Genomic DNA, 68,656 nt, shown 5'->3' with positions numbered 1-68,656 from the left:
GCTCCCTTAACTTCTATCAGCTCCCTTGGCCTTTTGGCCCAGTGGGAAATTGACATTCTAGGACCATTTCCTATGGCTACCGGATAAAGAAAATTTCTGGTTGTCTCCATCGACTGTCACAAAGTGGGTAGAAGCGAGCCCCTTTGCCCGGATCACCGAGCAGAAGATGCGGGATTTGTCTGGAAGTCAATAATTTGCAGATTCGGGCTCCCCGTATCCTCATATCCGACAACGGCCGCCAGTTCGACAACCTCCATTTCAGAGAATTCTGCTCCGAGCTTGGCATCGACCACCGCTTCACCTCGGTCGCGCACCCTCAGACGAATGGAGAAACCGAGGTAACAAACCGTACTAATTTGCAGGGGCTCAAAGCCAGGCTCGACAAATCCAAAGGACAATGGGTCGAAGACCTATACAATGTCCTGTGGGCTTACCGGATTACATTCCGTGTCCCCACCGGCGAGACTCCCTTCAATCTAACGTATGGAACGGAAGCTGTCATCCCGTTGGAGATTGGGCTCCCTTCTCCGAGGGTAGAACTCCATGATGCCGGCTCCAACTCCTCACAGCTTAGGAACAACCTTGACCTGATCGAGAGGAAACAAGGGAGGCCGCCCGAGTTCGCATGGGAGGTACCAGCAAAGACAGCACAGTACTACAACGCCAGGGTCAAAGTCAAATCCTTCAAAGCAGGGGACCTTGTCCTCAGAAGAGCCGAGGCCTCCGACCAACCGAGCAAGGGAAACTGGCTCCAAATTGGGAAGGGCCTTACCGAGTCACGCGCATCCGCCGGCCCGCAACTTACAAGCTAGAGTCTCTAGATGGGACTCCCATTCCACGAAGCTGGAGTTCTGAAAATCTCCGCGTGTACTACCAGTAGAACCCTGAGGGGTCCCTACTATTTAACCATAAATTTCATTTTATGACGGCTTGTGCACTCGTTCAAACTCACCAATTCTCCTAAATTGTCTCATGGTACCAGGCTCGGTCTCCATCGACCAACGAGCTCGGCTCGTTCTCATCGGCCAACGAGCTCGGCTCGTTCTCCATCGACCAACGAGCTCGGCTCGTTCTCCTACCCCGACCACGGTCGGGATGCCCCGATACTTCGGGATGCGTTCTCCATCGACCAACGAGCTCGGCTCGTTCTCCATCGGCCAACGAGCTCGGCTCGTTCTCCTACCCGACCACGGTCGGGATGCCCCGATACTTCGGGATGCGGTCTCCATCGGCCAACGAGCTCGGCTCGTTCTTCATCGGCCAACGAGCTCGGCTCGTTCTCCTATCCTGACCACGGTTGGGATCCCCGATATTTCGGGATGACGGAGTACCTACGTGGACTCCCTGAAGATGTTCGTGAGTTCGTGATGCGGCCTCCACCGACCAACGAGCTCGGCTCGTTCTCCACCGACCAACGAGCTCGGCTCGTTTTCCTACCCTGACCACGGTCGGGATGCCCCGATACTTTGGGATGCGGTCTTCATCGACCAACGAGCTCGGCTCGTTCTCCACCGACCAACGAGCTCGGCTCGTTCTCCATCGGCCAACGAGCTCGGCTCGTTCTCTTACCTCGACCACGGTCGGGATGCCCCGATACTTCGGGATGCGGTCTTCATCGACCAATGAGCTCGGCTCGTTCTCATCGACCAACGAGCTCGGCTCGTTCTCCTACCCGACCACCGTCGGCGATGCCCGACTACTTCGGGATGCGGACCTCCATCAACCAACGAGCCGCGGCTCGTTCTCCATCGATCACGGAGCTCGACTCAATTCTCCCTGTTCGTGATCAACGAAGAGTCCGTGATTGACAACAAACCGGATTCTTCTATCTTGCCGCGTCCTCAAAGAACGGACTCCGAGCAGAGGAGCGTCTTCAGTCGCCAGGCGAAGTTCACAGCCTCGGCGTAAGAACGCTCATGGTACCAGGTACCCCATTCAATTAATGTCTTTACATAATCTCGGTTATTTTCATTCTTGGATTCTTCTATCTTGCCGGGCGTCTCAAAGAACGGACTCCCGAGCGGAGGAGCGTCTTCAGTCGCCAGGCGAAGTTCACAGCCTCGGCGTAAGAACGCTCACGGTACCAAGTACTCATTCAATTAATGTCTTTTACATAATCTCGGTTATTTTTCGTTCTTTGGATTCTTCTATCTTGCCGGCGTCCTCAAAGAACGGACTCTGAGCAGAGGAGCGTCTCCAGTCGCCAGGCGAAGTTCACAGCCTCGGCGTAAGAACGCTCACGGTACCAGGTATTCATTCAATTAATGTCTTTACATAATCTCGGTTATTTTCGTTCTTTGGATTCCTCTATCTTGCCGGCGTCCTCAAAGAAGCGGACTCCGAGCGGAGGAGCGTCTTCAGTCGCCAGGCGAAGTTCACAGCCTCGGCGTAAGAACGCTCACGGTAACCAGGTACCCATTTCAATTAATGTCTTTACATTCTCATTTATTTTCATTCTTGGTTAATTAACTACCCTGAATGAACCCCTCCGACCAATCGTCGAGGTACCTGGCCGGCCAATTCCATCGCTCGGCCTCACCCCTCCTACGTACACCGTTCAATGGCAAGCTTAGTCTGTGCCGTCAGCTCGATGAATTCATCTCAAGCTGACAGACGTTTTAACTCGTATGTCGGAAAAAATCCGATCATCCGCCTCGGCAACCCGAGATCCGGGCCCAAAGTTCACTAGGAATTTTTAAATCTAGTGACCAGTCCTAGGGCTCGGTCGAATTCTGGAGCTAAGCTCGAAAAGACCCCCCCCGAGCGCAAGCGGCATCCTAGACATAAGCGTCGCTATATTACTGATCTTAGGACCGAGCAACGGAAACTCGGACCTAAGCTCGGCTGTGCCGAGCCTAAACGCAAGTCCAACTATGTGGCGAACGAAGTTTGGGGCCGTAGAGCCCAATCCCTTGGAGCCTAAAAGCGGATCCAAGTGAAAGAAATCTAAGTCAACCAAAGCACAAGTCAAGCTACAAGTTATAACAAATATGTATATTTATTTCAAAAAGCCCGTAGGCTAAGTACAAAGCTCGGGCTCGGCCTTAACAAGTGTGGGGGCCATCCCCGACTTACACAAAAAAAAAAAACTATAAAAAAAAAACAAACTATACTAAGGCTCGGGCTCGGCGACTTCAGGAATGGCTGGCTCTGCGATCAAAGCCTCTTCCTCGGCAGCGCCAGGAACAGCCTCGGGCCATCTCGGTGACCTCGGGGACAGCCTCGGCCAGACCTCCCTGGTCGGCCTTCGGAGTTTCTGCCTCCACCTCCGACCTTTCGACCCCTGCTCCTGGTCTGAGCATGTTCAGGTCAAAGTCAGGAAGGAGCCGCCGCAGTTGGTTGAGGAAGTCCTTGAAGCCTTGGATCAGCCCGTTCACGCCTTCCTCTTCCAGAAGGTCACGAAACTCCTCCGACTCGCGGAAGAGCCTAACCGTGTCTTGGGCCTGCTCCCGAGCCTCTAACTCCCGAGCCTCGTGGTACGCGGCTTTCCGCTCGAGGTTTTTTATTTTTCGCTCGAGCTCTAAGGTTTTAAGGCGGGCGTTCCCCACCTCCTGCTCGCGGGTAGCCAGCGCCAGCTCGGCCTCAGCCAGACGAGCCTCAGTGGCGCGCACTTCGGATCTGGCCAGAGTGTGGCGCGCCCTTCTCCTCTTCGAGCTCGGCAGTCAGAGCTCGAACCTCGTCCTCGACCGCTCCCACCCTTACTTGGAGCACCTGGCGCTCGGCCTCGGACGCCTGGCACCTTGCCTCGGCCTCCTCGTGCCCCCGCTGATGCCTCCGGGCCCGCTCCCGGTAGTCTTGCACTATGTGCATCAGCGTCTCCGTCTCGTGCAGATGCTGTAAAAGAGACGTGAGAAACATGAGAAACTAAAAATAAAATTTGCATAACTGTACAAACAGGAAGACTAACTTACCCCGGACGGCAGAGCAAAGAGTGGAGTCCATGAAGGCGCCGTAGTTCATGGACCGTATTTTGGCCTGATCGGCCGGAAGTAGCGCGACCCGGAATACTTCGCGCGCCACTTGGGGATCATCGAGGGCCGAATCGCCCTCGAAGACCGACCAGACGGGAGCGTAAGGCACCCGCTCCCGTGAGCCCGACGGGTTCGGAAGGCCGACTTCGGCTGACCTGGGCGGAGCCGACCCCGCAGCTCCTTGGCTGCTCCCCGGCTCGGAACTGGAGGGCTGGGGTCGGACATGCGGCCGATCTGACTGCCGCAAAACCGGAGCGGGGGGCGCGAGCGGCCAAACCCGCTGAACTAACCCCCTGGTCGGGCGATTGGGGCTTCCTGCCGACCAGGGATCCGTGAAATTGGCGCCGGGGCACGGGAGCGCCACCGTAGCTCCACTAGAGCCCGCGCCCTCCCCCGACCAGCTTCGGAGTGCGCGGGGCGAGGAGCGCCCGCCTCGACCGCTGCGGTCCGCCGAGACCTTTGCTTTCTTTCTCGGCTCGGTCGGTTTCTCCCGAGAGCTCGGCCGCCCTCTTCTGGAACCGGGCGTATAGAACCTCGCTCTTGGTCACCATCTTTGCGATATCTGCAAGGACGAGCAGGACTAGAATTTAGAACTGTAACAAAATGGAAAAGACACCCTACTGTTACCCTTACCCTGAGGACGCGTCGAGCTCAGGTCAACGTTCACTAGAGCGTCCTCACTTATGAGGCCGCTCAGTAAAATACCATCCCCGAGGCTGCGGATGGTGTCGATGATCCCCTGCTCGCCGCGGAGAAAGCTTGGGGACTTTGTTGACGGACCTGAGCTGGGTAGGCCCCCACCTAGGATCAAACCCCCATGTCCGTTCAGAACCTAGAAAGAAGAACTTCTTCTTCCAGTCATGAATGGACGAAGGAGCGCCCTGAAAGAGTGGCCGACCCGCCCGAAGGGCGATGTAGAGCCACTCTCCGTCTCCCGGATTCGACTTCAACATAAAAAGTCGCCGGAAAACGTTGACAGAAGTCGGAATTCCGTACGCTAAACACAGCGACAGGAAACCGACCACTGTCCTCTTCAGGCATTCGGAGCGAGCTGCGCCGGAACCAACTGGTATTCCGTCAGCAACTCGTTCACGAACCCGTGAAGAGGAAATCGTAGGCCGGCCCAGAGTGCCTTGAGGACTGGTTACCCGATCCCCCCGCCGTGGCGGGCTCCAAACGGAACCCTTGTAGAGGAAAAAACCATTCCTCGGTCATTTCGACCTCGCAGTACACCCATGGTGGACTCGACTTCATTCGGACCGGAACCCATTAGGAGGAAGGAAGAGAAAAGGTTCGAGAGGAAAAGGAACCTGTAAAAGATACCGGAGAAAGGAAACTTCGGACTGAGAAAAGCTGGAGGAAGGAGACAATAAGAAAGCAGTAGGAGGCCAGGTGAGGATTTATATAAATCCCTCCAACGGCCCAGATCAGCGAGAAAAAACGCTGCTCCCCGTTCGGATCACGACGCGTGTTGACCCAAAAGACGGAACGCCACATTTAATTCGGGCTGACGCTTCGAACACAGAAGCGCCCCGTCGGATCATGCGGCTCCATCATGAGCCCACGACGCGAGGACGCTTCGGAGAAGGCGTCCCAATAATGAGGCATTTTCGGAAAAGAAGAGACGCCGCCCATTAGAGGCACCTCGAAGCGCCCGATAATTCGAAACGCGCGATAATTCAAAATTCTCTTTTAACTCATAATGGCCCGACTAAAACTACTTCCCGCGCTCAAGCTGGTGGCCAGCTGGAACTCGGAAGTCGGGGGGTAGTGTTGGGGGAAAACCCAAGTCGTGCCAGTCTGAAGGCGCTCGGCCAAAGAGCGCCGACCAGAGAGGTGCTCGACCAAAGAGCGCCGACCAAGAGAAGCAACCCCGCCACAGGACACTCCGCTAAGCAACCGGCTCGGCTCAGCACCCGAGCCAGGCCCGTACCTTAGCCAAATATCCAATCTCCAACTAATCCTCTAAAGGATCTGACAACTAAATACATGACTCCACTACAATCTGCCACCATTCCTAGGTCATCAAGGCACGTGATCTCTGCCGGCATTCGGCACGCCCTATCATTAATGCATGAGACCCCTCAGGCCTCCGATGCAACTCGGCCATTAAATGAACACGGCTCAAGATGATCTCCGGATCACTGAACCATCAAAGCATATGGCTCTCCTGACCACCGGTTCACTCAGCAATCAATGCACTTGCTATCTACGAACCCCAGGCCCACCACGGCCGGCGGTTCAACCACCCCAACGGGTCCGATCAACCGTGACAACTCCCTGACTCCGGCCTGATCCGGCCTTATTCTCCACAATGCCATTAATGAGCGTGATCGTGCCCCAATTATCACAAAAGAAGACAAATTTCTCTGTCACCCTCCCAGGTAACATAATATCTTCCTATAAAAGAGAACCTGGGGGGAAAAGGAGACACACGGACACAGATATACACAAAAAAGAGAGAACAAACATTCTCCTCCTTGACTCCCCACATATTAACCCCCTCTGACTTAAGCTTCGGAGGGCCGGCGCCGGAAAGCCCGGCCACCGGCTTTCTTGCAGGATTCTCCAGGAGGACGCCACCAGTCGACGCACCGCCACCCACCGTCCCGGCAGCGGAGCTCCTCCCCTCTCGGTTCGCGGCAGCCCCCGGGTCCAATTTCCAGCAACAGCCGCAACAATATATTTTCATGCAGATCATATTCTTTCCTCATGTTTCAGGAAGTGGTAGCAGTAGCGGTACGTGGGCGGTCAAGGGACCTCATAGTGCGCGTGCAATATGCGGGCCGTGTGTGCTGTTGCATAATACATTTACTATTTTTAACTGTTCAAAAATATAAATATGTTGAATACAAACAGTAGTGTTAGCAATATTTTTTGGATAAATAATAGCAATACTAGTAACAAGAACAGCTAACAATAAATGCTTACTAATTGTTGCTTAACACTGAACGGTGTTGCCCAAGGTGACAACCCAAGAGGGGGGATGAATTGGATTTTTTTAAATTTTATGACCTCAAATTAATTTGTAAATGAAGACTCAATCTGGCCTATGTGAAGAGTATAAGTGCAGTGGAAGCAAGAGTAATTAAACTCTAGGCAATTACAATTAAATCACTTTAAGAAATCAAGCTAGAGCAACTACTCAATATAATAAAGGAAATAAAGTAAGTGGCACAAAGTAAACACAATGCAAGCACAAGCACGTATAGTGGTTTGGTGCACTCCAAGGCACCTACATCCACTCTCCAAGCGTTCCATTGGAAATTCACTATAACCCCTCGGATTTACAGTTGGATTGTTTTACCAGGCTCATAACCCAAAAACTTAACAGTTAATTTTACGGGATCACCAACAAGAACCTACACCATTAGTTTTATGGGCCTCACCAACAAACCTACATAGTTGGTTTTACGGGCTCACCAACAAACCTTACAAGAAGAATAAGTAAATCAAAGTATAAAGCTCTTTAATGAGCAAATAAGACAAATATGCATTAAAGAGAAGAAAAGAGAAATGTTATCACTTTGAAGGCACTTTTCTTTTCTTCATTGAGATTGCTTCACTCTTTAATGAATTGGTTGAGCTCTTGAAGGCACTTGAATTCTGCTCAACATCCTTCTTTTTGGATTTGAACTGAAGCAATGAATGAAACTCTCTTCAATATCTCTTTTTCTTGAATGCTCACTTAAATTCTCAAAAGGATATTTTTTTCTGATGAATAGTGGCTCTTAAATACTTCTCCAACCTCCAAAAATCAGTTTCTAGCCGTTGGATTGAAGAAACTAGTCATTTATAGCCGTTGGAGCCTTAAAAAGTACATCTGCAGAACTAGCCGTTAGGCTGTCAGTCGAGCTTGGGTCGACTCGAGTTTTGATGGAGTTGGCTCTGACGGAATTCCAGAGAACACTTTTCTGTCGATACAAGCTGGGATCGACTCGGATTTTGATGGGGTCGACTCGAGCTTTGGTGAAGTCGGCTCTGACAGAAAATCCAGTGAGCAAATTTCTGTTGAAACTGGTTAGGGTCGACTCGAGTACTGTGCCAAATTTCTAGGGCCGACCCTAGTACTGTGCAAATCTGCCAGAGTCGGCTCCAAACTTTCTGGGGTCGACTCCAATCCTGATTTTCTGCATCTTTAGGTTAGATTTGCACACAAAACTAATATAAGACATAGCGAGTCATTTATTTTCATTTAGGATGCATGGCATATAAAAATTTCATCTCTTTAACTATGGAAAATACAGAATTGCCCTTTAACAAAGGAAACTTGACTCTTAACTTTGTCAAACTGAAATTTAGGTTTTTCCTTAAGTTTTTCTATTAAATTTGTCTTTAGATGGGTTATTGAGAGTTGTTTCAATCGTATATGTAGAGCATATCAAGAATATATCGTTTCTTTCTTCCTTAAGTATTTATGTACTAGATCAATTGAGTTAATGGCATTAGTACTACCACATGACCTCAATGGCTTTGTAAACATCAAAATTATACTAGGGTCAACAAACGGAAACAATTATAACATAGTTAACGGATTAACATTCTTAATACCTCTATCCAGCCTGTCCACGTCCAACCAAACCGGCAGCTTGAATCTGCTCCAGTTACATGAGTCTACATAAAATTACTTGTTGCTTACACCTAGCAGAAACAACTGTAACATAGTTAACAAGTTGACTTTTTTAATACCTCTATCCAGCCTGTTGAAAATCGGCATCCAACCAAACTATCAGCTTGAAGCCACTGTATCCACATGAGTCCACATAAAAGTGGGCCACATATGTGAACCGACAATGCTAAGCATGTCATATATGCAGCAGCACCATGCTAAGCAGGCTGTATATGCTGCGGCACAATGTTATGTGGGCCTTTTGGTCCATATGCGGCATGACTGCAGATATTAACTACATATAGGCAATGCAGTGCAGTCAAAGGATTGCATATGCATATGTGGCCGCATGCACCCTCATTTTAAAATGCTGTTATTTTCTATTTTGTTAATAAAAAGCTTAAGAATTAGAGGGTGATTTAATTCCATTAAATGGTGTTACTTTACTCATGGTCAATGGTTTGGTTGAGAGGCCAACTAATTTACTGTTTGATTATTGTTGGTGGTTTCACTACTGGAGCTGGTTAGATCATACAATAAATTTGAGCTGTTTGTTCTGCTAGATTTTTTGTAACATTTTATGCTTATTAATACTCTGAAACTTGTTGCCTAATGCAGGAATGATGCTGGGATACTTGTCCGGACTGAGAGGTTAAGAACCAAAGATATAACACAGAGAGTGAAAATGAAGAACTATTGGCAGGTATGCAAATTAATACATGTAAATACAATGAGGAGATTGATGCTGTCTTTTCCAATTCCTACCTTTCATTATCATTTTAACGTGTGGCTACCTGCTTAAGAAGTACTAGATAGTGTATTTTCTGGAAAACATACAATTCCATCTCTTCAACTGCACTTTAAGCATAAGGGTATGAAGGCTGGAAAACCAATAGGTCTACTTGAACTATTGTGATTTGTTTTTTATATTTAGGACCAAATGTTTTATTGTGTAGAAGAATAAAAAAAAGGAGCTCATTATCAATATGACCTATTATGTCTAACTAGATTACTTCAATGAACAAGGAGCTCGTATTAGTTATTTTTTGGCTTAGAAATGTTAATTTTCTTGTCCTCCAATAGAGGGGCAGGGTTCGAATATCAAGCTATAAGTTAAAGTATAGCAGGTCCAAAATCTGTTAATGGCAAAAACTAGCCCATATAGCATTCTAGGAGGCAATCTGCCGTGTTGTGCACACTGCTGCTTGTTTTTGTTTCATCCTTCTAAAATTCACCTTCCACCCCTGTACTACATGATTTCTAACTGTTCCCAATGGGAGAGTGGTACCTCCCTCATTCTTCGTTTCTGATACTGCTTTTCTTAGTTATGAGATCACTTTCGCTGACTTCTTCCTTAGTGTAGTCTTGGTGAGTACTTTTAAGACTCCATTCCTTTGGTAGTCTTTATCCACAACTGTGACCAGCTAGTTCTGAAGTTGTTACCCATAATTCTAAGCTAAATATTCACTTTGAACTTTTCTAGATCTGAATTTAGGTATATTGTGCATAAAATCGTCTGTACATGGTAAAATGATTATTCAGTCAGTGGTTAATGTTGAGTGCAATTCCATTGGGTAGTAAAGATGTGTTCTAAACATTGCAGGGTGGGGTATGCCTGGCATTTGCCGATGAGGTTCTATGTTGGCTCTACGGAACTGTTAAAGAGAGTAAGTTTTTGTAGCATCGACCAGTCTATTTTCCTCTATGTGCTTTGGATTACTGTTTCTATTATTATCAAAAAATGAGGGATGACTTGCATTGATCAACTCATGCCTGCAGATGAAGATTATGTCCTACAGTTTGTCCCACATTTCCATCGCTTGGAACTACTCCGAGCCCAGTCTTGCCCAGATGTCATCAACTCAGCATGTGGAGCAACAGTGTGTACCCTGAACCAGTTTTCCTTATTGTCATTTACTACACTTCAATTTTTACCTCGAGGAAATGATTGCATATGCTAGGCGACCACCAGTCATCAATTGCATGTCAGAGTATTTTCGGTGACCTTCAGACTTTCGAGATGATGTAACTCCATAATCTACTATGAAACTGCTATAGTATGCCAATCAATATAAGTGGCGTTCTCACAAATATACTCCTAGTAATTCTTTTCCTTTGGACACTGGTGAATGCCTTTCTGCCCTGAGGCAATCTGGGAACATTGGTCCAAACGGATCACTGGATCTATCTGAAGCCTTCCGTCATTAAATTTGTTTCATGTTTTTATTCCATGAATGAACTTGGTGTTGTCTAGGATGTTAAATCTTTTTAATTTTGTTACTTATTGGATATGTTTTATTCGTTGAACGTGGCTTGGAATGTTCTATTCCCTCTTATGTCCTGTAGCAGCAATTGGTGTCATCAGGAAGAGAGGGGGGGGGGGGGGGGGGGGGGGGGGGGGGGGGGGGGGGGGGGGGGGAATGTGTATTTAGTCGGAACACTTTAAATGGCATAGGATAAGAAAAAAATGATCTGATATATATAATTTTGCAACAAACGAGCCTTTCAGTCTACATTTGTAAGATGATAAATTAGATTATGACATTTTCGTTATTAATTAGTAATTTCTACGTTAACTAGCAGTAAATTCTATTTTAACTGGCAACGAGGGAAAAATTGAAACAAACAAGGTTTCAGAAGAACAAGAGTACTTGAAATGAGGCCCATCTGTTAAACTTCTCCCCTGCAACTCTCTTTCGAGAATAAGGATGCCATTATCAATGGTTTGAATCCTAGACCTCTTTAAAATGGAGGGTTGTCCCCACCAGATGAGCTAAGATTGGTTGCTAGGTTTTGGCGATTTTTACAATCAAATGCAAGAGAAGAATCGGATGTTTCTTTTTGTGTATTTATAGAACTATAAATAAATCGAAAATTAGAACAAAGGTACGTAATGTAATTTAATTGACCATTTAAATTATTTATATTTGGCATATGAGATATCTATGTATGTCGAGTATCAAAACTCAAATCTTGCATTCTGAATTTTGCTTATTTTTTGCATCCCTTTCAACTAATTTGTGGCATCTCTACTGTATGTAGTTTATCCACCCCCCCCCCCCGGCCCTCAAAAAAAAAAAAAAAAAAAAAAAAAAAAACTCCATGGTTATTTGAAACAGCTTTGTTAATATTCCCCTATTAAATCTAATGACTTTTTTCTTTTATATAGGTGTGGAGATAAAAAATAGCTGGTGGAGAGTGAGCCGCGATAAAGAAAATTTGTGTTATGGTATAAAAATGATGGATATATTTCTAAACTGTTAGGAAGACAAATGAGACTTATCTCTCATTGAGAGTCTAAGCATCTTATTTTTGGTTGCACTTTGGTTTCTATCTTAATTATATTATAAGCCTTCTGCAATGAAGAAGATAGTAAGGGTTTGACACATTGCTAAAGGTCTATAACTGACATAAGCCATCAATCTAATGATACCTATCCTTGTTATATAACGCGATCTAATGGTTATGGACTGCAAGATACCATAGCATTGGTTTATACATAGAACTGCAGCCATACACTGGAATTACTTGGATGCATTACTTCTTTTAGAATCTTTTTTATAAATATTTCATTTGCAGATGAAAAGTTCATCAAGCTCGCACCCGCAGATTTGGTAGTTTCATAATCAGCAAATCCCGTGTTTGATATTAAATCTTGTAAGTTGCACTGATCCTTCCACATGGTAAAAAAAATTGTTTTGTGTGCATATGATAAGAGCCCATAACATTACTCATTTAATTATTATGTAGATCCATGTTGGCTTAGCACCATGTGTCCATGAGGCAAGAAATTTAGCCAAAACTACATAGAGAGAAACATAAATGTAGCAATAGAAAATCGAAAGTGCATTTGTTATCTAAGAAAAAAATACAGAAGGATGTTGGGCCCCGAGATTGCAACCAGCTCTAGTTGCAGTGAGTCAAAGTAAAATCATTCTGGTACGGGCTCTGGTTGCATTGAATCATCGGAGCAAGGCGAACCAGCCATATCTTGTTTTAGTAACCTTACTAAAGGAAGTGTGACTAGAGCTGATCATGTTAACTTTTAAATAGATCCGGCCGAAATAAAAATGAATATAGTTTAGGCTCGAAACTGGGTTCATGATCAACTATGAGTGCAGCGCCTACGGTGGAATGATAGCAGACCTCTGAGATTACCAAATGGATCAACTATTTTAGATAACCATTCATGAAGAACACCTTGGACAACAATTCTAGTGCTAGACAATGTTCTGTGTTCTAGGTTTCAATTTCGATTTGCTTTCTATCAGCAAATTAAGTGGGAATTCATACTCTGTTGCCATGTTCTTTTCCCCCGTGTCTCATCCATGATCTTATCTCGAGGAGGCTGATTGGAGTGGGAGAGGACACTACTCATTGTGATGCATGCGGTTGGGGCACCCATCTTTTCAATGTTTGAGCATGATTCCTAGTATTCCTTTATCCAACAAATTTATGTTTGTTGCCATTCTAAACAGAGAAAGAGCTCCTTTCTTTGAGCCATAATGAAAGCAATTCTTTGATTTAATTCACTTTGATATTTTGGGGAGGACGTCCAACACCCTCACCCACCAGAGCTTACTATTTTATTTTCTTACACTTGTTGATGATTGATCTGGACATTCAATTTTTTTTGTTTTTTTCTTTTGGTACATTCAATGTCTGCTATACCTTTATCGGGCTTCGGATCGATTGCTCGGCAGCACGGGTCAATACGGGCTTACGTCGTGCCACGTCGTACTGTATCGAGCTTGTACTGACACAATAAAAGAGGCGAGAGAGAGAGAGTACAGGAGAGAGAAAAAAAGAGAGAGAAAGGGATCTGTTGTGCTGCTACCGGGCCTCCGACCGGTTGCTTGGCAACACGGGTTGGTACGCACCCGCATTGTGCCGTGCCTTACCGGGCCTGTACCGACGGTAGAAGAGACGGAGAAGAGGGAGAATAAGAGAAAGGTAAAGAGAGAGAGAGAAGGGGGAGGCCGAGGGAGGCCAGTGGAGGGCCAGAAAGCTGCCGTGTGGAGGAGATGAGAGCCAGGAGCCACCGCACGAAGGTGGAGGCCAAGGAGCTGCCGCAGAGAAGGCGAAGGAGGGGCTCCGCTTCCGGTCCCCTGTTTTGTTCGAAATAAGAGCTCCTTTTATTTTTGCGATTTTTAAGTGAAAGTCGGCAAACCCATTAAGTAACGTTGGCAATGGGTTTTACCGACTTTTACTTAAAAAATGTAAAAATAAAAAGGGCTCCCTTTGGGCCCCTGTTTCGAATAAAACAGGGGACCAGAGGCGAAGCCCTCCTTCTGCGGCTCTTTGGCCTCCGTTTCTTCCGCACGGCGCTCCCCAGCCTCTCCCTCCCTCCCCCCACTCCTCTCTCTCTTCCTTTCTCTCCCTCTTTCTCCCCCTCCCCCCCCCCCCCCCCACTCTCTCTCTCTCTCTTTTTTCTTCTCCTTCTCCATCGCCGGTCTCATTTTCGTTTATAAAACTGTCCCAGTTCGCTGTCAGTACAGCTCCGGATGCCTGAATCAGGCGGTTTAGGCCACAGAGAACATCTAGGTTCAGGTGAAGAAACAAAAGCTTTTGATCAAAGAGAGAGAAACCAAACCTAGATGATAAGCCACAAGATGAGGTTGCATTTCCTCTTTGCCACCACTCCAATGACTTTGTACATGCCTACATCACCATCCCAACTTATAACCATCAACCTTGAGATACCCATTAATGATGATGGGTCCTTATCAACCATCAACAGCATTAACTGGCTTTGCTTCCTCTACTCCACTCCAAGATAGGGGTGGCAATGCTTAATGTTTAACTTGTTTCAACCTGTTATAAGTCATGTTAGTTTACCTGTTTAATAAAATGAACGGATACGGGTTTGGATTTTTGACCAGTTAAATAAATGGGTCAAGTTCTACTAGACAAATTTTTAATCTATTATAAATCCGATCCAAGCCCTATCTGGTTCAACCGGACCTGTTTGTCTCCCCTCCTCCGGGATATTCCCTACCCCGTATCAAACTTTGTTTCCTACACTAAGTTCTTACCTTCCTATTCTGCATTCCTTTCTCATTTGCTAGAGGCCATGGCTCAGGAAATAGCAACTCTTGAAAAGAGTAACACCTAGACAAGATGGGAGTTATCATCAGGCAAACAAACCGCTGTATGCAAATTGGTCTGCAAAATGAAGTACAAAGCAGATAGTTCAGTAGAATGTTACGAAGCCCGATTATTGGTCAAGGGCTGCACATGAACCGAAGGTCTTGACTACCACAAGACAAAGCAAATGGTTTGACTACCACGAGACAAAGCAAATGGATTAGTAGAATATTACAAAGCAGGTGCAGGGTATAATTCCTCAACACTGCCTTGATACTACAAGCGTTCTTTTTTTTTTTTTTTATAGTAAAAACGGCTACTCATTTCATATAACTCTACTGTGAATACATCCTGCCAGATCACGGAAAAGTAAAAAATACAAAGGAGGAGAAACGTCTGATGTGGACGTCCAAAAAAAATCTCCGGAGTGTCGGGCAACAAAGGAGGCAACCCAGTCTGCTGCCTTGTTCGCCTCTCTGAACATGTGTGCTGCCTAAAAACCGCTCATCATTTGAGCCAACTTGCGAGTCTCCCAGATAAGGGGATGATCATCACCATACCTATCCACCCCACGGATCCAATCGATTACTATAGATGAGTCTCCCTCAAGGTACACCCACTCGACACCAAGTATATGCCTCGCATAGGATATACCCTCCTAGGCTGCTCGTAGCTCTGCTCCGACTACTGTAAGTCCTGGCGTGCGCCGCCCTCCCGCAACTATCATCCTACCAAGATGGTCCCTGATCACATATCCACCCCTTCAGTCACACTATCCACTGACCTACTGCTGTCGAAGTTTACTTTGAGATGGCCAAAGGGTGGGGGTATCTAAGAAACAAGGGCAAACTAGGGTGCTGAAACAGCGTAAAAAGTACCCCAGGTATCCCTAGCCATCCCAGAAGAAAACACAGCGACAGCCGCGGTGACCTCCCCCGTATGTAGCGTCGCTCTATCTACCACCATCCTCGGAGACGACCTCCTCCCCTCAAACAAGCCGGCGTTCCTCTCCTACCAAATGTAGTAGGACAAGTATGCCATAAGAATTCCTACTTCAGCAGATCTAGGTCTCCGCATGGAGTATCTCAGCAAATGAGTCAGGTCCTGCGTCGATACCACCGAGTCGGGTAGTAGGACCGATAACCTCCTCCATATCTCTCGGGCCCTAGGGCACTGCAGAAGAACATACTTGGTGGTCTTCTCGATATCTGCACACATCTTACAACAATGAGTGACCCGCATGCAACGCCGAACTAACAAGCTCATGGTTGGAAGGCAGCCCCAAGTCACCTTCCAGATGAAGAGCCGAGAGCGCCACACAGGGATGAATCCGCAGCCTCCATATCCAACCACCATTAATCTATCGAGCTGGCTCCGTACTGATCAGAGCGTGAAGATCTCTAGCTCGCACCCGCAACCGTTCCGTCGGCATCCATACTAGCCTGTCAGACTCCCCATGATAGGGACCGGAATATCTCTGGAAGAACAAAGGTGGAAAACCATCCGGCTCTGGGGCCTTGTCCCCCTAAAGGGACCACACCGCCTCTCTAATCTCCCTCTCCGATACCGACCTGATCAATGCTGCAGTCTCCTCCTCTGACACCCCGACCAAAGGCGATGGTATATCCACTAGGCTCCCACCCGTAGTCTACTCTGTCCATCTAGCCCTGAAAAAACTCTCAATAGTCCTCCAGATCATATCTGGATCCTCCGACAGCTGCCCATCCTCACCCCTAATAACGCTAATCCTGTTCTGGTGCCTCCTGATCATGGTCACCTGGTGAAAATATCTAGTATTTCTATCTCCCTCCACAATCTACTGTACCCTCGATTTCTGTCTCCAGAATATCTCTTGCTGTCTAAGGAGGGTGTCATGCAGTGCCAATAGTAATCTAAGCTTTCCCACCTCCTCATTCGATAGACCCCCTCCTGAGCCTTCTGAGCCTGTAACCTGGCGATAGCCTCCTCTAACTCCTCGATCCTCCTAAAAATATCTCCTACCTCCTCATGATTCCACCTCCTCAGTCGTCTCCTCGTCAACTCCAATCTGTGGGACATCTGGTACATAGCATCTTCCCTGACTGGTGCACTCCATGCCTCCCTCACCATCTCCCATGATCGCGGGTAACAAAGCCACAACTTCTCAAATCTAAAGGGGGAACGGACTGGGATATGTGCATTTGTACTCATCAATAAAGGGTTATGATCGGACACAATTCTGGGCAGGTGTCTAATACGATGATCTGGAAAACTCTGGACTATCCAGCTGTCACACAAGCTCTATCAAGTCTTTCCCAAACTCTAGCCCGGCCCTGCTGATTGTTGCACCATGTAAACCTAGGGCCCGAGAAACTCAGGTCTATTTGTCCATTCAATGTCAGGAAGTCCTGAAACTCCTTAATCTTCCTCTAATAAGAGAAGAGCTTCCCCCCATCTTCTCCTGAGGATCCACAATGCAATTAAAATCACCAGCCAACATTATAGGGTAGCTCTGACTGATCAACTGAGACGCCTCCTCCCACAATATTCGTCTCTCCCTAAGTCAGTAGTAGCATACACCGCAGTAAGGACCCGAGGATCTCTACTGCCCTCCGAGATCACCATAATCACCTCTTGGTTACAAATATGGAAGATGTCCAGCCTACATGATCCCTGCACCCAAGTAACAATAATGCCTCCCGACAGCCCTTGAGACTCCACTGCATAGAATCCCCACGACCTAAGTACCGCTCTCCTAGCCTTCTGTAGGCTCCTCCTCGACAATCGGGTCTCAAACAACACACAAATGTCCAGATTGTGCTATTGCACAATCCTACGAAAAGCCGGGGCAAAGGAAGGCTTTCTCGCGCCACGGCAATTCCATAAAAGAACCTTCATTGATCACCCATGGAGGCGTCAAAATCCACTACCCTGGAGTTGCAACCATGAAACACCGCCTCTTCCAAAGTCCCTCCACTCGCCAAGTCTACCGGACGCACCCCCTTCGCTGCTGCCATCATTTGGATCAGGATACGGTGATGATCCCCTCCACAATCTGTCTGTGCCAAATGGCACGCCTTTAACTGCTGCCACAGGACCCCCCATCTGCCCACCATTAGGCTCCATCCTGATGCCACCAGCCCTTCCAACCTTGCTTGATTCCCCAACTAGATGCTTCCCCAAAACCAGGGGAAGTTTCATTATTCTCCCATGCCATATGTTACGGTATTTCCTGTGTAGAGGCTACATGCGCGTTTTCAGTCTATCTAAAATCTTCATCTGGTCAAGGAATTCTCTTGGCTTCTATTGGGGACTTTAATAAGAGCTAATTGTGATTCACATTGGACTTAGTTGCCCCATGACATGATGGTCTACCACAGGCTATTATTTCACCATGCTTGGGTCTTCTCTGCTTTCTTGGAAGAGGGGAGAGCAATCCACCTCCTCTGCTGAAGCCGAGTATGTATCCATGGCTGCCACCACCTGTGAACTTGTCTGGTGGAAACTCTTGCAATCTCATCCTGCCATATCTCATCCTTTATCCTATGCTGCTACACTTGAGGGGCTGTAATAACTGTATGCCGCCCCAGTTGTCAAAGAAGGCCAAGTTATTGTGGCAATTCTTTTAAATATGCCACCCAAGCAGCCATTGTAAGCCAAGCCATCCAAGGAGACTCCACTGAGTTTGGCATGTTACATTGTATTCTTTCGGGTGGTTCTATATACACCCCCCCTATTGCTCAGGACACCCCCAAAAATTAAAAAAAAATTAAATACTCTCTACACCCCCCCATTTGCTAAGGACACCCCTAAAAAATTAAAAATACCTAAATTACCCCCACCCTCCCCACCCCCTTACCTAAATTGCACTCTACACCCCCAACCCCCCCCCCCCCCCCCCCCGCTCTTCCCCTCCAAAACACCCGTAACCCTTCCGCCCAAAAAACCAGCCTCAAGCACCTCGCCGGCGGCCAAACCCCCTCCGTCTCCCCCTTCTCCTTCTCGTCGCCGGTCGGTGCAGTGCACCTCGCCAACGCCCAAAACCCCCCCGTTCCCCCTTCTCCCTCTCGTCGCCGGCATTCTCCCGATCTCCGACCACCTCGCCGGCTTCTCCCGGAACCACCTCCCCGGCCATCTCCCGAGCAACGAGCACCTCGCCAGCGCCTCCACGACCACCTCGAGGTAGCTCCCCCCCGCCTCCAGTGCTCCGTTCGGCACTGGATCGCCGAACAGAACCCTTCTGTTCGGCTGAACAGTGCCGAACAGAAGCCCTCTGTTCGGCAACCCTCAACCGAACAGAAGGCTTCTGTTCGGCTGCACGGTGCCGAACAGAAGCCTTCTGTTCGGCTGCACAGTGCCGAACAGAAGGGTTCTGTCCGGCTCTGTGCAGCCGAACAGAAGCCTTCTGTTCGGCTCTGTGCAGCCGAACAGAAGGCTTCTGGTGCCAAATCGCGTGCCGTGCCGCTTCTGTTCGGCTCTGTGCAGCCGAACAGAAGGCTTCTGGTGCCAAATCGCGTGCCGTGCTGAATTTTGTGCCGAACATTTATGTATGCAATTGAATTATTTTCTTTGATATAGCCTAACATTGAATTTCTATATTTTCAGACATGGATCCCCGTCCCGCCAGAGTTAGACCTACGGCGTCAGCTAGGAGACGTCGTGCTAGGATTGCTTCTCCCGAGCCTGCTCATATGCCATCGGACTCTCCTGAGTCAGAGCATGATGATATGCCCGCTACGGGCGAAGACGATGAGTCCGTTGGACCATGTCCAGGAGGTCCAGAGGATGAGTCCGTCCTGATCAGTTTCAGGACGCATATAGCAGCTTCCATCTGGAGGCAACAGGTATTGTTTATTTGTTATAGCATTATATTTTGTTTATTGATGTTTTATAAAGTAGTAGTAATTATACATTTATATTACAGGAACGAGCTCCACTAAAGTGCATGAACCATACTGCCAAGGTTGGTGAATGGAAGTGATGGTCTTCAAACCAACCAAATACCAGGTTCAGAGCACTATTGAGGCAGTCGGGCCTCGTAGAGTTAGTACAGTGCTCTTATCGATTCATCGATAAGATTCTGATTTCGGACTTCGTAGAGAGATGGCAGCCCGAGACGAACACCTTCCATATACCATTTGGCGAGATCACTATCACGTTGGACGATGTATCCGCCATTTTAGGGATTCCTGTCGCAGGTTCCTCAGTATCAGTTTCTCCTGAGAGGATGAGTGATCGGGATGCTGAGGAGATACTTGTGGAGTTGTTGGGGGTGTCAGCTGGAGACGCGCGTCAGGAGGTACTGTCATCGCGCGGTCAGTCTGTGAGGATGGAGTGGCTGAGGACTCAGTTTCACTCTGTATCTGATAGAGACAGGCAGCAGAGGATAGAGTGTGCAGCACGAGCCTATTTGTTATTTTTGTTAGGCTGCACACTCTTTGCTGATAAGAGTGGGACCAGGGTGCCTATAGCGTATCTGTGTTTACTGCGGGATCTGGATAGGGTGAGCACATATGCCTGGGGTACAGCTGCCTTAGCATATTTGTATCGGCAGTTGGGGATTGCGTCGAGGTCATCAGTGAGACAGATCAGTGGTTATATGACGCTTCTGCAGGCATGGATTTATGAGCATTTTCCAGCACTCAGTCCTCACCCGTCGCTCGAGTATACTGATGCCAGTCCCCGCGTGCACCGCTGGATGCCCGGTACTCCATCCCGTACCACGATGGACCATTTAGTGGTTCTACGTGAGTCATTGGACCTTTTGAGCATCGATGAGGTACGTATCATATTACCATTTGCTTGTGTTTGTCAGTACTTTTAATATGCGATATAGTATAAAACTGAAATGGACCTTTTGTTTTGCAGGTTATTTGGGATCCCCATCATCGGCTTCGGGGAGATCGCCCATATATACCCGTCGCATTTTTTAGTGGCTCCATCAAGTGCCTTGATATCGTAGAACCCTATCATCCAGAAAGGGTTCTTAGACAGTTTGGTCGTATTCAGACCATCCCTCGAGCGCCACTAGCCCCTACGCGAGCCAACAGAGGTTCCACAGCAGGCTCGTACCGGATATATTACTCCTATATGGATCAGCTTTGGGAGCGGTGGGAGGACCACGTGCTGAGCCAGGCGAGCAGGAGCCACCCAGTTACCCGGCCATCAGACAGCGTACCGGGATACATGGAGTGGTATCTCCGTATCACGCACGTTGCAGTTCAGCCTCCTCATCTGCGCTCGAGTACTCATTCTGGAGCTAGGGGAGGTCATGATGATGCTGACATGCACCGGCGGTGTAATGCAGCTGCACTCGGTATCAGTACCGACATTGTACGGATGGGTCCCTCAGAGGCTACGTCACTAGGTGCCGGGCACCTATATGATGCTATTTCTCAGATGCATCAGGTACTTCTGGGTGATGAGCCTGGCCCGAGTACAGCACCCTCTCATTCGGATCCAGGACCCTCTCATTCGGACGTACAGCAGTACACGCGTTGACGATGGCGTCATAGGGATTGATGATGGAGCCTTTGTAATCTTTGTAAAGCCTTTGATATTAATGAAAAATATATATTTTTGGTACATTTACGTGTAATCTTTGTAAAGCCTGGCCCGTTCTATTTTACACAAATATAACAGTGCACATAACAATCAATCTAACAATGCGAAGACAGATATTTTTTGATTTATATTGATGATGGAGTTTCACAGTACATGACTCTAAGAGGCCAAAAAAATTTACAACTTTCAAAAATTGTACATATATAAACAATCAATCTAACTCTACTGTCTTGCCTCCACCTCCCCCTGAGGAGATGGAGTCCCGTGGGGGGTTTGACCCTGAATCTGATACGACTAATGTTCTGCCTCCACCTCCCCCTGAGGTACCTCCAAATGTTGTTCCAATCAAAGCTGACCCTGGACAAAGTTCCCCTCCAAAAAAGGCAGCAAAGCCTAAGAGGGTGCCAGTGGCAAGACCTGGCCTTGCAAGGAGAGGGCAGCCGATTAACCTCTTAACCAAGAACATCACAGAGCCCTCTTTTCCAACAAATGTGTTAATCATCTGCTCAAGCTTGTCACCGTTAAGTTCTTGTACATCAGAAAGGTCTATTAGTTCCCCTGTTTGATTTGTTTGCTCCCACCAGCTCTTAAGTATGTTTCTGTTTACATCTGAAATCTCAACGGAAACAACAGTCGTCATATGTATTCCCAGCTGATGATGGAGTTTCACAGTACATGACTCTAAGAGCCCAAAAAAATTTACAACTTTCAAAAATTGTACATATATAAATAATCAATCTAACTCTACTGTCTCGCTAATTATAACATTAGGTGAGATGCTCTCTTTGAACTGTTGAATCCGTGCTTCATATGAATTTTCCCATCCGGTAGCACAAGGAAGATGATATTTTCGCCAGTTGGTCGCTACTGGCGGAACGGGATGTCCCGGCAACAAGAACACCTTCAAAATTAGAAATAAGAAAATATTAATAGCTACAAAATTATAAATAAGCAAAATTAAATAAGCAAAATTAAATATTCGCAAGTGTTGTGAACGTAGTACCTCAACAAAATGATTTCCATTTACGAATCCGATAGCGATATCTTTGCGGGATAGAAGAGGTACTGGCACAGAACGGAGAGGTAGGAAGGTCAGACATTGTTGCAACGAGAGATGGTATAGGACAACATTATAGCAGGATGCTATAAGATGACCCATGTCCGGCATAGTCATCCATCTGTCATATGGTGGACAATCATCATAATATGATAATGCATGAGTGATCTCAGCAATCGTCCCTTCCACACCATATAATGTGCGACAGTGGTCCGAATGACATTGCAACTCTTGCAATAAATCCTTCCTAACACGCACCCAGTCATCTTCTCCAAATCCCAGTAAGTCAGCTATTGCCCTAAATCCGCAATTCCCATCAGCTTTTACATCCTTGATATGCTGGATGTATGGTCTCAAGGCAGAAGGAATAGCATCAATATAGATAATGGGCGTATGTGACTGGGCTCTAGTACGAAAAACCTGCAAATAATATCAAATGATAGAAAATATGTAACAATGGCAGAAATATCCAAATAGTTATCCGTCTCAGCACATCCCGTACCGGCACGGCACGGCACGTCCCGACATGTCCCGTATCGGCACATCTCGGCACGGCACGTACCGACATGTCCCGTATCGGCACATCTCGGCACGGCACATCTCGTATCGGCACATCCCGTATCGGCACATCTCGGCACGGCACGTCCCGACATGTCCCGTATCGGCACATCTCGGCACGGCACGTCCCGACATGTCCCGTATCGGCACATGACATACCGGCACGGCACGGACCGTCCCGTAGACGTTGTGATACCTATTGTAAGGAAATAAATATTTGGTACTTGCCTTTTGCTTGGGCCGCCTCTTTTGAATCTGAGTAGATGGATTGCGGATGGTAACTTTCTCAACACCAGGTGAATAACTATCCTGTCCAGATAGAACCAACTCAAACAAAGACGGGTCACGTCGAGTAGACGTATCAACCTTCATTGAAGCGCGCCCACGTGAACCGGTCTTCCGTTTTGCAGGCTCTAAAAGAGGTGTACTATCTGGACTTGCAATCTCTCGTAACTTCTTGATCATCTGCAATTGAGAAGCCCCATCTAACTTCTTGAATCGTAGCGCAATCAAATCTAACTCTGCATCACAACTCAACTGAATTGGCTGCACGGGGGGGGGGGGAGGGGGGTAGGCAGAATATCAAGTTTCCTCCAATGAGGATCTATGCAGTCGAGAGGAATGGGCCGACCTTCCACCCTGTACCGCGCAATCTGGTGAGCACATGGTATACCATGTGTGCGTCGAATAGCGCACCCACAATTTGAATCATCAAACCCAACTGAATTGGCTCGTTTCGATTGGGCGAGGACATGATTTAACGCACTTATAGATATGAAACCTCGCAACTCTTTGAATTCAGCTGGCTTGAAGTTGTGCTGCACTACCAATAAACTCTTCTCCAATGAGGCTTTAACGGAGCTGTGCTGCAACTCAATCAATCCATGTATTCTAGTCCAAGATGACTCGAAACTTCCTTGGCTTGATCCAAGCTGCTTTTTGAGCTTTGCATGTGCACTCTCGACCCTAGTAAACAAATGAAAGTTAGATATAACAATTGAGGCAAATTAAAATTAAATGAGTCTTTATTTGTGATACCTATTTGTCGTCACATTTCAGTAGTGCCTGCATGTATCCGTCCACGCCGCAACAAATCTTTCCTTGTATTTGCTCAGCCAAGTATCTGACACATACTGTAGTGCATCTGGATAGGTACCGAACTCTCTCTGCAGTGCACTCCAGCGATTATTATACTCGTCTTCCGTGGAGGACAGCACTAGTACATTCCAACTCATAATAAATTTATCCCATTTCTCCTTCAATTCGAAAAATTTTTTGCACTTGGCCAAAACATTCCTACTAATATGCCATCTACATAATAAATGTCTAGCAGTAGGAAATACTCTATGAATTGCATTCATCAAAGCCAAGTCTCTATCTGTAACAATCAACTCAGGCAAAACATCATCAGCTATGACACTGCGCAATCTCTCTAATGCCCAAGTATAGCTTTCTTCCCCCTCAGAATTTAAGTATACAAAAGCAACTGAAAATGTCATGTCAGTAGATGTCACCCCCACAATCTCTAAGAGCGGAAGACGATACCTATTCGTCTTGTACGTGCAATCCATTATCAACACACGGGGAAATGCACGGAACAAATCAATGCTGCCAGGGTGTGCCCAAAATAAGTCATGCACAACATCCGTATTAGTACAATTCCTATGCCACTCAATATATTTAGCCTCTGATAATTTACCTAATAGATGTTGCATTTCAGACCTCCCGGCTTTCTCTACAACCTTAAACCGTTGACGTACATTGTAGATAGTCTTGATAGTCGTAACATTGAGGGCATCTCTTTCCTTCAATGTGGATAATATGTCCTTTGGACGAACCAAACTCTTCGACATATCCACTAACAATTCCGTCTCCTGCTCAGATAATCTCCCTGCATATGAGTGCCCCTCCAGATTCTCTGCAGCGGGATGATTGTGCACTCCACATACGACCAGTAATATCCAATCATCCGCAGTATCCAATTTCTTTCCTCTTAATGCAAAAGGGCATCCACACTTCTTTGTCCCACAGGCAGTCTTTATTCGCTTTTCTTTTTTGGTTCGGTACGTCCCACCCCTCTCACAACCTAACGTAATTCTGGGTTTCTTAGAAATGGTACCTGCATCAGATGATTTGATTACAACAACAAAACCATTTCGCCTCCCAGCTTCACGACACCAATTACACAAGTCCTCTCTACTCTTGAAGATCTATACATTAAACAATTTATGTAAGTACACAGTTGTAAAAATAGCTCGCTAAACTAATACAAAATTGCACAATACATTATAATACCTCGTAAGTTGTAAATTCGCTTGTGTAATCCAGTACAAATTCTGATCCAATTATACTCGATTCGGTTGTAGCATAGCCCTACATATAAAATAATTTATCACCAAGAATTAATGAATCAGAGGATCTGTTCGGCACAAAATTCAGCACGGCACGCGATTTGGCACCAGAAGCCTTCTGTTCGGCTGCACAGTGCCGAACAGAAGGCTTCTGTTCGGCTGCACAGAGCCGGACAGAACCTTTCTGTTCGGCACTGTGCAGCCGAACAGAAGGCTTCTGTTCGGCACCGGGCAGCCGAACAGAAGGCTTCTGTTCGGTTAAGGGTTGCCGAACAGAAGGCTTCTGTTCGGCACTGTTCAGCCGAACAGAAGCCTTTTGTTCGGCGATCCAGTGCCGAACGGAGCACGAACCGTGAAAAAAAAAAAATTTCGAAACAAGGTGGAACACGTACCTTTGCGGCCGATTCTTCGTTCCAAATCACTAGTTGCTTGTCCATGCTTCGAATGGGGCTTAAATCTCCTTCAAAGATCGCCTAAACGATGTAAATGGATCGAGGGGTTTAAGGGGGGTTTGAGGGGGGTTTTTTTTTTCTTTTCAAAACGAAACGGAGGAGGAGGAAGGGGGGGTGTATGAGAAAATTTCAAGGGCAATATGGTAATTACACTAAAGGTTAGTTTGGGTATTTTTTTTTTGGTTTTTGGGGGGTGTCCTGAGCAATAGGGGGGGTGTATATAGAACTACCCTATTCTTTCTTTATTGGTCTCTTTGACCCCCATTCTTGCTCCTAAATCAAAGGAAGCTCTTGTAGCATCTTTGCGTCATTTATTTTGCATGAATACAATGTGCATGCATTGCACTTCCTCGCCAAACTTTCATTGGGGCCCTAGGAAACCTTTTTTCCTTTTCAATATCGGCTGAAATGCTTCTTTCTAAATTAGAAAGGCCTCAAGTATTTTATGGTATGAAACTTCCATCAAATATGTTTTTTTCTTAAAAAGAAAAATATGACACCTAAAGGAAAGAGAAAAGAGGTAGGGAGGAAATTGCAATGGGTTCTCCAATTGCCTTGGGTTCTCATCTCATTGCCTTGCTTGCCATGACAGAAAGGGGAGAGCAAGAGATACGGTGGCTTTTACTTCCATATTTTTATGTTGTCACTGCCCCATCATCTTGGAAGAAGAAATGATAAAGAGAATCTTGAAAAGTTTTTGATCCTCTTTCTCATGTTTCCATTAGTTCAGCTAACACCCGAAATCCTTTTTGTGCAACTCTTGGCACCAGTAAGAAAGGTCGCGATAATAGAGGGCAGACAGGTTTGCTAACTTTTGTAGACACTGGATTTGGGCTCAAACCGAGAGCTTATCTTTCTCCCACTTCAAAAGTACTGAGAACATGAGAAGAAGATTTAAAAAGAAAAAAAAAAGGTACTAAGAACTGGCATAGAAATTACTTTATTAAGATCTGATACCATTCCTTTCAGGCATACAGAACTCCCTGTTATATGTACCAAGATCATAATATCAGGAAAAAATAAAAGGGGAAAACGAAGTAAAATATATGTGGGTCATCATCAGCAGTCAAAAGCACCGGCAGGTTATTCCCAGGTGAATTTGTGGATCATCACCGGTAGGTTCTTCCTTTTTTCTTTCACTCCGTAGACCGCATAACATTCATTATAAATCAGCAGAACTGAAACTGTATGACTATCCAAACAAGTACATGTCTAGGACATTAGGAATTTTAACAGCACCAGATATATGTTCTTTTCGCCACTTCCGCCTGATATTAGACCTTCAAAATAAAAAAATGACGAAGTTCAGTAACAAACCTTACTATGAACTAATAAATCCATATAAACTCAATAAAACCTACTTAAAATGCAAAGCATCAAAGTACAACAATACACTGGTTGAAACCAAAGAGCAAAAATTGCTCAAGGAGCACAACCAACTTGACAAAACGTCCATAAGGTCTTATTAGAGGCTCATCACTAACCACCGCCACCTCATTGTACATCCCAGTTGAAGTCCCACTCTCATCTCAGTAATGCGTGACTAGATTCTTGTTAAAAAGGATCACTTGTGTCATAGGAAGATGCGGATGTCTAGAAATTAACAATTAGGACTGCAAAAGAAATGAGCCAAGCCAAGGATCACTAACCATAAGCATTCAGCTAAGTTCATTTCCTAATAGAACAGGTTTGAACAAGTCTACAACAGAGACAAGGCCAGGAATCTGGTGTCCAGGCTTGGCTCATTTATAGTTGAACCTTGAATAAGACTTGAGATTGGCTTGTTTTGTCAGCGAACCAGCTTAATCAAGCTTATCATCAAGCCACGGCCCGTTCCCCTCTTTCTTTCATGGCCGCGGCCTCGGCCTCCGATGGCGGATCGTTCTCCCTCTCTCCCTCCCTCGCTCGCTCTCTCTCTCTTTCTCATCTTCTCCAGCTCCGGCAGCAAGCCGTTTTTAAAGCCAGAACTGTACCAATGAGCCACCGGTACAGCTCGAAACCGTCCGGTTCGGGACGGTTACGCATTCCATGCAATGAAATATCATATAAAGAAATCAGATTAAAAGGTCTAATTAGGTGGTGTGAGGATTTACCTTATTTAGCTGACCATATTTTAGTACCTTCCCCTCCTCTGATTTCCCTATAATTTATAAGACAACGTCATAAGAACTTGATTAACAAATTTAGGACTTAAAATCCTGCTCAAACTTGCAGTCTTGCACATTGATTGGCAACTATATCTGTAAGAGATACTTCACCATTAAAGCACATAAAACTAAACGAAAACAACAATTTAATATCATAACAATGGGATAATTTAGAGGAAAAGGAGATTTCAGCCAATTGGTATCACAGCACCAGTCTATCTGTTCATAATGTAGAATTTAAAAGCAAATTAATGTACATCTATATCTAAGTAGCAAGCCATCATCATCCTCTCACAGAAATAGAATGGTTCAGGAATCGGTATCAGCTTGTGCCAGATTGTGTTTAGGGATATCAGGGGGTTCTGTTGGGCCATATGCATACCCAAACCAAAATAATATTTGTTAGATCCAAACCCAAATCCAAACCAATTAAAATTCTATATCCATATGCAATATTGGACCCCGAAAAGGTCAGGTATCGATTCGTGTTTTTTAAAAATTATCAATACATGTAAAATGCTAACTCCTGAACTGAAAAACATGATAAAAATAATGATGTAAACAATATCAAAAATTATATCTACAAGATAGTATCCATTCAACAATTACTTTTGTTGCATATACATCTATGCAATCAAATGAGACGAGTGATAAATAACATAAAAGTAATCAAGCTCAGTATAGATATTAAATCATGAAAAACATACTGCAAAAAGGCTACCACAAATGACATGGACAAAAATTTGGTCTGATAAGATGGTCCACCATTTCACTACTCTCTAGATGTTTTTCTCTTTTATGATCAAAAGGAAAATTGAGAGATATACACATGGACATGTATGTACATATGTATGGCTGTATTTATAAGCATGTGTGTGTGTGTATATATATATATATATATATATATATATATATATATATATATATGTTTCTGTGTATGCATATATATGTTTTTGTGGATTTAGGTACACACCTACCTAAATCCAAATCCGATCTAACAAGGCTTCAGGTCTAATTTTGAAACCCAAAATAAATGCAATAGCTTATTGGGCTTATTTTTTTGTTTGCAGACCCTATATTTTGGGTCGGTTTCAGATGGTGTCAGTGGGTTATCAGCCTTCATTTACACCCTTAACTATGTTGGTCCATTTGATTTAATATTATACTGTGCCATACATAAGTTGTTGAAAGAAATGCCAAGAGACTAAAAAAATGACCATGAAAATGCTAGCATGGTAATAATATCAAATTGAAGGCATGCACCCTTAAAGTTTTGTTTTGTCTGCTGTAATTAGATGAAGAAAGAAGTTGCTAAAGCAGCATATGGTGATTCTGATGCCTGAAGAACTAAGGGTCCTTGTTAGCAATAAGGAAGCCAGATTCATCAAAAATCTACGGAACTTAGCGAGAAAGATGTAAAATTTCCATCAACATACGAGCAATCTAAATGCTTGCAAAGATGCTGGCTTTACTTGAATACCAGCATTTGCTAGAAACAAAGTTTAACTAGACTACAGCAAAGATGCTGGAACCGAGCATTCAGGCATCAATGGCAATAAGAACACAACAAACATTTCATGCAGCAGAAAGACACGGAGAATTAGTAGCAACTAGCAAACAACAACAGGATATCTGACATCAAGCATCAATTACCAGTATGTCATTTTATTAAAACATTTATTTGCTATGAATTATTGCATCTAAATTGTTCATCTTTCTGAGAAGCTAATTACTGAAAACAGTTAATGTCGCATGAATACTTCTGCTTTCCACTTAATATTTACTTCTTGTTTTTTCAAAAATGATATTTTATTATACTTAACTAACACAAAGAGGTTTGACATCACAAAGTAAATTGAAGTATATATTCCCAATACATAAGTTTTGAATCCATGTAAAGTTTATTGTAAGTATCACTACACACAAATAAAGGAGGAATATTACATTGGCTTACAAAATAATAGGAATCAATTTTCTGACTTGCCTTTCGTGCTTTAATGAGTCGTCCCAGATCCTTTCAATGATCTGCATTGTGTTAAAGGGATATCCATATGATCTGATCGATTGCTCCTGCAGTAGCAATGGAACCAGGAAAAGTATATAGAAAGACAATTCTTTTCTATTCTATTCTATTAGTAAAGTATTAGTTAGTAATCCTAGCTCGGTGAGTCCTTTCTTCCGTGATGAACTGTTGGCACCAGTCATACATTTTGTCTTTGTAAACTGAGGAGAAAGAGGACTCCGCAGGAAGAAGGTTGTGCCATGAGGGAAGCTAAAAAATTAAACTCCTTGAATATACAACATGGATTCCAGCACTGTAATGGAGTTGAACCCTCATGTCACTCCGAATAAATCAGTCTTTAAACAAAGGTAATTCTTAACCTACAAGGCGAGAGGACAGCGAGTTACAAATTTGGTAGGACATGTATTTCTATTACAATTAAATTAATAAATAAAAATGAAGTAGTCAATGGCTTACAAAATATCATCATAATTCATGCATATAAGTCCCAGCGGAACAGTCTTTCTTGAATCCTAAAACTCCCATCTACTCACCAAAATAAATCCATCGATACTATACTATAAGCTCTCCAATCTTATTAACCATTTAATGATGATCATGCAGCCTTTCCAAAATTCATATGTGACCTTTGTTAAGTAGTGAAAATAACTAATAGAATTTTCAATTTTAAACATTGTTAAAATATCGTTAGTACAGCCTTTATTAAACTTGAAATATTGTAATAAGTATAACCAATTTATTAATCTTAACCATTTATTCATATAGCCTTCTCAATAAATAATAGAATAAATTTACCTATCATCCCTGCAGGTTATTGCTCTATTAACCATTGTGCAAATAGGGTCTGAACCTATTGCAACATCACTAATAGGTTTAGACATTTAGGACTCGTTTGGTTTGCGGAAAGAGAAGGAGAAAAAGTATGGTCAGTGAAAAAACAAAAAAATGCCTCTTGTTTAGTTGCAGTTTTCAAAAGAGAGATAAAAAAGTAACATTCCCATGAAAATAATATTTCTATGTTTCATGAGAAAGAAAACTCCAAGGAGGATATAGGAAAGCTACTTTCCCACCGGTTGGAAATTGAAGTCCCTTTTTTTCCAAAAGTATCCTTAAGCCATCAAAATCCATGGATAAGGTCTTTCCCTTTATTAAGGGTATAATAAGTATTTCAGACAACTTTAATAGAAAAGTTGATGCTCAACCAAGCATAAGCCACTCTGGAACGTGCCACTTTCCCATTATAAACCAAACATGACAAAACAGGCATCAAATTCCTAAGAATCATGTTCCCACGAAAAACATTTCAGTGAGGAAAAATTCTTTCCACGTACCAAACACATCCTTAACACCAATAACCATGAATTAATACATACATTAAGTTACTACAATAAAGGAGGTCTATAGCCACAGTCAAAACTACAATTAAAAGTACAGACAGCCCTTGTTATAACTTTTACCATTGGATGGTACCACTGCATTGGCTGTCATTGTTACCATCTACTGTAACAATCCAGCTGACCTCGGTTAAAAAAAGCTGTAGCCATGGACTTGGGCTAAAATACAATGGTGGTTAGAAATCATCAACATAGAGTTCTGCTTGGTTACAGTATGGATTCGTAGGACAATCTTCATTGCAATGGTCAAGCAACCATTGCTTTTGCCAATACATTATGACACTTATAACCACCAGAACGAAAAATTCATTGTCACTTAAATATGCAATAACTTATAGCTAAACAGTATCCAAACTCCATAGTTACAGTTAGAAACCCTGGCTATTTGACCTCTGGTGCAGTGGTTTTGATCATGAATTTATATTTATATTTTACTTGTGGCTCTGACCATTGTGATAGGTAAAAAAAATGTATACTTGACATCATAATTTAGATTGATAGCTTACATTTTGCCAGCTTTCTAATTGTATCTCTTATGCAATCACATTTAGCTATAAACATCAAAAACTAAAATCATTGGTGAAACTTAAATTAGGAACAATGTCTTCTGTGCAGTCTATAACCAATATAAAAATTCACCCATCTACCAATATGTAAAATCCCAAATCAATTAATAACTAAAAGTCATGCATATAACATCTTAACATTTAAAGAATTTAGTACCATTTTACAAGCATAATCAACACCATAAGTCAATAGAATAATCCACATGAAAATTTATATATAGCAGCAAACATCATCATCAATATCTAAGTCTTAAAATAAAGTGCAATATCCATTGGTAAACTCAAATCTAAACCTAATAAATTATAAGGATAAAATGCATCATAATTGGAAGCCTCATATTGTGTGTTCACGTGCAAAACAGAAAAAAGGACAACTAGTTAATGATGAACTTTAAGAAAATTCTCTTCAATGTCGCTGTGGTGTTTAAAACACTATGCAAAATAAACCATTCATATTTCTGTTTACCATGCTGAGGGATAATGACTTGACAATGAAGAGCCCATGCAGATTTGACACATAAACAGGAGCATTAGAGGCATCTAGCACCTGTCAAAGAGAAAAATCCAACACATTGCTCATTTAACATGAATATCTGGCAACATCATCCATCTCTTCATAAATTTCTTCATCTGCAATTTATTCTACTCTTATGAGTCATATAGCTACTAAACAAATGCAAATTTCTGCAAATTCTGATACTAAATAGGAAACTTTAAAAGATTATGGACATAAATTCAACTCTTATCCATCATCAATAACAAGCCAATACTAGCAAAACACAAACATTTCTTTTTCATAAGCTCATCTAAATAATAATGAGTTGTATTATTATGATCATAGCAAGCACACTAATCTTAACAATGTAAACAAACTCAAATGAAAACCATAACTTTGGCATAAAACATCTCAAGATTATGGTAGTGATGGTAATGGTGGTGGTAATGGAGTATGATAATGCATGTAACCTTCATTTATATCCATCTCAAAGATTCTTTCCGTATTCACTTTCTTGTTTTAATTTATTTCATATATTTGGATGGCACCATAAACATGGAGTAAGTTGGTTACTAGAATTATTTTCCAAATATCACAATTCACGATTGAAGAGAGTAATAGATAGATGCCACCATAAATTTACTAGCATCTCTCTCTACCTTCTATATTGAAAATTAAAATTATTGACTAAAACACCCACCCATAAACTCCAAAAAATAACATGTTCAAAAGGCGATCCACCTAACAAGGATGAATGTACTAGAAATGAACACCAAATCCATTCATGATAAAAAAAAAAGTCAAAGAATAAAAGCTCTAACAATTCGAGCACCTCATTCAAGGCAAAAGCCAAAAGAAGATAAAAGTCAATTCACATTGATGAAAAATAAACTGGTACATGCTTGTTATCCCTGTCCAAGTATTGATCCTGTAACCAAATCATAGATTAGGCATTTCAAAATCTCATCTATGTACACATGGTGCCAAGTAAATCTACAACCCGACACTAAATCTCATTCCATTTTCCTAAAGTGATATCGAATTGTTGAAGTCAAATTCAAACCTTCCAACATAATACTAACATGAAATAACTAACTTTAAATGCAGTCCATAAAACTTGCAAACTATTTACTAACCTATTGTTCATATATATATATATATATATATATATATATATATATATATTGTGTGTTTTTTTCAACCATGACTCCTGTCTACAGTTTAGTGTTGACCCCTAGTTGCCTTAGACACCATAATGCAACTTCTAGGAATCAAGGGGTTACAAGAAGAAATAGAACAAAAGCATAATTTTGACTGATATTTTCAGTCTTTATATTTCAATATCATGTGCAGGAACAAGATTGCAAGCATAGCTTTAATACAATACAAAGAAGTAAAACTAAATGCGAATAACTCTTCTACCTTGAGATTGAAGTCCAACCACCTCATTCTCGTTATATTTCTGGAAATCAGAACCAAGAGCTCAAGTGCAGCCTTCATAAGTGCAGTTTTGTCAGGACGACATCATGTGGCCAGAAAATTCTCTCATTAGATTGGAGAACAAAATATTTGGTAAAGATAAAAAATCCTCAAAACTCAAAAAGTAACAATTAGTTGAATTAATAAATCTATGTTTATTCATAACAAGTGAAAAGGAACAGCTCAGCTCCCCTGAACATGACAAAAAGAAAGATGTTATACCATGAGCCCTTGCTTATGGATGGGATGTAAGAAAAAAACTATATCCCGACCAAGAAAACTAATAGAAAGCAATGAAAGGAGAGTTATATTATGTATGTTTTTTAGTAACACTTGGCTCTAATTTGTAAAATTTCAAAACATGACAGTTTTCAAAATCACTGTCATTAAGTATTAACAACTTACTCTAAAGACTTGTTTGGGTCATGGGAAAAGGAAAAAAAGTGTGATCAACAGAAAAACGAAGAAAGACCTCTTGTTTGGTTGGAGTTTTCAAAATAGAAAGAAATGGAAAAGTAGTATTTCCATGAAAATAAGATTCCCATATTTCATGAGAAAAAAAAAAACCATGAGGGACATGAGAAGACTACTTTTCCACCAATTAGGAATTGGAATCCTTTTTTCTCAAAACTGGCCTTAAGCCATCAAAATTCATAAGATATTTCTCTTTAATAAAGGTACAATAGGTATAATAGATATTTCACCCAACTTTCTCATGAAAGTAGATGCTCAACCAAACATAAGCCACTCTGGAATATACTACTTCTCCATGGTCAATCAAACATGCCAAAAGCATTTTTTTCAAGAATCATATTCTCATAAATCAACTTTTCAGAAAAAGTATTCCGATAAGAAAAAATTCTTCCCGCGAACCAAACGAGTCCTAACCGATTAGGTTGACTATGACCAAAAATCCACAACTAAAGGGCTAATTTGTTGTAAATCAAGTCAGAAATGATAAGAAGACTTGACAATAGATGGAAAAGCTGTGAATGATCCAAAGGTTTATCTAGCTATTATATAAACAAATTTTTTATCCATAAATACCCTTCGTTCACAAAATTGATGAAAAGGACTTGACAATAGATGGAGAATTTGTGAATGATCCAAAGCTTTATCTAACTATTATATAAACAAACTTTCTTATCCTTAAAAACCCCTGGTTTACAAATTGATGAAAAGGAAAAAAGCAAGCTACTTTCACACCCTAAGCAACTATTTTGCACCATATAAACCAGCACAGAAAAATAAGGATCGGTCTACTAAAACAATATTAAACAGAAAAATTAATTGAAAGACCTGCAGAATATATAACCTAGAAGTCAAAAATGATGTCATCAATAAAAGGAGTGAAATTCATATATGTGGATGCACCCCACCAGAGTAGCAAATGCAGATCTAGGATCGCCAATAAAGCATCTAGAAGGATTGTGAGCATGAATGGATTATTTATGAAATTCAATATTATTGATTATAACTTTTGGAAGGGGGGAGGAGAAAGCAAAAATCATTGAATGTATATATTTTGTTAGCAAACAGAAAAAATAATACTTGCAAAGGACATATTAAGCCAACATTGCCAGCTGAATGATAACTATTTTAATAGGAAAATCTCCAGCCATGCTAGGACACTCTTCTGTCCCAAAAGAAAAGGACTAATAGTGCACTATTTCTTTTCTATATGTCACATAACATAAAGACACACCAATCCAAGCATTCATGCAAATTGTTCCAACTGAAAGTGAACAATAGTGCCATATGTGCCGTTGTCAAAGATTGGCACAGCACACATGTCAGCATACTTTGGACTTGTGACTAATAAATTAAATGCACAAAAGTGCAGTTCTGATATTGCTTAACCTGTGCAATATAAAGAGTCCTAATTCTCCATACACACCAACCAATGCCTGTTATATACCTTGGGCCCATTTTCTTATACTTCAAGTAGGAGCTACTTGTTTAATATATGCTTCAGTGGGAGAATTATAGTACAATAAAGAATCAAGCACAACAGATGACCCTATAATCAGACAATACTTGTGACAATACCTCATAATAAACAAAACTAAAAGATTAGAACACTAAATTACGATGAAAGTAACTATCTTTACAGATTACTTGAAGATCAAAAAATATACATTTACCTTACAAGGGGTGATTAAATATTTTCTTAAACAACAAATAGAAGCCAACTTTACGGATTCTTTGCTGTGAAAAACAACAAAATTGCTACTCATGATATATCTCAAAGACCTTCTTCATAACTCTTTGCAACCCTGTGAACCAATATGTATTTGCTTAAACTTGTTCAAGAGAACTACTCTATGTAATGATAAACCTAAACTCTAGAGCAAGGTTTTAAATCTCATGGGATAGGGGCATCCCAACTTCCCCACAGAATTGGATGACCCACGTCCTGCCCCATCCTGGTGACTCTCACGGTCAAACATCCAATTGCCTTTTTCTTCTTTCTATTTATCTCTCCCAACCCACTCCTTATGATCTAGCCACCTAATTAAGATCCAACGGTCTTGATCAAGCCATGAAGCAAATTGGCATCCTGTCCTGTTGGGCCAAACCAGGTAAACATTATCATCCTCTTAATGTTGCCATTTGTGATATTTCCTTATCCAACGCTGCTGTGGGGCCCATAAAAGGATCTTATAAGGTGGGCCTCAGTTATTATTTCTGCTATTTAATATCACTTACAAACACCTAAAACGCATATGTAAAATTAAACCCCAATGCCCATAATGTGGGTCCGGCCGTCAACACTCTTCTGCTTCCCATGTTCGCCGCCTCATCTCTCAGTCTCTATAGCTTTGGTCTTTTCTTTGTCGCAATCCAAGAAAAAAATGAGACATAGATTCCCCCCTAATTCCCGATAGATCCTATTCATGGATTAACGAAAATGTGCAAAAGCTCTATTTGCCTCTGCCATTCTATGAGTCTCTTCCTTTTTGCATATGGCATCGCCACTCCCTTTGGCAGCATCTATTGCAGGAAAAGGATAATGTCCAACTTAGAGTTGTCAATTATATCCTTTATGGAAATGGCAAGTCAATTCGAGGAATTTATCACACAAGTATTCAATTAGTTCGGACTTGCTTAGTATTGAATTGGGACCAAGAAAAAAATGGTTCTATAGAAGAGGTTCATGCTTCCTTTGTTGAGGTAAGGACAAACGATCTGATTCGCAATTTCATAAGAATTGAGTTAGTCAAGTCCACTATTTCGTATACCGGAAAAAGGTATGATAGGGCAAGTTCTGTATTGATTTCCGATAATGGATTAGATCGCACCAATATCAATCCTTTTTATTCCAAGGCGAAGATTCAATCACTTACCCAACATCAAGGAACTATTGGTATTGGTACGTTGTTGAATCGAAAGGATAATAGAAACCACCATCACCTCGAGCAAGCCCTCGCCACCAATTTCTCCTCTCCTTTCTCTTTGAAACCCAGGTAGACAAAAACCCTAATCTATCTCTTCATTTCATGATCTCTTCCTGGAGGTCTTTGTCCATCTCCATAGATCGAACAACTAGGAAGTCCATGGAAGTACCACAAATAGAGGGATGCAACTCCGAATCCATGATCGGCTCCATGTGGCAATGGATCGGCACGCAACTAGCAAGCAGAGATTGACTAGAGAGGATGTCGACCCTCTTCTTCCTTTCTCTTTGCCTCCAATGCTTACAAAGGATGCCGGTCACCAAATTTGGCATGCCGCCAACCTTCATCCTCCTCCTCCCCCCTCTCTCTCTCCTATTTGTTCCTTATTGCATGCCAAAGAAAGCAGCCATCACCGAATCTTAAGCTTTTGGTGGCATTGGATTCGGAGATGCAGACGTGGTAATGCAGAGCGATGCGGAACCGTCACGAGGGGATGTAAGTGCGACAGGGGCAAACCGGTTGTCTCACTCATGGCCCAACCTAGATCCTAGATTCTCATGGAAATGGGTTGGGATGTGTGTGAGGTCCCCTATCCTTGCAGGATTTAAAACATTGCTCTAGCATGTTGGTTCATCCATGAGACGTCTGGTCATTCATAACCACATCTTTTCCTCTCCACCACTCTAATTAGCTTACTTTACCATGTAGGAAAGATGCAGGAAAAGTGCATCAAGCATAATTTAGATTAATCATATGATATGAATAACAAATACATCCATACACACTAGGAATTCACTATTCACAACAATTATGTTGTCTCTCACATGCAAACATGCTTTTTCAAAATCCTCTTTGAATCAGACTATCAGCATCAAACATCTACCATTTGAATGTTAAACCCAACTTTCAAGTGTTGGGTTGTTGGTGCATCTATACTTTGTGCATCTCCAAACTTTAGAAGCGCTCATCCATAGGCCTCCCATCCTTGTGATTTTTGTCTCAAGAAAAAGCTAAGCCTGGATTGATTTTATCAAACCTTGTTTGTTACCATGAGATAAACATCAATAAGTTAATTTGTTATGATTTAAAAGCCAAATATACAAAATGAATGGGAAGTTAAGCATAGAAAGGCCCAAAAATTTACCTCCTTGTAGGCTCATTAAATATTCATGCCTGATAAGAGCTTAGCCATTGCTTTGCTTGGTTGCCTTAATTATTACATAGTGGTCCAAAAACCACTAAAGAATAAATGACTTAGTTTACATTTTAAAAGCTAAAAAGGAAAAAAATCAACTTGTGGACCATTACGGTATTCCCTAGTAATAAAAATTTGGGTATAAAATCCAAAAATAACTAAAAGGTTTTGTGCACTTGAGCTCATGTTGTTAATTTGGGTAATCCATAATTACCTTCAATTAGGGGTAGCAATGTTTACTTGCCTAACCCCAACCACTCTAGACTCAACCACCTAACCCATCAAGTTAGATCTTACTTCGCTCACCAGCAGGTTAGGCTTGTGTTTGAGTTGATGATGCATGACCTATATGATACCAATAATTTACATTTCTGTTGCTAATCATAAGAAACTCCATACTCACTATAACGCCAAAGTGACTTCACTAAAAGATTTTCAAAGCATCACTAAAATTCTTTTTAAAACATAAATTGTTGGGATCGACGAACCAATGAAAAATATGGGCCATTGCATGAAAATTAGAGCTTTGATGTTGGCGAGCGAAACTCAAATATGGAACCAGAGAACAAGCATGCACCACGTTGCTCTTCCGATTATCTATAACTTCCTTCAATCAACCATTCTATGACCCACTCCACCCCACCACTTGTAATCCTATGTCTTGACAATCCTTGCTAGCCTGCCAAAGGAAAGAATTATGACTATTGATGCTATGCCATCAAGATAGGCAATACCAACCTCACCCCACCATTAGAATGGCTAGCTACCAACCTTGTCCTCCATCAAGACATGCTCCACCCTCCACATGTTTTTTCCTTCAGCTGCCCTATTGTTGTCACCTTGTAGGAAGTGAAGTATACAAGTTAGTTATGATTCATTCTTAATTACTGGCGAACATGTTTAGGTCATCCACGTTTGACCTGCTAGAATTTTGCGGTTAGGTCTGGGTCAAGCACAATTTAATTTAAAAGTGGAAGCAACCTGACCTAACCAGGACAACCTTACCCGCAATAAACTCCTAGAACTATGGGCTCATATGACCACCACAAGGAAAAAATAAAAGCCAAACTAATACTTTAAATGACACAAGAAAATTCTTTTGGTTGATTGTGCTAACTAAAGTGCTTGATGTTAATATAGATCAAGTACTAATCATGATAAGCATACATGGACACTGTAAGGGATATGTAAACTGCCAAAATTGATCATCAATAAATGGAGAGAACAATCTACATGTAGCAATTTTGTAGGCGTAGTTGCTAAAAGTTTCTTTTTTGAGTTTTCCATTTTGCAATTTCTTCTAGAGCTTAACCAAAAGAAGGAAATGCATCGGATCTATAAGAGCTTACCCGAAAAAGTTGATTTTAAAGTTTTTATCAAGTTATTATGATACCAAATTTATTGTACATAAGGGTTGTATATGGTAACTTATTGTCATTTCTTAATATCTTTTTCCCTAGGAAAAATAAGGCCTTTTCAGGTTTTGAAAAGATTAAGTATTATTACATCAGGATTCCTAAATGATTTAGAGAAAATGCAATTATTTTCACACAAATTTGGTTATCCCAATGCTCTATCTCATAGAAAATTCTATGATCATACATTAGACTATGTTAAAATTGTAAAAATGATGAAAAATAATCTACTTCATCATCTTTTTGGAATTTTATATTTTGAGAAGCACTTTTTGATTGTTTTGGTGTCAAACAACCAAACGATATATCCAATAGTCCTAAACAATATAATTCATGTGTATCATTATTTCTTATGTCCTGTTACATTTTTTTCATTATTGTTTTTAAATAACCCTAAATTATTTGTCATTTCTATACAATTTCAACATTTAAACAGATGAACTAATGCCAGCATTGCCAAACTTGCCAAAGTTGAAACTTAGCTAATAGGCAGGTCCAATCTAAGACCAAGTTTTTGAACCTTGGGTTATTTTTTATACAGAATACAGCAATCTGGTACAAGTTCATTGGACAACTCATATACCTGTTTTTCATTACATTAAGAAAAATAAATACATATCAGTGCAACAACATAAGCACATGATTTCCTTTCCATTAACTGAAAAAACTGATGAGAAGATGGAAAGGGTAATTCTAATGGCTGATACTAGCATAAGCGCACGAGGTACAGCTGCTCATGATCCACATTTTTTAAGAAGAATAAGATTTGAGAAAGAGCTATTTTCTTTGGGAATCCAGAGCAAGATAATGAAGAAATGCAGCATTACATCAATAAAAAAAACACTAACTGTCTTGCAAGGGAATTTAAAAAACAGTCGATTTTCCAGCTGTCATGTTACAAATGAGAGGAGCTTTCTGATCATCCACAACAATCCAAATGATATTGGGTTACAACATGTCCTTTAATCACTAGAAATTCTCATAGTCTTTTTCACATATATTTTTTGATTGCTAAGTGTTCCTAGAAAATAATTCATGTATTCAATGTTCATGATTTTAATAGAGTACCTCTCTTTTATATTTCCTAAACCACCCATTCCAAGTAAAATCTTCAGAACAAATAGTGCCATCATGTTGTAACCAAAACCTGATACAAAACAAGCAGAATCAGAAATGAAGAGGGTAACATATGAAAAAACATGCTCGGCAAAATGAAAAAAGCAGATATTTTAAAGTAATTTATAAATGGTAGCATTCATATTATGATCATTAAGCCCTCGCAGTCACCTGTCTAAATGCATATTTGATGATATTTGCATCGCTCAAGACAAAACAAAACCGATATGCAAGATTAAATTTGTCCTCCGTAAATCAATCATCACATAATATTGGACCGGATCATCTTAATCACTGAGATCAGCAAATGTACAATAGACAGTGTATTCTTCTAGATTTTGTACGGATGTGTTCAATAGTAGCCTGGGACAATTTTGTGCAAAAAAAACACCACACAGTATTTTACAGGACGTGCATTTTCCTGATAACCGCGCAGTTGCCCGGACACTTTTGGGAGACGAATTCATTTTGGCTTCACATAACCTTATTTGGAGAAAGATTATCCCAATATTTCACCGCTGATATATGCAAACCAATATATTCAAATGCTGGCCATGAAGCATAAATAGGAATTTCTGAGGAGAAGTATAAACAAGAAAATCTATTTTTATCCAACGATCTTAACATTAATTAACAAAAAAATGCATCATGACCTAACATTTATGAGATCAAGAAACCCGGCAAATACGGCGATACGATATGATAACAAAAAAAATCTGGATGTGGAAACGAAAGACGGGAAGACTTAGGGAAAAAAAAAAGGAAACGTTTCGATATCTAATGATTAGGGTTTTTTTTAAAATAGAAGGACAAAGGAGAGGGTTGAAATTTCTACCAAAAAAAGAGAGAGAAAAAAAGGTAGAAGGTTGAAATATTCGTTACCTTGGGAGATTGAGAGCAGTATCGTGTTCTGGCTCGTCGTCTTCATCATCTTCGTCATCGTCGCATCCTGGCGGTCTCCAACAATGGGAGATTGACGAGATCGGGAGGAGCTTCCGCCCCATGGATGGGGAATTGGGGAAGACGCCGACCGTGGGCGGAGAGAACGAGAGGGCTCTTCGCTGCCCCTATCTTACTTTATTTATATATTTATTTCTCCAAAAAGAGCCTGCCACGTGGGATGCATGTAACAAAGATTACGCGCATGGCTGTGATTCGCTGCTTCGATGTTTCTGATTTTCTTGAGAAAATTGTGCTCCAGTCCTTGGTTGCATCCTATTTAAATAGTTTCCATGTCTCATTTAATATTCAGTCTCCAATGCACTTCCTTTCCACCCCAGAAAAGGTTTGTTCTTAACATGTGGCATTTGAATTCAGAATGAGTAATAGTGGGATCAAATTTAATTCTACACGAGTTTAGGTCAATGCTTATTATCTCTAAATTTTAGAATTTGCCTATTACGCAAACGAAAGAACTTTTCTTATTGAACATAAATCCTCTGCGATGCGTGTATAGTACCACAAAGTGCCTTACAACCATGGATGGCCACCATCAGAAAATGTACAACTATTACACAAAGCAATCTACGAGCTTATGTCGTATCATACATGGTGCACGTTGTTTGATAGCAGTTCAAATGACGGTCATCCATAGTTGCATAATACTCTGCAATGCGCCAGCTGCACCGTGCACAGGATTCTTGTTGTTTCTAAACTTTGGGAGAAAAGAGTCTGTCTCAAGCTCATGAACTATGTAAACTACTACAAGCCTCATGAGCGACCTATTACGATGTGATGTAAATATTGTCTTTTGTTCTAAGATTCAAGCTCTCTCATAGTTTCTGTAAAACTATCCAGTGCATTGTCATAAATGTACTCAACTAGTTTGCAAAAGTCTTCAGTTTGAGCCAAGTCATCCTACTAAACCGAGCTCAAGCTATGTATGTATATTGTCCAAAGCTAGGCTCAAATACAAGTAGAGCAGGGAGGAGCTCAAGTTTTTCAAATGATGAAACTTTTGGTCCACGCCCCTAATTTCTCTCTACTATTTTTTACTCATAAGGTTGGAATGACTGTGAATGCGACTTGCATTTGGTTAGAAGGGGACTCCACAACCATAATATGTTGGATTAACTTAGATATGATGATAGGGGAGACATTCCTTATCATTTGATCTTGCATAATATTTGGAACTATATGTTGAGGGGCTCCAAAGCTTGTAAGACTTTTTACATTCTCCGAGAAGGAAAAAAACCCAAGACTAGTTAGCTAGAAGAGTGATTAACACCTGGCAGAATTTGTCTTGGTTTGATTACTATTTTTTTTGTTATCTCTCTTTTTTGGTACAAGCAACGAAGAATAACTATCCTATTGAGTTAGTGTTGGAGATTTTAAATTTTCTGTCTTAAATGATTTAAATTTTTGTAAAAAGAAGTATATATATATTCAAAAGGTTCCTAATTTTTAAAATCCATTCTTAATAATCCTATATTGGATACTTAAATGCAAACATGCTTGCATGTATTAATGTCCGATTCTTCTAAGGACATGTTGGGCTTTAGGAAAGATAGGCTGGTGACCATGCATGCACGCTTGCTCCTTCAGCTCGACTTAGCCATGTCGTGCACGTGCATGTGCGCATAGCGAAGCATAATGCGAGTGCTTATTTGTTTTTAGAACTATAATGTAAGTATTACGTTTTAATTTGATTTGATTTGATTTGAATTTGAATTCTTGGTTGACTTATTGAGAGAACTGAACATATAAAAAGACTTTGGGTCCCAGATGTGAGTTATGGTTTTGGTGATTCTCCAATCCAGCACTGAACTCGACACCAAACTCAAATCCTAACCCAAAACCAAATATACATGACATTTAATACCCTTTATATTTAGTATAAATCTAAATTACTAGCTTCATGAGAATAGCTATCAGATAATTCCAATCCTCTATCCCACCCAATTTGGTTATTTATACATGAAAATTTTGAAATGAATAAAAAAATTTAAGTAGTTTTTGATTTTTCGATTTTGATTTTGGATTTGCAATTTTTTGGCTCACGGTTATGGTTTTTAAATTCAAAACCATTTGGTTTCAGCTTCGATATTTGAGGTGGTAGTGAAGTTTGGTTTTTATTTTGGCTTTTTTCACTAATAGCATCAAATCTATCTTATTGACATTCCTACATTATACTAATACTCTAGATTTTGATAGCTCTCCATTCTTGCTCCCTTTTTCTACTTTTTCATTTTTTTTCCTTTTCTACTTTCTCAGCACTTGAAAAAGTTGTTGGGTCAAACCTTGATTCTGCTTGTGGTAGAAGGATTCAAGCTTAGCCAAGTTAGCTGTACCTTAGGATGGTTTCACCGTAGACCGCACGAAATAGTGGATTCTATTCTTAAGGCAATGTCTTTACGTCGATCCAACGTTGTCTCATTTTCGTCTATTTTTTACAATTTGGCTTATTATTATTTTGATATCATTAGCTTTATGCAACATTCGCAATTCCTAGGAAACCACAGATCCAATAATTTGATAAGGAAATTTTACTTACTCAGAAGTTGCTGGTATTTGTATACTTTAATGCATTATAAATTTTGTGATGATTGTAAATATTTAGTGAATAGTATCTTCTCTATAAGAAAAGTTTAAATCTTTTTCTTTAAATCTTTACAAAATCAATTTACAGAGAGAAAAGATCTTGCTTTGAAATGTGTTGAGAAAATTAGTTTAAATTCTTAAAACAATTCATGCTACTTGCTGCTATAAACTCTATGCAATATTCGAACTCCTCAAAATAAAATCCTATAATTTGCTGATTTCAAATCTGTGCAGAAAACAAGTTCAATTTTTTAAAAGAAAATCCGAATAATTACTACTTTGAAATCTATTTAAAATCTGCTGTTCTAAAATTCGTGTAAAAGCCGTTAAATCAATTTAAAAAACGAATTTTTTTTCTGTTGTTTTAAAAATAATACAGAAATTTCTAAAAAAGCAACTAAAATCTAAAAAATTATCACAGCTGCTTTGATAACCGTACAAAAGTTAAAAAAATTGTCAATTTGCTAGATAAATCATCTTGTTTGCATATAACCTAGTCCTCCGCTCATCTATTATAAGATAAAATTAAAGATGAGTAAGGGCCACTTTTCTTTGCCTATACTGAAGGATAAAAGTGAAGTTTTACAAAAATAATTCAAAGCTGTGAGAAAGGTTAAGGCAAAATGGAAGATAGAAGATATACGAAGAAGACTAGAAAAATTATACTTTGAATCTTTCTATATATATTAAATACATCTAGTCTAGCAAATGAGGAGGATAAGTCGGAGTGAAATAGTTAGAAGAAAATGACAGAAAGGGAAGAGTAGCTCTATATACAAGATCCTTACGGATGGAGACTATGGCTTTATTTATTTATTTATTTAGAAGAAGAATCCTTAGGTTGGAAAGTAAAAAAAAATAAAATAAAAGGTATGAAACCCTTTGACCCCTAATTCCATGCAATGGAAAGTAACAACAATAAGGGACTTATCTTCTTGCTTTTGAGTAGACTATAGATTCTGTTGTGAACCCTAACTATGCTCTCAAAGTAGTAATTGATAGATAGAATTTCTTTTTAAACCCGAGGAGTGGCTTGCATAAAGCAAGGATTTATGACCCCTCATGTATTTCCAAATTAAAATAATAGATTTTTTTAATAAAGCATATTTCTAACAATAAAAATAGATCTCGTCTGCTGAAAATGTAACAAACATATTCTCTCATGTCGCTTATCAATTATGTCTCCAGAAATAAAAACAAAAAATGACAATTCATTCAATAGTTTGTACTAAATTACTTGGTACAAATATACATCTCGACCGTCTGATGCCTGCTCACCATTTCAAAGTCTACAAATGTGGTTCAAGAAATAGAATTGCTATTCTCGATTCAAACAAAACGTTGATTTGCTTACGAAACGCTTTTTATTTTATAAAATCTCCCATTTGTCAAAAAAAAAGCCATTCCTTTCTTTTAAGGACCAATCTATTTTTTATATATGAGATAATGAAAGAAATGGCGTGCTGTATCAATAATTCCCAATCGAGAATTAGGGCTTTATATATACACACACACTTTCAAGGTTATCAAAAGACCTTTTTATTTGGGCAATGCCAAATGAGGTCGTGTTAGTACTTTTTTTTTTTATTTTGGGTGAAAAGTCGTGTAGTGCTTCGCCTAGGACATCATACCATTCATATTTTTTTTAATAAAAAGGAGTTCCATGATGCAAATTATACATTGGTACATGCTTGCCCCAAACCCATTGCCTATGGAGCCTTGGGAAAGAAAGGGCTGCCTATCTTTAGCAAAAAAGAAAGGGCTGCTTATGCCCAACTCTTTTGGCCCAAGCCTGCTCGCATCTATAAGATCTAATCCCCATCCCGCGCCCCGCGCTGCCACGCCGGCAAGAGGAGAAAGAAAGCAAAGAAGCCATGGAGCGGTCGGCCATGGAAGGTATCGCGAACCGCCTGGCCTCCATCGAAGGGCTCTACTTCCCCGGCGCCATCCGCCGCCAAACCCCGGACGCCTCCCAGCGCAAGTCCGCGCTCCTCGACCTCCTCTCCCGCGACGCCCCCATCTTCCTGGGTCCTCTCTCTCCTCCCTCCCCCGGTCTATTTCTTCAACCCCCTAAACCCTAGAATTCTCACACTCAATCTCTTTCCGGTTGCAGAGCGCTACGGTTCGGAGCTCACCGCCGACGAGCTCCGGGAGTTCGAGGTGCTGAAGGCGGACTACGAGGTGGAGTGGCACCTGAACCACCTCCGGCGCGGCCGGAGCCCGACGGCGGAGGAGGCGCGGGCGAGGTCGGTGACGGTTAAGAACCGGCGGCGGGCATACATGGAGCTGCTCGTCCGAGGTGGGGAGTACTTCTCCGAGGACGCCATGAGGGAGCGGGAGCCCTACCTCCACCACGAATATTTGGGGAGATTTCAGGACCCGTCTTGCAGGGTCCTCTCCCGGCCCGGGGAGCGGTGGTCGGAGACGCTGATGCGGCGGTGCGAGGAGGCGATGCTGGTGGAGAAGATCCGAGGGGAGCAGCAGAGGCTGGGGGTGGCTAGGAGAGATTGGGTCGGCAGCGGGGGAGAGGAAGAGCAAGAAGAAGAAGAAGAAGAGGAGGATGACGAGGATGAGAGTGAGGAGGTCAAGGAGGAAGAGAAGGATGGATCGAGCGAATCAATGGTACAGTTTTGCATAAACTCATTTCTGGTTAATTATTTGCGATTATAATTTCTTGTCAACATATTGGTGCTTATTAGCATGCTGGTAGATGTATTTGGATGATCATGTTAAGTACTTGGAAGAAATAGAACACAAGTGTCTTGTGCAGTATTATAGAAGGAATGATCCAAGTTGATGGAAAGAAGATTAAAAATTTATATAACAATGCTATTCAGGGATAACTTCTGAAGTTTTAATAGTTTTTGACCATTGCACAAACTTTCAGGGGTTATCTTCACCTAATTCTCCTCAATCAATTTCACATTCATGTGAATCTCCCTTCTTTGGTATGATGAAACCAAGTTGTAAATAAATGTATCTGGTGAATACAAGGCTTCCAAGTTTTACTCAGTCATCAACTCTATGGTCGTCCTTGTTAAAGTTGTGGTCCATATTCTTTTGCTTTGATTTTGCAAATATCAAAATGAATGTTCATGTCAGGAAGGCTATCATATGCCTAAAGTGTTATATTCATCATTAGTTACTCAAATCTGGAGCACCTGTGGTGATTTATTTAGTTGCAAGCATGTGGAGATGGCACCATGAAAAATTAGGCTTGTTGGGAAGCTCCTATTGGATTTGGCGTGATTGGCAAAGAAGGGGGCATGGGAGGGTGTGAGAGAGAGGGAGCAGGAGAGGAGCGGGAGAGGACATCATGGGCCCCGATCCCTGCTGGATTAAAAAAAAAAGAACCTCTCAAGGTCCTTTTTTTAATCCTACCAGGATCGAGCCTGCAACCGCACCAATCTCCCTCTCCCTTCTTCCGCTACCTCCCTTCCTCGCCCCCTTCCCCCAACACATTCTCTCTCCACCTATCCTGCCAAATCCAGTAGGATTTTGCCTAACAGGCCCTTAAGTTACAAAATTACCTATGAAATAGGAATTATCTAATTAAATGATATTTGCTAACTATTATATGATTATTGCAGTCTAGTAAAATATGTGATATGAATATTCATATGAAAATAATGAATGGAGTATTGTAAGTTGACTAAAACAATTATTTTGATCTTCACATGTTCTAGAATATTATTGTTCAACATTACATCTTCACATAATATGGAACTAAGAGCCACCTTTGAAAGATCAATCCTAGTGCTCCATCAGCAATTATGAAAGATATAATTACTTAAGCCTAGGCCCTAGTAAAAGCTATGTTGTTACCCTACACATTTCTTCAACAATAAATCGTTATGTGTGATTTGCATAATAGAGTCTCATACACCTTCTGTAGATCAATAAAAGTTATTAGGGTACTTTGATTTCTTAATTTCCCAAGTAAGAAGGAAGCCTTACTTTATCCATCATTGCAAAAAAGGCTTTAAGAAGATTTTGCCGTTGACTATTGCCAAGGGTCATGTTGTGTCAATGAGTTTTCATAAAGTTTTTTATCACTAACAATTCATATTCTTGTGCCACCATTTCCCAATATAAGGGCTTCATTCTACATCACTAAATCATCACTAATACTATGGTTAACAAAATCCCTCTATCAGTGCAATTTAAATCCCCAATTTAAATCTTTACTCTTCACATTTGTCGTGCATCTACATTAATTCTCCATGTTTCCATCATATTTACATCCTCATCAGACAATTCTAATTTGTACAATATTAATTACCTAATTACTGCCTTACCACATTTTTTTCTTGAATTCTTGTCTCATGTAGATAATTTTTATATCTCTTTTGCTATTTTTCTTCTTATTGTTAAATGACCTAAGAAATTTGAAACTAAGCTAACATGTTTCTAGTAATATTGTTTTCGACTAAGATGTACACTTAATTATGATTTCGTCGTAATTAACTAGAAACTAGAAGTTAGTAAACTCTTGGACAAGTGTTTCATGACATAAATCATAGTAATTTTTGGGGAATTCTTAAACAAAACCATACAATAATCTTGCTATATTTTGCCATGACATAGCCTTCACATATACATACATATATATATATCTGTGTGTGTGTGTGTGTGTGTGTGTGTGTGTGTGTGTGTCAGATATGCTGGTAGAGTGGAATGCTTTGAAGTAACTTATGCTAAGAAGGATATTCAAGTCAATGATACCTCTTATGAGAAGAGGTGAAAATGTAAGCTTCAAATTCAAAAACATGGTGAGAGATAATAGAATATTCATGCTTCACTTCCTATACCATTTCTATTCAAAAACACAATTAGTTGAGAAGCATATAATAGAACAATTTTAAGACTTTGTTTGATTATTATCAAGTAGTAGACTTTGATAGATTATTATGAAACAGTAGACTCATGGGAAATTTTCTTTCATTCAAGGAGTAAAGAAAAGGAATATGACATCCAGAAAAGCCAGATATATACTTTTTGATATAGTTTGTTGTACTGCCCCATTACTATACTAGGAGGAAATCAGTACGAAACTTAACTTCAAGTCGGTCCAAGCCCCGTACCGAGGCGTACCGACCTGTATCGAGGCGTACCAAGATAAAATTGAGAAAAATGGTTAGAGATCTATTTTGGTACAAGGTGTACCGAAATCGATAGGGTACCGAGATTGCGGATCTTGCTTTTTGACAATGGATCTTTCATGTGGTGAAGCTTCTAAAATTATCGTACATTTTGCAAGTTGAATTCATAATAGTATATAAAGATTATACACTATCTTTGGGAAATTTTGAATAGGGCAGACACCACTTCAAAATTTAGGATACATGGCTTGATAACATAAAAGAGTTTGGGTGAGTGTCTATAGTGGAAGCACAAATATTTGAGATGGAATTGTTAATTCATTGCTTAAGTGAAATCAGTGGAGTCAGAGGATCTAAAAATGAGAAACCAATGTCTGATGACATTGTGAAGTAAGAAAAGAAGTAATTCCTGGTGAAATTAGATTTAAGAACTGAAGTTAAAGAATAAGGCATAAGCAAAAGATAGAGAAGTAACCAAAGTTTGTTTATAGGTAGAGAGCTCCATTGGTGTCGGAAATGTAGAGCTACATAGAAAAGGTGATTTGAACATAATAAATCATGTCATGACCATCATATTGACATTATTATAATTTATGATTGATGGAGGGTGGGTTGATAACAAGAAGGTGGATTTCCTATCATTTTCCCTTATTCATGCAAGACGACTTGATAGAGTCTGGGAGGGCAGTATTATCGTAGGTTGAGGGCATTAGTCATGATATTTTTAGGGTGGATAACATTGACTGACCATTGCATCTTTCTCATTCATTTGACATATATTTTTGTTATCTTGTGTAAGGATGATCATCTCTGAAGAGATTTGTCTTGTGCCAACATATCTAGAGGTGGTTACAAAACTTGGGGCAAATAATGTAAATATGTACAAACCAGTGGAAAGGATAAATTTAATGGCGTCTTCAGCCCTTCAAAATTATGTGCTTATTTTTTGATCCTATACTCCATTCTCTTTCATGACCTGATGGCAGAGTCATTTAAAGTCTTTTTTTTTTTGTAGGGAAGGATCTCCTTGGAATGCTAGCATGACATACTCATTAAATTTAAGCACATTTTGCTCTTAAAGCCTCAAGGATGGTGGTTCTGAGGTTTTTTCTTTTCTTTTTCTTTTTCTTTTTCTTGAAGTGGCAATGTCCTAAAGAATAAAGTTACATTGCTCATTGTGAACAATTTGGAACAAGTATAAACAGAGATTGGGAAGCTGATGTACGTCAATAATCTGAGGATTCCTATAATATAATATTTAAATTTTTCTTCTTTAGTTTTTCCTTTGATATGCATAGATTTATTATTGGGATTGGTTATGGGACTTAAATTTACAATATGAGTGGCAAAGTCCTTTTCAATGTACAGTGTGTGCTTAAAGCATTGTAGATGACAGGTGGGTTTTTATGTAGATCTCTAAATTATCTTAGGGATATTTCCTTTCTTCTAGAGAAGTGGAGTGTAGGAGTATTTGGTACTCACTATTTGATTAGGCCTTCAACAACATCATTTGTCATGGACCTACTAACCCCATCAAACTGGGTTGTGAATTCATGGTTTTGTTGGTTACTTACCACCACAAATTGAACCCTTGGGGAGAATTTATAGAGCCGTGGTCTATAATGTACTGTCTTCTATGCACCAAATTAGTGAAGATGAGGAAACATCCATTTCCCTTATCTTTTTTGGATAATGATGCAATGCATTATAATAATTTTCTTTTTATTCCGGAGCACCTTTTTGGATGCTGCTATGAATTTGGCATTGTAAGTTTTGGTACAAGGGGCAATCACACATGGAAACATATTTTAAGGATGAATTATTTGGAGTTTGATAGGAGATTTATTGACAATTATTTAAACGTATAAAACATCAGTTTGGGAGTGGCAGTAACAAGATTAAAAGTAGTGTTGTTTTGTATTTGTTTTCTTTTAGGGAAGCCAATTCCCATCACCTAGATCAGAGGGACTATTGTATGTATTTTGAAATATCTTTCAAGAAAATAGTTGATTAAGAGAGTGGCCATTGCCTTTAATGTGGCTAATGCTCAATTTGATGCTTCCTTCAAAATTCATACGCATTTGGTTGTTGGTGATTGATAAAAGATGCTGATGAGATGAGTTGCATTGCCTTCACTGGTGCAACCAGGAAATAAAAAGATCTTATAATGCAAAGCTGACCTATTAGAGTTTGGGTTCACGCTGGGAACTTATAATTTGGATTATAACCTTTTTTATTCAAAATGAGTAAAAGATATTATAGTTGGGTGAGAAGAGCTGCACCTTGGAAAGCCTTACACCGTTGGCCATAGTATCTCACAACTTGGGTTGATGGGCATTATTCTTCAATCATGTGTAGCTTAGTGCGAATCAAGTGATGAATCAAGTGATGAACCTATCACTGATGATAGGTGGGTGGGAGATGTAAACTTTTTTTTTGGGGGGAAAGTCTGTACCTTTGTCCTTTGACCTGCTGTTGTACCTTGTGGTTAGGGTGTCAACATGTTGGATCGTGTTTAATCCAAGTCCAAAATTTTCAATATGTCCAACTGGCCAACTCAACCCAAATCAAGATAAAATCAGGCCTGCAGTTTGGTCCATCTACTTCCTTATGTTTTTTTAAAAAAAGGAAAGGAAAAAGTCTGTTACCCATAACACTTGCTGTTTGAGTGAAAAGCTGCCGCGCACTAAGGTAATAGGTTGCACTATTTGGCTTTATGATAATCTATCTGAAGGGTCCCTTTAATTAAGGCGCTATCTGAATTCTAATCTTGTTATGTCAGCTTCAATGGTATATGGCTACATATATAGCAAACAAGTACCATTGAAGCTGGTTCATTTGGCAGCATTGTCTGGCAGTCTTTTTTTCCATCAGCCATCCACATATTTTCAAGTTGTTTCTTACATCTTTCATCAGTCAGTTCATCTCATTAAACTCCTATGTATGATCTCTTAAATTTTGACAGCGACATGTTTAATAGAGGTAGGTCTTTGTTTCAGAAGCCAATTAAATAGACCATTTCGAAAAATTCTCGGGCAACATATTGCATCATTTTCTCTTTTGTCGAATGTCTCATCGTTCCTTTCTTTACAAATGTCTCCTTCAATCAAACCATGTCAATTTATGGAAAACCAAAGGCCAGAACCCCCCAAATGACCACAGTTGTATGTCCCGGTATTTTGAAGCTTTGTGACTGAAGATAGTAACTGAAGTGGATTCGAAGTCATGCATATGATGAAGCTTGATTTTCCTGAATTTTCCTGACTGCAAGATGGCTGTAAACAGCTTGGGCTGCTGAAAGCCATTGACACAAAATTGAAAATAAAACTTCGCTGTTAGTTGTGCATCAACTCTGAAATGTTGATGCCGGATTTGACAGCTAACCATTAAAATCTTCTCAATCCAACCAAATTTGAGTTCTGTTGCATATGAAGGGAAAAGCTCTAGTTAATTAATTAAACAAATGAAGCTGCTCCAGAAAATCATGTGTAGTTATGCTAGTGAAAATTTTATCTAGTTCAGCTGCATCTGTTTTACCTGAGTCAAATCAAGTTATTGCACAGATTGTAGTATTGCTAATGATACCAATGCCAGTCAGCACCCAGTATGGTACAGCAATTGCTGACACTCATCAGCAGGCTATGATGCTCAAGTACTATTTTATAACAACATTAGGTTTTGTTCCATCATTATTCTGATAGCTGTCATTATTATCTTCTCTGAGTGGTGGTACGATAACAAATTTTTTTCAAAATATTCCCGTATAACTATCCGCATTTGGGAAGAAACATCATACCACCCTGACACGTGGGGATCACGAGCTTGTGATGCTTCTTTCCGAAAGAAAAGTTCTTAGAGTTTTCTCAGCAATGTTTGTCATATTATTATTTTCTATTATCTTTTATTCGGTATTTGAGACACTATTTGTAATCAGTAAACATATAGCTTCTTTGATGCTAGATCCATGCGACCATGTCTACCATTCTTAATGCTTGCTCTTGAGCGCAGATGCATGTAGACCGTGAGCCTAGCAGCAATGGTCAGGGTACAAGTACGGAGCCTTACGAGCAGACATTATCGGTGGAAGAGATGCAGGATCAGCTGGAGCAGTTCACTCATATAATGCAGCAGAAGTTTCTGGCAGGAGAAGACACTGAGCATTTGGACTATTCTAAAATAGACAATAATGAGAGACTGGATGATCATTGGCTCAGGGAGGCAAACAATGATGCTGAGGAGAAATACTTTGAAGAAGATTAATGAATGAAATGCTATCATTTTCTCTGTTAAATGTAACACCTTTTCCTTTTCCTCTTATGTATGGATGAGCTCTGGATAACCTTTTGTAGCACCTTTTCTTCTGCCTTTGGTTGTGCAATGCAACATAGGAAAGTTTGTTTCAATACTTCTTGCTTGTACAAGTGCAGCATCCTGTTGTACATATACTTAATTCTGCTGCTTTAGATTTTTGTACTGTAAATGATGGAAAAACTTGAGGTATTGGCCCCAAGCTGTCTGAAGGCTGTGGATGTAAACCTTAAACAGACTCTTCCATTTCTAATCAATAGAACCCTCCTGATTTCATCTCCTTCTTGGATTATCCTTGCCAATTTCCATCAGTAAACAAATTCTGTTAAAAAAAATAGAGAAATGATGGTGCCAACATACATTGATTGATGAGATGACAATTATCCATTGAGTCCTTTGCATGTTCAGAATAACTGATATAAAAAGTGATGAGGTAGTTTTTATCCTGAAAATTTTGTTTATTGAAGATATCGCAACCATCCATTGTAAATAATATTGTATCGGATCAATCAGGCGCATTATGTGTGCTGGTGAACCAATAATTCCCTTACTAAAAGGAAGGGATCGCAACAATCCATTAAATAATCTTGTATTGAATCAATCATAAGCATGTGCCAGCAAATTAATAATTGGCTTACTAAAAAGATTATTGGTTCAGAAAGACCTTATCACAAAAAAAGAGCCCCAATCATATCAGCATTTCATTTCATGCATGTATAATGATCAAGGAAATCTTTACTGAAGTAATGCAAATCAGACACCAAGCAAATCATTACATCTGGATTCCAAAGGTTTTTGTTAACGTGCAAGTTGGTTGATTCATTTGCTGTTTGAAAAAAAACTGTTGTCCCATGCGTGATGTAAAAGAAATTCGATGGCAAGTTGATAAAATCTTATACTAGCAATGCAACACCAAGTGGCAAAGTGGACATAATGGCAAGCAAGATAGACCATTCTTTAGCAAATATGTCGAAGAATCTTTTGAAAATTCTGACAAAAAATAGATGTGGCTTTGGTGATGATCATAAGGTTCTGACAATCGCCTTAATTCAGGAAAACCACAAAAACTATTTGAACTCCAATATGGGTTTCACCAAAAAAAAAAAAAGGGAAAAATTCCAATATGGCTAGTTGGCTATTTGAACTCAAATTTATTTCTTTTCTTTTCCTTTTTTTTTTTTTGACACCGCCTCTCCTCTAAATCCATAACTAGAATAATTCTTATATGCTATTCTGCTAGATAATATTGTCCTTAAAGGAAGATTCTTTTCATCTTATCCTTTATACCATGATAGTACATACCAATGTGTAATTCATTTATATACAACAGTATACGTTCCCCTTAGTATTGAAAACATGCATGGTTTTTTTTTTGCTTTAATACGGACATGTATTTACATACAGTATGGTCCTTCATACCGCTCTTAATTGTAGCATCTAGCTCAATAAATTGTCTCACAAATTCATAAGCCCATTCAAGCAATATGTTGATAGAATTTTCATAACAACTAAAAAAATAAAATCTTGGATAGTTTTGATTAACTAGAATATATGTTTGAACAACAGATCCTTGACTAGTACATGAAGTAACATCAATGTTCAAATTTCAATTCAAAGCGACAATACGAAAACAAGCCAAAGGTTGTTTTCTAGGTTTAACCGAACCTTGGGCAGAAACCAATCCCCAGTGGTTGGTTTTAGACTCTCCCATCAACGGAATTCGGCATTCTTGAGAAAAATATCGGGGGAATCCGGGACGTCCCTTTAACCATAACACCCTCAAAAATTTCCATATTACCCATCTTCCTTCTTCTCCCCTTCTTTGTTCTCGTGCTCCCTCCGCGGCCATTCGATCCCCCAAATCCAGCGAGCTCTTGTCTCTCTCTCTCTCTCTCTCTCTCTCCCTCCCTCCCCTTCTCGTCCTCCTCTCCTCTATTTCCCTCAGAATGAAACCCTAGCGATTCCAAACTCTACCTTCTCTCCTTCTTGTTCTCGTGCTCTCTCGGCGGCCATTTGAGCCGCCAAATCAGGCGAGCTCGTGTCTCTCCCTCCCTCCCCTTCTCATCCTCGTCCACTCTCTTCCTCCTTTCCTCGCTTTCCCTGAGAATGAAACCCTAGCGGTTCCAAACTCTACCTTCTCCCCTCTCCTCCTCTGTCTATCCCAGAATCTAGGGCTTCTACGTCGATTTTCCCCCTTTTTTATGAATCGAGGGATCTTCGCCATTAAATCCGTAATTTTTCTTGTTTTCTTTCCATTCCAAGGCTTTTCTCCTATATTGTTCTCTAATCGGCTTCTTGGGCGGTCTAGGGTTCGAAATTTTTGATTTTGTTGTTGTTCGGTATGTTGGGGCGAGTCGATTGAGCTGGTCCGAAGGGTAAAGTGGGTATATTGGGGGGGAAGATATGTACAGGGATCGAGGAGTGAGCGGGTCGAAGTTGGAGATCGGACCCCTCGATCGGAAGCGGATCAATGATGCCTTAGACAAGCACCTGGAGAAGTCATCGCCGTCGACTTCTCGTGGGTTGACCGGGAGGGAGAAGGAGCGGCTCTCCGTGCCGTCCACCTCTGCTGGAAAGCAGCTGGACCACTATCGGGACCAGCGGTCTGTCCCTCTTTCCAAGAACAAATGCTCCGATGGTAAGTGTTTTTCTACTTCGTTTTTTTTTCTTCTTAAAATCTCAATCTTCTTGCCTTTTGGGGTTCTTTTGATTTTACTTTTATTGTTAATTTTGTAGTAATGGTTGATATTCTCCAGCGGAAGATATTTTTTCCTACTCTCTATTGTTGTCCCTCATTTTTATGCATGTCAATATAATGTTTTTGGACACAAAATGTGAACTTTTGAAAGGAAATCATATGGATAGCTGCTGACTTGGGCTGGATCTTTTTCTATGTAATTCTTTTGCTATTTCGCCATTTGGATTGGTCAAGCGGTTACTTCGGGCAATTGGAAGTAGTTTATACTGAAAGTGTTAATTTTTGATGTAATTGGTTGCTTTGAATTGTCAAAAAGTACAATCTTGGCCGCACTCATAAGCTTGTGAGGAGATAACATAGCAGTCTGACGAAGAAGTCTATAGTTATTGGTCATATTAGTTTTTGCTGGAATCCTCAGACAATGCTTTTATAAGGGCTCATCTATGTTACTGGTAAACTCATAGTATATGCTGAGAATATCTGTCAGAACTTTTGTAATTGAGAGTGCATACCAAGGATGATCCAGGTTCATTAAAGATTAGGAGCTGAACTTCATTTATTGCATAAATTTAGATAACTTTTAATTTGTTTGATAGCAAAATGAGAAGTCTACGTGCTTGATTTCTTTTTGAAAAATGACTTAAATGATGAAAAGCTTTAGACTTTGGCATCATTGTGTAAGATTTTGGAAGCCAATGATGAACCATGACTTTCAGTTATCTGAAATAAATCATGTGATCTTATTCTCCAGTCCCAATTAAGATTTGCAGCCATTAGTGTTCTCTTGAAGCTGTGATGATTTTGTTCTGAATGTGGTACAAATTGATGTGTGATTTCATGTGCTGAAGTTTTGGTAATTTTCCTTTTACTACTTTTTTTCTTATACATATATATTTATATGTATAATCCTTTTTCGCATCTGTTCTATGTGTTCAGGTTCTGTTCTCTAAAATGTGTCAATGCTGCCCCTCTTTAGCAGTCTTACAATCATTTTAAATATGCTTCTGCCTTTTCCATTCTTTTTATACAGAAGAATCTGAAACAGACAATGAAGAGTCAGATCTTAGTGGTTCTGATGGCGATGACACATCTTGGATTTCATGGTTCTGTAATCTAAGAGGGAACGAGTTCTTTTGTGAAGTTGATGATGAGTACATACAAGATGACTTTAACCTTTGTGGGTTAAGCAGCCAAGTTCCTTACTATGACTATGCTCTGGATCTGATTTTGGATGTTGAATCCTCTCATGGTAAGCATAACTTTACCTGTGGTCTTTATGAAGGACTTTGGCACAATGGTATAATATTGCTCATATAACATGAAATATGAATATCCAATGAATTCTTTTTACTTAGTAGCTTCTCCATTTTTGAGAATATTTGGTACTTCTTGAAAATGTTAAGTACCTTGTTGCTTCATGTTTTACCACTGCTCAGCACTATTTACATTTTTAATCTTTAGTCCTTTTAAGTTTTTGAATATATAGTTTTTTTGGTTCATTGATTTCTCCAAATCAAGGCAGCTCCCACTTACGCACGCACACACACACAAAAGAAGAAAAAGAGAAGCAAGCATGTCTCAAACCTTGCTCACAACAATACAAGTGATAGCTAGATAAAATTTCCATGTATCACGTCCCATAATGCCTTCATTTGCATTGCCGGAGAAAAGTTGGCTGCTCAGGACTTGGGTAATTTACCATAAAGTTTAGAAACTTAGTTTTGATTTTCTTTGCTGGCAGCTTCAGTGGTGTTAACTTTTGTTTTGGAAGCTTTGATTTTGTTATTAAAAAAAATCCAATTTGTCAACTTGGAATTAGGAATCAGCAAATCAATAGGAAAATTTAAGAACTTCTTAAATAATAAATTAGGCACAACTCTAAAGATTATCATAATATCTAGAACCATTGGCTGCATTGTTTTGATGCTTCCATTCTGAAACAACTGAATTGTAATTATAAATTTATGCATACAAGAAAAGCTGAAATGTTTATGACTTCAGCTTTAACATGACTGAACTTATAGCAAACTAATTCTCTAAATTGCTTTTGGAATGTTGCATTGCTTCCAAATATTCTCAGAAGTCTGAACTTGTAGTATCTAAGTTTAATTAGAGGAAACACTTTTTTCCATCTCAAGCAATGAAAAAAATGAAGAAAATATCACAAGGAATTCAATTCTGAATCATTTTGGGTTCAAATGGAATCATTTTGGTTTGGATTTTGCAGTTTTATATGGTAATTTAATCGTTCTAACCATGCTCTTATATTATTCTTGGTTGATCTTCCCCTAGCCTGTAGGTGCTCGATCCGCATTTATTTATTACTCATCCATTTTTTTTTAAAATCACCTTTATTTGGGGTGGGATGTGTCATGGATCCTTAGCGGTTTATTAGATTAAAAAAAATATAAAGATCCACACAGAAAAATAGAAATATAAAGAAGAAGAAAAGGAAAATAGAAATCTCAGAGGATTACTGATAGGAAATCTTACAAAAAATTTGAGTCTAAGGTGTTGACAACCCATTTGATCCAATCTTTGGAGAGCCTTTTCTACTAGCTGGAAGAAAGCTAGAAGGACTAAAAACAACACATAATTAGGTATAATAAGCCAGATTTTCCATGTGATTCGCAACCAAATTGTTTTCTCTAAATATATGAGAAACTACCACATAAGTGGAATTAGCCAGCGATCTGATTTGCTGAGTGAAGCATCAAAGTTTCTAAGGAATATGCGCATCAAGGTTCACCATACGTTGCATATCACGCTATACCGAACTTACCGTACCATACTAGTATTGACCTGAGACTTGGTATGGAGGGTGTACTGAGTCTCGATATGTTGAACCCTGTATTGGGTGTCCCAACACCATATCATTATAGTACCGGTATGAGGTCCATTAACAGGATGACGAACCTTGGGACAAATTCTTAAAATCTAGTCCTGGATCCTAGGATAGTGGATCATTAAGAAGGTAGTGCGTTTAATGGTTAAGAAGGAAAGGACAAATCACATTGAAGAAAAAAGTAAGGTCAATAGCATCTTCAAGACTTATCCTATTTTCTCCTCCACTTTAATTGCCTCTCCTCTGTCATTTTCGTATTTTGATGGCTAAAACCTAGGTCTCATCTTATTGAGCCTATTACATTTTCATTTATAGTTGTATTATGACTATTAAGTGGCGAGATACTTGGGTTGGTGGGTTGGGCTCGAGTCTCTATAAAATAAAATGGGTTGGATATTGGTATACTCCTATCTACCTGATTATAAATGAGCCAGGCATGCATTAAAACATTTTTTTTTGACCCAACCTAAACTTGACTCGACCCACTATTTGCTACCCTTAAGCAACGTAAGGGAAAATTTTATGGCATCATATCTGTTTAATGCTAGTTAAGCAACCACATTTAATTAACATAGTGAGAAACAGGAATGATAAGATTTCTATGTGGTTGAACAAAGAAAGGGCTATAGCAAGTGTATGGGTTGGGCCTATTGAAGATGAAGTGGTAGAAAATTCATCGAGATACCATAGTGAGAAATGTGAATGATGAGATGTCTGTTTGGTTGAATAAAGAAAGGGTTAGAAATGAGAATGTTTGAGCAAGGGTAGGGTTTGGGCCTATTGCATGTGAAGTGTAGAGAATCCACTAGCATAGAAATGTGCATCCTCTAGAAAAGATGGGCCTTCGCCTTTCTTTAAAATTTTGTTACAAGCATGCTCTTGAACCTTTAGGAGGTTTCTTACCTCCTACATACATCAAACAAAAGAAAGTGAAAGTAAATTCTATCTCTACACTATACCATCAATTTAAGGCTAAAATTAACTGGGCTTGGGCATAGCAAATCCAAAATCTTGGACATGCCAGGCCCCAAACCCATGCCTGGAATAATATATAATCAGGGATGTGCCACTGTTTTCCATTCCTAAATTTCATAAGCTACAGCAACTTCTCATAACTTAGGCTGTAAAATAGTAGCTGGAATGGGAGCAGGAGCGGGTGTGGTTCCGAGTTGTATAGATGTATTAATTAAAATAGAGCTTGATAATTTACCATCTCAATATAAGGTGATCGCTTAGGAGGATAGGTAATGCTATTATCACCAGAAGCAAGGTTTCTAGATGCTCCCCCCTTTTAAGTAATGAGATGTCTGTACCATGCTATTTTTGAGGTACCACATCATGTGATGTGCATAGTGGAGAGTATATTTTAGGTCACCTGGAGACATATTTGTTGCTCTACCCTGCATATTAGTCATAGGACTGGTTGCTTGGTTATTTTATTGCTCTAGTGTTCTTATCGTTAGATTCGTACCTGACGTTGCTATTTGTGGCTAGGGGTGGCAATTGTGTCGGGTCGGGTGGAATGCGGGTTGGGTCAGATATTGCTCGGGTTGTTTCTAGGTCGGATCAAAAATTTGTCAACCCAAACTTGACCTATTTATTAAACAAGTCAAAAATTTAGATCTGAACCCAACTTGCTTATTAAACAAATAACGCGACCTAATCCGCATAATATGTTTATTAAATAGGTCAAGTCAAGTTAAACTAGTTGAATAGGTTAAGTGGTTTTTTAACGGATTTAATGGATTTAAATTGGTTAAATAGGACAGAAACAGGTTAAGAATGTTTTAAACGGACAGCTCTTAAACAAGTTAAATGGGTCAATTCATGATCCGATCTAATTATTGAATAGGTCAAAATGGGTTAAAATAGATCAAAGGTCTAAATTTGAATCCAACTCATTTAATAAATAGGTTTAGATAGGTTGACCTGTTTATGATCCAAACCCATTTAGGTCAAACCCAAACTTGCTTAAAGCAGATCGTTTGTGGGTTGGATTGATAGGTTAGGTCATGAATTACCACCCCTATTGATGGCATGGTCGGCAGGGGGGAAACATATTACCACCACTTAAATTTTTAGTGTTCATTTTAGACAATTTGCTGTTGAAAGTTGGCTTTCCTTTGTGTTTTTTAATATAAAATTTAAATCAGTTGTTCATGATATGATGTGCACAGTTAATGATATTGGCGAGAATCTTTTCTTATGTTAGGTGTCTTCTTTTTGTTATGTTGCTAGTTCAGTTATCCCCATGCTTTAGTGTATGACAAACAACAGTAGCATATGGGATCTTTAATTGATGAAGAAACCTTCAGGATATGTTGTATGCTTAAGCTATGCTATCGTTATCCTTAATTCTAGTTTCTCTTTGGAGTAATCAATAGACTCTTATACTGGTTCTCTTCACACTGAAATGATTATTACATGAGGGGATCTCCTTCATATCATGCTTACAATTTTCAATAAATTAGGTCTTTCTTGAGGTGTATGTTGTCAAAGATAAGGAAACCAACATATTGTGCTTATGTGTTTATGACATGCAAAACATGTCAGGCAAATGATTGATGAACATATGCCTATACTTTAGTAAAATATCTTGTATGACATTTCTTTTTTTAAATTAATACTGTAGAATGAAAGGGGAACTATTTATCTTTTCTGTGCATTCAAATCAAGCATAAACTTATATAATTTTACTGAAATATTTTTATAATTTCTTCTTTTAAAAAGTACATTTTGGAAACACTGTTCAGAATGGTACCAGTAATGAGGAATGCATATTTGTCCTGGGAGGACTTTTCCTGGTAATAATTCTATTTTCAAGATAGATGCCATTGCAGACTCTAGTATTATGTCCCATGTCAATGTTTCTTCTCTCCTTGTGTCAGTTGTTACTGTAGTGTTTCCCTCTCAATATGAAGCCTTGGGAACTGATTTCCATGCATACTGTCAGTTGCATTTGTTCAGTGTGAATGTGAAAACTTCGTTTTTCTTCCCTTACACCCACTTCCTTGCAATAATTTCGTGCCTTACAGAGGTCCATAATCCATATATTACTATACTAGGACCCGTATTTCGAACAATGTATTGCAGGTTTAGTTTCATTTCCACTTTTGGCTTTTCCTGACAAAACAATTTGAAAGGCAATATGTGGTGCAACTTACAAGAGCCACGGATGAACAATCATATTTCTTGTTATGCTTCTGATAGTACTATTGCTTGTAAAAGTCTTGAACATGGTGATAACCAAACAAACTTTTTCTAGTATACAGTGTTACTTAAAGGAGCTTGGTTGAAGTATACACATTAAAAAAATTAATACATTCTCTGGTTTGTGATATATGGATTAGCTTGTTATTATTTCCCTAAAACACAAATCTTTTTCTTAATTTTTGCATTCCTGGTGTTTTTAACTTTTTTTTGGAATCATTTACGTGAACATGTTGCTATTTCTAGACCTTTGAACCTGTCTTTATGATGCATTATAAATTTTAAGATGATAAGCCAATTTCTTATGAAAATCAAACATGCATTTTATGTTCTATTCCATTGCATGTAGATGTTTGTGTATGGAAAGCTAGATGCATTTTGAGAGCATGTGGCCCAAAATGCTTCCTTATGAAAGCCGATTATAGACTTCTCCAATGAATCAACACCATTAATCATGATGTATGATGTTTTAATTGGCTAGAAACTCAAAAGTAATTTATACTGAAGGTACCTTACCTATGTATCAAGTTGGCGCATAATGAATGATAGCTATATAGTTAGTGAGAAAGTATAGTATTGATTATATAATTTGAAAAATCCAGTCATTGATCTTTATCTACATGATGTAAAATACGTCCAAGTTAAAAGCTAACTTATTTAAGTAAAGATGACATCATATTTGTAACATTGTCAATTTTGTATCTATTTGATGCATGGGTAGAAGACCTCAAAAGTACGTGATTTTGGCTTCTAGCTAATTTAGATGTTATAGAGCATGATCAGTGGTGTGGATTTTTATTTCGAAAGGTCTTTTCAGTGATTTTTATTGGGAAGAACCTAAGGCCAAGTGCTCCCAAAAGTGTATTTCGAAAGGTCTATCCAGCGATTTTTATTTGGAAGCACCTAAGGCCAAGTGCTCCCAAAAATGTTCTAGCTTTATCTATACATCTATATATCTATCTATTTATGCACACAGTATGAGAGATCGAGAGAAAGGAGAAAAGGGGGGGGGGGGGGGGGGGGGGGGGGGAAAGAGAGAGAGAGAGAGGGAGATGCTTGTATGTAGGCACACATGCATACACGCACATAATACTGAAAAATGTTATACATCAATTTGTTGACATTGAATATTTTCTCTAATTTGAGATATATGGATTAGCTAGTTAATCGTAAGGCTTTATGTGCTTTCCTGAAGCACAGACATGTTTCTTAAGTTTTTACATTGCTGGTTTCTTAACACTTAATATGGATCGCCTCTTTGAACATGTGGCTGTTTCCTAGACCTTTGAAATCTTATGGATGCACTACCTGTTTAAGATAATAAGTTAATTTCTTCTGAAAATCAATCAGGCACTTTAGGTCTAGCGGATTGCATGTACCATAGTTCTTTTATCTGGATTATTTGCGGTCTAGTAACATTGATTGGTTATGGTCATCCAAATGCACAGGTGATATGTTTACCGAGGAACAAAATGAGTTGGTTGAGTCAGCAGCAGAGATGTTATATGGTCTGATTCATGTAAGATACATTTTAACCAGTAAAGGGATGGCTGCAATGGTAAGCTTTCTCTTGGCTTTGATGAGTGCTGTTTACCATAGTTCATTTTTTTTTCTTTAAAAATTTTTGGCTTGAAAATAACTATTTTAAGTGGAAAATTATTGCAGTCAGAAAAGTACAAGAATTATGATTTTGGAAGATGCCCTAGAGTATATTGCTGCGGTCAACCATGCCTTCCAGTTGGGCAATCAGACATTTCTCGATCCAGTACTGTGAAAATCTATTGTTCAAAATGTGAAGATATATACTATCCAAGATCCAAGTACCAAGGCAGTATCCTTTCAATTTAGCAACTCTTTGAACTTTCACACTCTGCATTAAGAAATAAATGTTTTTACACACCCTCACAAACTAACACCATACATGAAAGTTGAATCCTTGCTGTAGGATTGGAGCCCTATTAGCATGAAATTAATGATAGGCAATCTGAGCTGAGGATCTACATCACTAATCATAATTTACAGCATTTTAGATTTTTTTAGAAAAATGTTTTTCCTATGTATCTTACCTTTGAATCAAAGTGAATAAGATATAAATTGTTAGCAATAAAGTTGTTATGCTTATATGGTAAGACCATAATATACACATTTTAAACTGAGTCAAATGTCAGTCGAGTTCTTCTAAACCAAAACATATTAATGTACCAGGTCATTTGCCCATTTTGCATTCACTTTGATACCTAAGTAAATGTTGAAAATATATGATTTTTATGTTAAATGTTGTAGATCATGATCCAAGATATGGTTTCTCCATTTAAATTGCATCATTGATTTTGCAGTGGTGGAATTAAGACTTTGATAGTACCAATAGGATTTAAGCGCACATATGTGCATGCACACGCATGCTCTATAACTTCCTTTTGAGGCTTCAGTTAACATGAACGCCAGTCCAACATGTCCATTATGGTTTTGACTTCCTTTTAAACCAGTAAACCTCCACAGCCATGCTCTATAACTTTCAACAACATATAATGCAGGCAACTCTGCGTTGAACTGCTTTTGGTAAAGTCTTATTTTTTATCTGAACATCATGAACCTCAATATAACTGAATACACCAGAGCTTGCTCTTCTAGTTTTGGCTTTCTTTTGCGAGATTTTTCTTGACACTCTGTAGATGTTGATGGAGCTTACTTCGGTACCACATTTCCTCACTTGTTCCTGATGACGTATGGACACCTGAAGCCACAGAAGCCATCGCAGCGATATGTTCCAAGAGTCTTTGGCTTTAAAATTCACAAACCATAATGTTTTATGTGGCTTGTCATATCATGAAACGGCTCATGGGTGGTGGTTTCTTCATGCTGTTCATGGAGATGCTTTGGCAAGAGCAAAGCTGTTGCAGTGAGAGTGCATCATCGAACTATTTCCTGATTTTATGCAAGAAAACATCTGATTATATAAGAAAGCATCTGAAATGTGCTGACCTATTCATCAAGCTATAGTGAAGCTATTGTTTTATTTTATCTTAACTGTAACTAAAGAGCCTGCGCAAGTTTTTCATGGTTGCGAATTATTTGTAATGCCTCAGTTATCATATTTGTCAATCTGATGTATGCTTGAGTCCATAGCTCTGGGTGATCGTGTGCATGCGTGTGCGCCCGCGCGCTTCATAGACTATGAATTTTAATTTATGGTTAAAAATGCAAATCTTGCATGTGGTGCACAAGGTTTAAAATAACAATTCATAAAAATTAACATTTTTTTTAAAAAAATATTGTGTCTTTACTTCAAATTTAGCCAAAATAATATGTAGTCTTATGCTACTATAGTTATATGTATGAGGATTTTTAACATATTAGTAAATATTTGCGTCTTAATGCATGAATAGATTGGCAACAATTGCAAAACCAAGGCTATTTCATTGGATATATTTGAATCCATGTTATCAAAATCTAATTTGGGGCATGGCTTTGCTATATGCAAACAAAAACCATTATCTTCTTAAAGCAATCTCATATGTACTTCTGATGATGAAAAAACTAAACAAAGCTTTATTTCGGGAGTACCGAAAAATGCTTGTCTAGTTGTGCAACAAAATGCATTTATTAAATATAAATCGTGAGCCTGAACTTGAACTCTATGGAACTCTTGGCATCTACGATGAACAACACTTGTGTGTGTCACTTTGCTCCTCTGATCAATAGTGTTGATAAATTCAGTCTTTTTTTATATCAATATGACATATTTCATAGAGTTGAGTGTCAATAGTTTGTAATTTTCCATAACTAGATGTCCATAGCAGATTTTGAAAAGTTAGGAAAAAGTTTGAGAATCGGTGGACACAATGATAACAAAAATAGATTCAAGAACTTCAAAAATCATCTCAATTTATTAGATGATTCACCATATTTTAATAAAAGTCCATGAAGTGAAATATCAATGAGTTAAGATTGCCCTTTAGAAACAGATTTAAATTTCATAGATAAAAAACTGACAAACAAGCACTATGTAGAGGTAGGTTTCATATGGGTGTTCAATTCTATATCTTGTTGAAAAGAATATAAAGGCATTTTAAGGAACCAACCTATCTTTTTTGTGTTCGGAAACCAATATATCATATGCTAAATATTTAGTATATGATTGAGAGCACTTGCCAAATTAATAAAGACTAGCCCACCTTTTCAAATGTCTATCACAATGTAGAACTCCTCAACCAAACCTTTCCCCTTGTCATCATATAAAAGCAGAAAAACTATGTGCCAAACGCAATGAACAAAAGAGAGGATCAGAATTAAATATCATGTCCTGAACTCTTTTTTTTTGTATTGTGTAATTTTAATGAGGATTGCTCATTTGGCATTCAATTAACGAAATAAACAGCTGATGGAATTGTTATCATATGCAGAAAGAATAATTTCTTCAATCAGGACATAGGATTTTTTTTTTTTCCTCTCTAGCTGAGTCAGTCTGATTGACAAAGGAAGAATGCTTATGTCTCGCATTGTACGTGAACGTACACTTTTTTCCTCCTCTAAGTAAAGAATTTATATTTCATGGACATTAGTGACTTTATCTAAATATTTATAATGCTAATGTTTGCATAATAGAGGGTTGGTTTTTTGCTTCTATTTATTTGGCAGTTGTATTTCTTCGCAGGGAAAACCCTCAGAATAGAGTACCAACGGAACTGATAAATATAAGTATTGATGTCATTTCATATTTATATGGACTCAATCATACAAAAATGAAAAGGAGGATGAAACAAATAGAAGGGATACACCTCAACTTCGACAGAGTTAAAATGGAGAACAACAACAGAAATAAATATCCAAGGCGAGTCTAATCAAGTCATTCTGGGCAACTTGAGTTATCCACGTAGATGGGCAAGCTCTACATTATCATATACTTTTATACTGGTTTTTGTTATACTATAACATATCAAACTTTTTTCTATTTATGAGGAACTAACCTGGAGCTCTTCTGAATCCATAAATGAGACTATAGGAAAGAATAAACAATATAATATTTTGGTGTATATGCATATGTATATATATTTTAAATTTTGAAACCCCTTCACAATTCTATATGAAATAAATCAATATATGAACAAAGTAGCTCTTAGTTTATAATTTGTAATCTGTATCGATTATGAAGTAATCTTCAGCAGAGGTTTCATGATTGGAAAGATGCAGAACCTGAATTCAAATACAATCTAGAAAATAACCATAAGCAAAAAGAAATTTCAAATATTAATTTTTTTTGATGAAAAAGTTCAAGCATTAATTCATACATACAAAGAATACAATTGATTGTGTGAATGAGAGAAAGCTCAGGTTGCTTTGTCACTAGCTAAAGCTCCTTCTCTAGAATCCTTCTACTCATTGAAACCGTAAGAAGAGAACAAAATAATTGATGAGTAAAAAAAAATCTTAAAAGAAAAAAGAAGGATTCTTGAGTGAGAGAGCTTGTTATCATGCTTGTTGAACAACAAGCACCTTGGAAGCTGCCCGTTTGGATACGGCTGCTTGGGAAATGGCCCTAATGCACTTGCACCCATGTCGTTGCTTGGGTTTTGGTTGCGAAGGAAAAATAGAGAGGGAAGGAGAGAAAGAAGAGGATCGATCTGAGGGAAACAGGGAAAAATAGTGTATGGTCTTTAGACTAGATTAGGACTTGTGACTTAGGTAGGATTCTCCTATTATAACTTGGATATTTTTGAATAAATTCAAAGATCTATATAGAGAGAAACTTATTAGCATCATAGATTTAGAAGTTTTAGTCAAGAAAAAGAATCTAGATTAAGAAGAAAAGTTATACAAAATGAAAGTTCCATGCATTCATAAATTTTACTATAATATAATGATAATTTACTTGAATTGATATAATGGTAATTATATTAAAATTAGGAAAAATTACTTACACATGGGACTAGTTTTTCTTAATATCCCTTAAGTTTAAAAAAAATTAAAATGATCCCTGAAGTTAGTTAAGTGGTTCAATATGATCCGAAGCCTCATTCAACATCTAACATTGTTAAGACATAGACATAAAAAATAATTTTGCCCTTACTTATCTAACTTCTCTATTCCTCTTCTCAA

The 68,656-nt window shown here is 39.8% G+C and overlaps 4 protein-coding genes and 1 long non-coding RNA gene across 7 annotated transcripts; 3 read left to right on the top strand and 2 right to left on the bottom strand.

Moving 5' to 3' along the window:
• Positions 1-9,161: 9,161 nt before the first annotated feature.
• Positions 9,162-10,798, top strand: LOC120104431 (NAD-capped RNA hydrolase DXO1-like). Its single transcript, XM_039115592.1, has 3 exons — positions 9,162-9,283; positions 10,184-10,247; positions 10,360-10,798. Exons 1-3 carry the CDS (start codon positions 9,266-9,268, stop codon positions 10,539-10,541), a joined length of 264 nt encoding a protein of 87 aa, XP_038971520.1. The 5' UTR covers positions 9,162-9,265; the 3' UTR covers positions 10,542-10,798.
• A 15,744-nt stretch (positions 10,799-26,542) lies between these two features.
• LOC103716731 lies at positions 26,543-41,930 on the bottom strand. Of its 3 annotated transcripts, none has more exons than XR_005506860.1 (7): positions 41,740-41,928; positions 40,810-40,888; positions 33,677-33,748; positions 32,225-32,305; positions 29,760-30,157; positions 27,722-27,768; positions 26,543-26,908 (listed from the first exon to the last, which is right to left on the bottom strand). XR_005506860.1 is itself a non-coding variant. In XM_039115590.1 (7 exons), the coding sequence occupies exons 1-6, from the start codon at positions 41,859-41,861 to the stop codon at positions 27,723-27,725; spliced, it is 486 nt and encodes a 161-aa protein (XP_038971518.1). In that variant the 5' UTR covers positions 41,862-41,930; the 3' UTR covers positions 26,543-26,908; position 27,722. The 3 variants fall into 3 exon arrangements, 2 of the variants coding, with proteins under 2 accessions (XP_038971518.1, XP_038971519.1); XM_039115590.1 differs by having other exon boundaries at positions 29,760-29,845; positions 41,740-41,930; XM_039115591.1 differs by lacking the exon at positions 29,760-30,157 and having other exon boundaries at positions 41,740-41,929.
• Positions 36,618-40,801, bottom strand: LOC108511619. The gene is made up of 2 exons (XR_005506861.1): positions 39,098-40,801; positions 36,618-39,005 (listed from the first exon to the last, which is right to left on the bottom strand). It is a non-coding gene; the product is annotated as an uncharacterized LOC108511619 (long non-coding RNA).
• Positions 41,931-46,128: 4,198 nt separating the features above from the next.
• LOC103716342 (coiled-coil domain-containing protein 97) lies at positions 46,129-54,087 on the top strand. Its single transcript, XM_008804300.4, has 3 exons — positions 46,129-46,425; positions 46,511-47,019; positions 53,508-54,087. Exons 1-3 carry the CDS (start codon positions 46,272-46,274, stop codon positions 53,757-53,759), a joined length of 915 nt encoding a protein of 304 aa, XP_008802522.1. The 5' UTR covers positions 46,129-46,271; the 3' UTR covers positions 53,760-54,087.
• Positions 54,088-55,604: 1,517 nt separating this feature from the next.
• LOC103716340 (casein kinase II subunit beta-1-like) lies at positions 55,605-65,681 on the top strand. The gene is made up of 5 exons (XM_008804298.4): positions 55,605-56,445; positions 57,536-57,754; positions 64,009-64,118; positions 64,226-64,391; positions 65,233-65,681. The coding sequence occupies exons 1-5, from the start codon at positions 56,211-56,213 to the stop codon at positions 65,361-65,363; spliced, it is 861 nt and encodes a 286-aa protein (XP_008802520.2). The 5' UTR covers positions 55,605-56,210; the 3' UTR covers positions 65,364-65,681.
• Positions 65,682-68,656: the final 2,975 nt, after the last annotated feature.

Source organism: Phoenix dactylifera, chromosome 18 (assembly GCF_009389715.1).
Source record: "Phoenix dactylifera cultivar Barhee BC4 chromosome 18, palm_55x_up_171113_PBpolish2nd_filt_p, whole genome shotgun sequence".
In the NCBI taxonomy this organism is placed as follows: domain Eukaryota; kingdom Viridiplantae; phylum Streptophyta; class Magnoliopsida; order Arecales; family Arecaceae; genus Phoenix; species Phoenix dactylifera.
This window is presented reverse-complemented; position numbering and strand designations above follow the sequence as displayed.

Bases quoted from the DNA above. Each gene is read 5' to 3' on its own strand.
- LOC120104431 (XM_039115592.1), top strand. The intron at 10,248-10,359 runs GTAAGTTTTTGT...TCATGCCTGCAG, and splicing joins CTACGGAACTGTTAAAGAGA to ATGAAGATTATGTCCTACAG.
- LOC103716731 (XM_039115590.1), bottom strand. From the start codon at position 41,861: ATGGGGCGGAAGCTCCTCCCGATCTCGTCAATCTCCCATTGTTGGAGA. The intron at 33,749-40,809 runs GTACTCTATTAA...GCACTTATGAAG, and splicing joins TTAGGAAATATAAAAGAGAG to GCTGCACTTGAGCTCTTGGT. The intron at 27,769-29,759 runs GCAAGTCAGAAA...TATAAATTATAG, and splicing joins GACTCATTAAAGCACGAAAG to GGAAATCAGAGGAGGGGAAG.
- LOC103716342 (XM_008804300.4), top strand. From the start codon at position 46,272: ATGGAGCGGTCGGCCATGGAAGGTATCGCGAACCGCCTGGCCTCCATC. The intron at 46,426-46,510 runs GTCCTCTCTCTC...TTCCGGTTGCAG, and splicing joins CGACGCCCCCATCTTCCTGG to AGCGCTACGGTTCGGAGCTC. The intron at 47,020-53,507 runs GTACAGTTTTGC...TCTTGAGCGCAG, and splicing joins ATGGATCGAGCGAATCAATG to ATGCATGTAGACCGTGAGCC.
- LOC103716340 (XM_008804298.4), top strand. From the start codon at position 56,211: ATGTACAGGGATCGAGGAGTGAGCGGGTCGAAGTTGGAGATCGGACCC. The intron at 57,755-64,008 runs GTAAGCATAACT...CCAAATGCACAG, and splicing joins GGATGTTGAATCCTCTCATG to GTGATATGTTTACCGAGGAA. The intron at 64,392-65,232 runs GTATCCTTTCAA...GACACTCTGTAG, and splicing joins AAGATCCAAGTACCAAGGCA to ATGTTGATGGAGCTTACTTC.